The sequence below is a fragment of the Salmo salar genome, chromosome 20 (assembly GCF_965601325.2).
Source record: "Salmo salar chromosome 20, fSalSal1, whole genome shotgun sequence".
Classification (NCBI taxonomy): domain Eukaryota; kingdom Metazoa; phylum Chordata; class Actinopteri; order Salmoniformes; family Salmonidae; genus Salmo; species Salmo salar.
The window spans coordinates 5106535-5174714 of record NC_138310.1 but is presented as its reverse complement, the minus strand read 5'-3'; the positions used below and the strand labels follow the sequence as shown (position 1 = coordinate 5174714).

Below are 68180 nucleotides of genomic sequence, written 5' to 3'. Positions count from 1 at the left end.
TTAGGCCTATATGCCTATACCGTATTGCGAGAAAACTGCTCGTAAAGTGACTGGTGTTCGTAAAGCACTCATCCAATTCCATGTTTATTACATATACTGTATGATCATAAGTTGTTCCTCAGTGTGTATGAGCACCCTAACCAACTATTATAATCAAAGTTTGTCAAGACAATTTGTAAAGACAGTAAAAGATATATAGTACATACCAACTGTCTTGGGAACATTGGTCCAGTTGGTGGTGGTATTGCAAGGATCTGTAAATAAAACAAGACAAACAAGTTGTAATAGATGTGTCAGAATTTAACCATATATATTAAAATGTCAAATGTTACTTTTTAACTAGTGTGCACTTAGATTGCGTCGTAATTGGCTGAAAGTGAGTCTGTTCAAATGTACACTTGAGGACTTAAGTACTGCTGGCTCTCATTCTCGCCATATAATCAGGAAAATGGGACACCAGATGTGTGGACTCTGTCCAATCAGTGAGCTTTACATCCAGGCAGATTTAATAGCTGGACTAAGGGTTGTTCCTAGATCCTGCCTATCTCTAAAGCCTTGTTCACACTGCCTTATGTTTTTCAAATCCTTTTGGAATACTGACTGTCGAAACAGCAAGATACAAGTGACCGAATCAGATTTGTCTGTGTTCACACAGCAGTAATTTGCTGACATGGCTACGCTAGTTGTCATAGTAATGACAGGCTGATTGGTGTTGGTGCTCATGGTTCCTATCACTCAGAAGTTATGTAGCAAGCTAAGGTGACAACAATGCCTGCCATGGACGTTTCAAACCTTTAAAGCCTCAAAGGATAAGATGATCCAACTTTTAAAAAAAGAGTCATTTTTGGCTAGCCACAGCTGTCAACTAGTTCAAGGTTTCCCAAACTCGGTCCTGGGCTCGGTTGGGTACATGTTTTGTTTTTTGCCCTAGCACTACGCCGCTGATTCAAGTAACCAACTCATCATCAAGCTTTGATTATTTGAATCAGCTGTCAACCCCCCAAAATAATACAAATAAATAAACATTTGAGTCGCATGGCCAGGAATCAGATTTGTATCTGAATGTGGCTTGAACGATCTGATTCTATGTGCTTTTTGGCTGTTCAGACTGCAGGAAAAAGAACAGTTTCAAATTGGGTATGCAAGAAAATAGGATGAGTCATTTCAAACTGCCAATGTGAACAAGGCTCTAATTAGGGATTGAGGGTGGAAGTCCTGCATGTTTGTTGAGAGTAGATTGGATTGATAAGGATTGGTCAGGCAGGCCTGACTACATTTGAGACACCTGGTAGATCTAACAGCATCTGGATAGGTATTTAACATATTAGCTAACCACATCATATGATTTAGTCGACACGTGACTGTGCCGTCGATGATGTGGCACACAAGTCCATTGGTTGACGTAATGCAATGTCTCTGCAATGGTGTCAGCCTGGAACGCAACCAAAGACAGTTTATGACATCCACATTTGGTAGCTATACATAGTTATTTTACATTCTTGTTTGTAAACAATGGGAACCATCTATTTGGGTTATGACAGGGTAAGACTGTTGTGCTAAGCTCATTGGGCATTCATAAGTTATATTCTTCAGGAATCAATGGATATATCAAGAATAACAATGGCCATTAAACAGATTAATAACTTTTAATTGCTAAACATTTCCATTAGATGGCGGAATAAGACCAAAGACGAGATGTCCCATGATTTTCTAAAATGATCAATCATTACTTGACAGTTAGCTACAGTACCATTGAAAAGTTTGGACACACCTACTCATTCCAGGGTTTTTCTTTATTTTTACTATTTTCTACATTGTAGAATAATAGTGAAAACATTCAAACTATGAAATAACACATATGGAGTCCTGGAGTAACCAAAAAAGGGTTAAACAGTAGCCACCCTTTTACTTTTACAATTCTCTCAACCAGCTCCATGAGGTAGTCACCTGGAATGCATTTCAATTAACAGGTGTGCCTTGTTAAAAGTTAATTTGAGGAATTTCTTTCCTTCTTAATGTGTTTGAGCCAATCAGTTGTGTTGTGACAAGGTAAGGGTGGTATACAAAATATAGCACTATTTGGTAAAAGACCAAGTCCATATTATGGCAAGAAAAGCTCAAATAAGCAAAGAGAAACAACAATCCATCATTACTTTAAGACATGAAGGTCAGTCAATCCGTAAAATTTAAAGAACTTTGAACGTTTCTTCAAGTGCAGTCATAAAAACCATCAAGCGCTATGATGAAATAGGCTCTCATAAGTACCGCCACAGGAAAGGAAAACCCAGAGTTACCTCTGCTTCAGAGGATAAGTTTATTAGAGTTAACAGCACCTCAGATTGCAGACCAAAAAAAAATGCTTCACAGTGCAAGTAAAAGAAACATCTCAACATCAGTTGTTCAGAGGAGACTGCGTGAATCAGGCCTTCATGGTCGAATTGCTGCAAAAAAAAACACTACTAAAGGGCACCATTAAGAAGAAGAGACTTGCTTGGGAAACATGAGCAATGGACATTAGACCAGTGGAAATCTGTCCTTCGGTCTGATGAGTCCAATTTTGAGAGTTTTGGTTCCAACTGCTGTATCTTTGGGAGACGCAGAGTAGGTGAACGGATGAGCTCTGCATGTGTGGTTCCCACCATGAAGCATGGAGGAGGTGTGATGCTGTGGGGGTGCTTTGCTGGTGACAGTTCTTAAAAGTGCCTTTGTTTTGCAGAGTAGTTCATTTTTAGAATTGTGCTGCATGCCTGCCTGTCATGTGATCAGAGTAGACCTGTGAATAATGAAAAGTTAAGTTATTGCGACACTTTCACAGAGGCCTAGTTCAAACCACAAAATGTAGAACACAAAAAAGGCAAATGTTAGCAGATAAATATACTGCTCCAAAAAATAAAGGGAACACTAAAATAACACATCCTAGATCTGAATGAATGAAATAATCTTATGAAATACTTTTTTCTTTACATAGTTGAATGTGCTGACAACAAAATCACACAAAAATAATCAATGGAAATCCAATTTAATCAACCCATGGAGGTCTGGATTTGGAGTCACACTCAAAATTAAAATGGAAAACCACACTACAGGCTGATCCAACTTTGATGTCATGTCCTTAAAACAAGTCAAAATGAGGCTCAGTAGTGTGTGTGGCCTCCACGTGCCTGTATGAACTCCCTACAACGCCTGGGCATGCTCCTGATGAGGTGGCGTATGGTCTCCTGAGGGATCTCCTCCCAGACCGGGACTAAAGCATCCGCCAACTCCTGGACAGTCTGTGGTGCAACGTGGCGTTGGTGGATGGAGCGAGACATGATGTCCCAGATGTGCTCAATTGGATTCAGGTCTGGGGAACGGGCGGGCCAGTCCCTAGTATCAATGCCTTCCTCTTGCAGGAACTGCTGACACACTCCAGCCACATGAGGTCTAGCATTGTCTTGCATTAGGAGGAACCCAGGGCCAACCGCACCAGCATATGGTCTCACAAGGGGTCTGAGGATCTCATCTCGGTACCTAATGGCAGTCAGGCTACCTCTGGCGAGCACATGGAGGGCTGTGCGGCCCCCCAAAGAAATGCCACACCACACCATGACTGACCCACCGGCAAACCGGTCATGCTAGAGGATGTTGCAGGCAGCAGAACGTTCTCCACGGCGTCTCCAGACTCTGTCACGTCTGTCACATGTGCTCAGTGTGAACCTGCTTCATCTGTGAAGAGCACAGGGCACCAGTGGCGAATTTGCCCATCTTGGTGTTCTCTGGCAAATGCCAAATGTCCTGCACGGTGTTGGGCTGTAAGCACAACCCCCACCTGTGGACGTCGGGCCCTCATACCACCCTCATGGAGTCTGTTTCTGACCGTTTGAGCAGCCACATGCACATTTGTGGCCTACTGGAGGTCATTTTGCAGGGCTCTGGCAGTGCTTCTCCTGCTCCTCCTTGCACAAAGGCGGAGGTAGCGGTCCTGCTGCTGGGTTGTTGCCCTCCTACGGCCTCCTCCACGTCTCCTGATGTACTGGCCTGTCTCCTGGTAGCGCCTCCATGCTCTGGACACTACGCTGACAGACACAGAAAACCTTCTTGCCACAGCTCGCATTGATGTGCCATCCTGGATGAGCTGCACTACCTGAGCCACTTGTGTGGGTTGTAGACTCCGTCTCATGCTACCACTAGAGTGAAAGCACCGCCAGCATTCAAAAGTGACCAAAACATCAGCCAGGAAGCATAAGAACTGAGAAGTGGTCTGTGGTCACCACCTGCCGAACCACTCCTTTATTGGGGGTGTCTTGCTAATTGCCTATAATTTCCACCTGTTGTCTATTCCATTTGCACAACAGCATGTGAAATTTATTGTCAATCATTGTTGCTTCCTAAGTGGACAGTTTGATTTCACAGAAGTGTGATTGACTTGGAGTTACATTGTGTTGTTTAAGTGTTCCCTTTATTTTTTTGAGCAGTGTAGTAATTTGGTTAAATAAAAGACTGCTCTTAGAATATTTAGACTGCCATTGTTTTGGGGGAAATAGGGACATGTCTGTATTTCCCCAAATAACTCAAAATGGATGAATTTTTATGTTTTACACCATTTAGTTCAGGATAATCTATGCTTTCTAATTATGTAAATTTGGTCAGCATAGTATGCTGTGATCAATTGCTGGTAAAATGTTTACAAATGGAACTCTAAGGTTGTCCCATTGTTTCCTATAGGGGAAATAGGGGGTATAACTCTATTTCACCAAATATCTCACAATGTGTATATTTCGATTTTTTCAAGTCAGACACAATTTTAATCAGGATAATCTCCTCTTTGTAATGATGTAAGGCTGGACAGTAAGCTCTGCTGTTATCAAACGCTAGCCTTTAAAATGTCAGAAACTACATATTACCGTTGGAACTCTGAGCCTGCTCCATTGTTTCCCTATGGGGAAATTCTACACGGTCTATTTCACCAAATATCTCACAATGTGTACATTCGATTTTTTTTTTCCCAAGTCGGACACCATTTTAATCAGAATAATATCCTCTTTGTAATGACATAAGTTTGGGCAGCATATTCTGCTGTCATCTATCGCTAGACATTTTACATTACATTTAAGTCATTTAGCAGACGCTCTTATCCAGAGCGACTTACAAATTGGTGCATTCACCTTATAATATCCAGTGGAACAACCACTTTACAATAGTGCATCTAAATCTTTTAAGGGGGGGTTAGAAGGATTACTTTATCCTATCCCAGGTATTCCTTAAAGAGGTGGGGTTTCAGGTGTCTCCGGAAGGTGGTGATTGACTCCGCTGTCCTGGCGTCGTGAGGGAGCTTGTTCCACCATTGGGGTGCCAGAGCAGCGAACAGTTTTGACTGGGCTGAGCGGGAACTGTGCTTCCTCAGAGGTAGGGAGGCGAGCAGGCCAGAGGTGGATGAACGCAGTGCCCTTGTTTGGGTGTAGGGCCTGATCAGAGCCTGAAGGTATGGAGGTGCCGTTCCCTTCACAGCTCCGTAGGCAATCACCATGGTCTTGTAGCGGATGCGAGCTTCAACTGGAAGCCAGTGGAGAGAGCGGAGGAGCGGGGTGACGTGAGAGAACTTGGGAAGGTTGAACACCAGACGGGCTGCGGCGTTCTGGATGAGTTGTAGGGGTTTAATGGCACAGGCAGGGAGCCCAGCCAACAACGAGTTGCAGTAATCCAGACAGGAGATGACAAGTGCCTGGATTAGGACCTGCGCCGCTTCCTGTGTGAGGCAGGGTCGTACTCTGCGAATGTTGTAGAGCATGAACCTACAGGATCGGGTCACCGCCTTGATGTTAGTGGAGAACGACAGGGTGTTGTCCAGGGTCACACCGAGGCTCTTAGCACTCTGGGAGGAGGACACAAGGGAGTTGTCAACCGTGATGGCGAGATCATGGAACGGGCAGTCCTTCCCCGGGAGGAAGAGCAGCTCCGTCTTGCCGAGGTTCAGCTTGAGGTGGTGATCCGTCATCCACACTGATATGTCTGCCAGACATGCAGAGATGCGATTCGCCACCTGGTTGTCAGAAGGGGGAAAGGAGAAGATTAATTGTGTGTCATCTGCATAGCAATGATATGAGAGACCATGTGAGGATATGACAGAGCCAAGTGACTTGGTGTATAGCGAGAATAGGAGAGGGCCTAGAACAGAGCCCTGGGGGACACCAGTGGTGAGAGCACGTGGTGGGGAGACAGATTCTCGCCACGCCACCTGGTAGGAGCGACCTGTCAGGTAGGACGCAATCCAAGCGTGGGCCGCGCCGGAGATGCCCAGCTCGGAGAGGGTGGAGAGGAGGATCTGATGGTTCACAGTATCAAAGGCAGCAGATAGGTCTAGAAGGATGAGAGCAGAGGAGAGAGAGTTAGCTTTAGCAGTGCGGAGAGCCTCCGTGACACAGAGAAGAGCAGTCTCAGTTGAATGCCCAAGCTTGAAACCTGACTGATTAGGATCAAGAAGGTCATTCTGAGAGAGATAGCAAGAGAGCTGGCCAAGGACGGCACGTTCAAGAGTTTTGGAGAGAAAGGAAAGAAGGGATACTGGTCTGTAGTTGTTGACATCGGAGGGATCGAGTGTAGGTTTTTTCAGAAGGGGTGCAACTCTCGCTCTCTTGAAGACGGAAGGGACGTAGCCAGCGATCAAGGATGAGTTGATGAGCGAGGTGAGGTAGGGGAGAAGGTCTCCGGAAATGGTCTGGAGAAGAGAGGAGGGGATAGGGTCAAGTGGGCAGGTTGTTGGGCGGCCGGCCGTCACAAGACGCGAGATTTCATCTGGAGAGAGAGGGGAGAAAGAGGTCAAAGCACAGGGTAGGGCAGTGTGAGCAGGACCAGCGGTGTCGTTTGACTTAGCAAACGAGGATCGGATGTCGTCAACCTTCTTTTCAAAATGGTTGACGAAGTCATCCGCAGAGAGGGAGGAGGGGGGGGAGGGGGAGGAGGATTCAGGAGGGAGGAGAAGGTAGCAAAGAGCTTCCTAGGGTTAGAGGCAGATGCTTGGAGTTTAGAGTGGTAGAAAGTGGCTTTAGCAGCAGAGACAGAAGAGGAAAATGTAGAGAGGAGGGAGTGAAAGGATGCCAGGTCTGCAGGGAGGCGAGTTTTCCTCCATTTCCGCTCGGCTGCCCGGAGCCCTGTTCTGTGAGCTCGCAGTGAGTCGTCGAGCCACGGAGCAGGAGGGGAGGACCGAGCCGGCCTGGAGGATAGGGGACAGAGGAAATCAAAGGATGCAGAGAGGGAGGAGAGGAGGGTTGAGGAGGCAGAATCAAGAGATAGGTTGGAGAAGGTTTGAGCAGAGGGAAGAGATGATAGGATGGAAGAGGAGAGAGTAGCGGGAGAGAGAGAGCGAAGGTTGGGACGGCGCAATACCATCCGAGTAGGGGCAGAGTGAGAAGTGTTGGATGAGAGCGAGAGGGAAAAGGATAAAAGGTAGTGGTCGGAGACTTGGAGGGGAGTTGCAATGAGATTAGTGGAAGAACAGCATCTAGTAAAGATGAGGTCAAGCGTATTGCCTGCCTTGTGAGTAGGGGGGGAAGGTGAGAGGGTGAGGTCAAAAGAGGAGAGGCAGAGAGGAATGAGTCAAAGGTAGACGTGGGGAGGTTAAAGTCACCCAGAACTGTGAGAGGTGAGCCATCCTCAGGAAAGGAACTTATCAAGGCGTCAAGCTCATTGATGAACTCTCCAAGGGAACCTGGAAGGCGATAAATGATAAGGATGTTAAGCTTGAAAGGGCTGGTAACTGTGACAGCATGGAATTCAAATGAGGAGATAGACAGATGGGTCAGGGGAGAAAAAGAGAATGTCCACTTGGGAGAGATGAGGATTCCAGTGCCACCACCCCGCTGGCTCGATGCTCTAGGGGTATGTGAGAACACGTAGGCAGACGAGGAGAGAGCAGTAGGAGTAGCAGTGTTATCTGTGGTAATCCATGTTTCCGTCAGCGCCAGGAAGTCTAGGGACTGGAGGGTAGCATAGGCTGAGATGAACTCAGCCTTGTTGGCCGCAGACCGGCAGTTCCAGAGGCTGCCGGAGACCTGGAACTCCACGTGGGTCGTGCGCGCTGGGACCACCAGGTTAGAGTGGCAGCGGCCACGCGGTGTGGAGCGTTTGTATGGCCTGTGCTGAAATGGTCAGAATTTTTTTCCCTACTTCCTCGTTACGCAGACATAAGCACACTTGACACTATCGAGGTGCGGATCTTTACTTTCTACATTAGTTGTTATTTTTCAGATTTGTCCTAAGAACAGATTGTATTGGTAAAATAAAAAGGTAGACATTATTTGGTGACATCACTCCAGTCAGATGAGGCTCAGCGAAGGTTTATTTCAATTAATTTGCTATGGCCTCACTCTAGTGTTCCAGCTCAGCCAACGTTCTATGGCCTTTTATCAGCCATGGGTGAATTTTGACTCGTTCTATTGTCCAGCCTCTCGCTAGCTGGCTTGATAATGTTTCCACCTAGTTACATGTAGCTAGGCTAGCTTAATATTGTTCATAGGAAACCCACAAATATACACTACAAAATTCAAGATATTATTAAATAAGGCAGTAGTAAAAATGATTTAATGCTAGCTACATTAATAAAAAACTATTTAAAGGGGCCAACAGGGCAAAATGGTTGGGGTGTGGGAGCCCAACGAACCGGTAGGAGTGTGAGGCATGAGGCATGGAAGCCAGACAATCCGACTGAGGCAAGACACCTGTCAAACCTGCTGCAGCGAGGGAGCCCGATGATCCGGTGGAGAGTGATGTGGGATGGGAAGCCGCCGAGCCAACCAGGGCAAGGAAACCTCTCGAGCCAGCCAGGGCGTGAAAGCCCGACGGGCTGGCTTAGGCACCCCCGGTTCCATCTGCGGCGGAATCCACCCCGACATCACCAACAAAACAAACAACAAACAAACAAAAAAACTCCTGGACTGGCTGGGTGAACAAGAACTGACGATCCGGCTGGCCCGATGTGGGATGGGCACCATCCGAGCCAACCAGGGCAAGGAAACCTCTCGAGCCAGCTAGGGCGTGGAAGCCCTACGAACTGGCAGGAATGTGAGAGACAATCCGACTGAGGCAAGACGCCTGTCGATCCTGCTGCAGCGAGGGAGCCCGATGATCTGGTGGAGAGTGACGTGGGACGGGAAGCCGCCGAGCCAACTGAGGCAAGGAAACCTCTCGAGCCAGCCAGGGCGTGAAAGCCCGACGGGCTGGCTTAGGCACCCCCGGTTCCATCGGTGTGCATAATAGATGATAGGAGTGAGTGATGCAGGGCAGCCTGGCGCCCTCAAGCGCCAGGGGAGGGAAGAGCGGGAGCAGACGTGACACGTGTATCTTGTCAGTATATCAATAATCTAAGAATAGAATATGTTTCTTCACACTTCTACATTAATGTGGATGCTTCCATGATTACAGATAGTCCTGAATGAATTGTGAATAATGATGAGTCAGAAAGACGCAGAAATATCATACCCCCAACACATGCTAACCTCTCACCAATACAATAACAGGGGAGGTTAGCATTTTTGGGGTGGATGATATTTATTTACATTTTTCTTCTTAGGAGATATTTGCGAGTCTAACTTTCTCACTGTAATTTCTAAACGGTTCACTTGATATGGACGAAAATATCCTCAAATTAAAGCTGACAGTCTACACTTTAACCCCATGGTCATTGTATCATTTTAAATCCAAAATGCTGGAGTATGGCACCAAAAAAATTTAAATGTTTCACTGTCTCAATAATTACAGAGGGCACTCACTGTATGTTAAGAAAACTGCCAAAATTGTGGGGGGAAAGCACTCATCATGTTTATGAAACCTAATAATCACCCAAAGAATACATCCAGAACCACTTTTATATTTTATTTAAATTGAGAAAATTTACAAAAGAAATTGGCCCACCCTAGTCTTTATTGATAGAGATGCATGTGACATTCATTGCACAACATTAAGCTGGTTTATTTCTATGAAATGTTTCTTTTTGATTTCAATATGGAAGGGAAACCAGGTACTGGTGTTTGTGTTTCTTGATGAGTAAAAGGCAGGGGCGCAACTTTCACTGGGGACGGAGGGGACATGTCCTCCCCACATTTTGAAATTGCATTTTTGTCCCCCCCAGTTTATCATTGTAATGTGATACAAAACGAGGCAACGGTTGTGCTTTAGGACCATGCGGACGCATCCGAGCGGTCGGTTAGGCTGTTTGGAGTGTTTATCCGACTGGATAAAAAAAATTATAAATATTATGTCCCCCACTTCTAAAACCGAAGTTGCGCCCCTGGTAAAAGGTATTCTTATACCATATTTTTGTGTAACATTCAATTGGGGGAGGTAAGGGGGCATAGGATGTTCCCCCATGATGATAGGGGGCATAACTGAAAAAGATTGGGTAGCACTGATATAGCACAAATACAGATGGACATGCTTCAGCCTATTTATTTATAGCCACTATGCTGCATTAGTTGAGCAACAGGTTGTGATGGAACATTTTATGTTTGTGCTTTTCTAATAACCAATTTCTGTGTTCATGCAAGTGACTGATTGAACAAATCCTCCCTATCAGTATCTGCAATTTGGCAGTACGCCCAGACCATTGTTTTGAGAACAAAAGATATCTCAGTTTCAAGGTCTCATCTTAGAGAGAAGAAGCCTTGTGAGGTATTGGTCGGTCACATGAATGAATCAAACGCTAATGATGAATTAATTATGAATGATGAATAAGCTAAATCATGCAAATATAACTTGTCTGCAGTATATAAGAGAACTAACGGGACTGCCCCGGTGATCAACATGTGTACTTGGTGCACTGAGTGAACCTCTCCAGTTAACTGTTAATAAACAATTATTAATTTAAGATTGCCTTTGAGTGTCCCATGTGTAGAATGTCCATGACAATTTGGTGTCAACGAACAGGATGATTGATTCGGCCTGCGGAGCTTTTCTGTGGGGGTCTGCGAGTTAAACTGGTGACGCATTTTATGAAGCGTGAGGGAAATTCTCATCTGACTAAAAGAGGACGAGACTCGCCAAGACCCTTACTGTGTGCTTCTCAGGAGGAGACACATCAATTGCGAACAATTGAGAGACACAGCAACTGATTTCAGTAACTCAATTTAAATGAATTTGTAAAGAATAATAATAATAAAACTCAACATAAAAATGGAGAAGGGTACCACTAGTCCTAAATCAAGTAATAGCACAAAGTGAATGTGGATGTGAGTTGTGTGAGTGTAGTGAATGTGGATGTGAAAGTTGTGTGAGTCTGGAAAGTATAGAAGCTGATTGACATTGGGATAATAACAGCATTGAAATTTGGCTATTAAGCTGATTGAAATTTGGATAATAAAAGATTGAAATTTGGATACTAAGAAACATTAGTTAAGTGATTCAAAATGGGATAATAAGTACTGAGTGAATGTGTGAAAGTGTGTGTGTTATTATATATGTATGCGGCGAGACTATAGAATCTATAGGGACCATAGCAATTACGACTACATAAACTACTGAGACTACAGACACTGAGAGACTATAGATAGATACGCAAGACTATATATACTATAGAGAGTATAGATACTGTAGAGACTATGGCAACTGTAGAGGAAACGTGGCAGTGATACATGAGCCCCCACCATGACCTTGACAGCTCCCTCCCAGTCCCTGGGTCCTGGCCCAATCTCCGCAACACTGACAGTTCCCGATCACACCACCTCAGCTACCGATGCCAACACCTCGGCTACCGATCCCAACATGTCTTCAGCTACCAATCCCACCACCACCTCAGCTACCTCGGTTCCCTCAGATGACAGGAGGGAACTCCCTCCTCTCCCTGCAGCTGGTACCACCACCATGGCACCAATAGGCCTGTTACCATGCGCTGATGTATGGACAAACAGTATGTGGAGCAACAAACAGGAGGCATACCCATGGATAGATTGTAAAGAAGGTAAGCTGGGCTGCAAAACGTGCTGTCACACATCAGTCAGTCTACAAGTCTCAAGGGTTGACACTTTCAAACGAACAGTGTTTGTCCAAAGTCATAGTGGTTCAAATCACATCGCACAGCTGAAATAGCTGCAGAAAAAAACCTTTCCAACACAAGCAATGAAGAGTGCATGAACAGGCACAACTATCATTAACAATGCTAAAGTGGCGCTGTTGCAGTACCATGAAGGTCACTCAAATTGCGTAAAATAACACTCATCAAGATCTTTTGGCTACTGTATATGCCTAGTACTACATAGAACCATGGCTACATGGAACTCTATTCCTCATCAGGTAGCTGATGCAAGCAGTAGAATCAGATTTAAAAAACAGATAAAAATACACCTTATGGAAGACTGTGAAGACACACACACACACACACAGGCACAGATAAACATACAGATGATAAGACATGCACTCTACACACAAGTACACATGGATTTTGTATTGTAAATATGTGATAGTAAAGTAGTGGCCTGAGGGCAGACACTTAATGTGTTATGAAATGTAATGTCATGTCAAATTTTAAATTGTATACAACTGCCTTAATGTTGCTGGACCCCCCCCCCAAAAAAAAATCATAATAAGTCCTACTCATTACTCATTATTATTATTATTATTACAAATAGAATATTATCACATTTCTCAATGGTGCTTGTTTAGTAAAGTTAGATCAAAGATGAATCAATGTCTCGCATGATCACATGATTATTTGAATTTTACATAACATAACCGAATATAATAGCATAGCATAGTAGGCATATAACGTTACACAAAAAACACCTCCTCATTCTGAGATTTTATGATGAAAAAAAGCTGAAGCTGAATAGTCAATAATGTTTTCTCATGCGCCAAAACTCAACAGAGCGTGCCACTAGGCAGGATATGTGCTTTGTTTGTTTATTGGTTTATTTGGATCTAATATATACACTCTATATACAAAAGTATGTGGACAACCCTTCAAATTAGTGGATTCGGCTATTTCAGCCACACCCGTTGCTGACAGGTGTATAACATCGAGCACACAGCCATGCAATCTCCAATGAGAAACACTGGCAGTAAAATGGCCTTACTGAAGAGCTCAGTGACATTCAATGTGGCACTGTCATAGTATGCCACCTTTCCAACAAGTCAGTTCGTCAAATTTCTGCCCTGCTAGAGCTGCCCCGGTCAACTGTAAGTACTGTTATTGTAAAGTGGAAACGTCTAGGATCTACAACAGCTTAGCAGCAAAGTGGTAGGCCACACAAGCACAATGAACGGGACAACCGAGGGCTGAGGTGCGTAGCGCGTAAAAATCGTCTGTTCTCAGCTGCAACACTCACTGCCGAGTTCAAAACTGCCTCTGGAAGCAACGTCAGCACAACAACTGCTGCACACAAGCCTAAGATCACCAAGCGCAATGCCATGCGTTGGCTGGAGTTTTGTAAAGCTCGCCACTGTTGGACTCCCGAGCAATGGAAACATGTTCTCTGGAGTAAGGAATCACACTTCACCATCTGGCAGTCAGACGGACGAATCTGGGTTTGGCGGATGCCAGGAGGATGCTACCTGCCCCAATGCATAGTGCCAGCTGTAAAGTTTGGTGGAGGAGGAATAATGGTCTTCGGGCTAGGCCCCTTAGTTCCAGTGACGGGGAATCTTAAAGCTACAGCATACAATGACATTCTATATGATTCTGTGCTTCCAACTTTGTGGCAAAAGTTTGGGGAAGACCCTTTCCAGTTTCAGCATGACAATGCCCCCGTGCACAAACCGAGGTCCATGCAGAAATGGTTTGTCAAGATCAGTGTGGAAGAACTTGACTGGCCTGCACAGAGACCTGACCTCAACCCCATCGAACACCTCTGAGATGAATTGGAACGCCGACTGCGAGCCAGGCCTAATCGCCCAACATCAGTGCCCGATCTCACTAATGCTCTTGTGGCTGAATGTAAGCAAGTCCCCACAGCAATGTTCCAAAATCTAGTGGAAAGCCTTCCCAGAAGAGTGGAAGCTGATATTGCAGCAAATGGGGGACCAACTCCATGTTAATGCCCATGACTTTGGAATGAGATGTTTGACAAGCAGGTGTCCACATACTTTTGGTCATGTAGTTTATAAGGTAAATGCATATTCCCAACTGATTTAGGTCAATCGAATGATTAGCATGCAGATGCAGTTTGGACTTTTAACCGGTAAAGCATAAATAATTATAATTCACAATTGACAGTAATGATGGCCTGTTTTGAAATGAGGTAAGCCTAAGTGTGGGCATAGGCAGATGTTGCAATTGGAGGATGCATTTTATGAATATTCTATAATGATAGGCTATTCAATAGTCTATATCTGTCAATACAAACTTTTATTGATGAACTGATGACATTATTTAAATTAAAAAAATTGCGCTCCCTCACCTAAAAAAAATAGCACTACACCACTTGGGAGTAGTGAACTACATGCAGTTCAACTAGTAATTTAACTACATTTTGCAGTAGCTTGGTGGTAGTTGAATTAAATTCAAATCTAGGTAGTGTTTTCAGTAGTTTTGCCATGTAGCGGTGTAGCTAACTTCTGGAATTACACATTATTTTTGCTAATAGAAAATAAAATAGGGGTGAAGTAGGCAATAATGAATTTTCTTTTTCAGCATCACTCCTTTCTAATTCTCACATGAAACATAGTTTTGTGTTTAATATGGTAAATTACACATTCTGTTAACATCTTAACCCTTATCCTAACCCTAAATTTAACCCCAGCCCTAATCCTAACACTAGTTCTGAGCGATTAGTGCTTTTGAGGTCTGTTCAATTTCAGTTAGATTAGTACAAAATAATCATGGTTTTCCATTTCTATAATAAAAAAAAACATTAAATGCACTATGCATTATGTGGGTTGAATGCTGTAACAACACAGAATAAAACAATTAATAAAAATCCCATGATGGTAGTGACGGACTGGTTATCACTACATGGTTATCACTTATTAACCATAATTTATTCACAACTTTACTTGAATTAAAATATTTCAGTTGTTGTGTACATTACATTTGTTTTATTTGATGACTTTATTATTTCATTTCAAGTCTACAGAACTGCTGCCTATGCTGTCTGACAAAATCACTATTTTGTAGTACTCCAAAGTAAATAAGGCATACTTTTATGACTGCGGAATACCAACTATCAATTACTTAGATCTTGAATTTTCAGGTAGAGATACCTTGCAAAGCAACAGCTGCTCTCAATATTCCCTCACGATTGCGCATTTTTCTGTCTTCCATAGCAGGCATAAAATGAACACACAGACCTGACAAGTAAACTCAGGAAAAAAATAAACCCTTTTTCAGAACCCTGTCCAATCCCTGTCCAATCCAAATAACTTCACAGATCTGACTTGTAAAGGGTTTAAACACAGTTTCCCATGCTTGTTCAATGAACCATAAACAATTAATGAACATGCACCTGTGAAACGGTCGTTAAGACAACAACAGTTTACAGACAGTAGGCAATTAAGGTCATAGTTATGAAAACTTAGGACACTTAAGAGGCCTCTCTACTGACTCTGAAAAACACCAAAAGAAAGATGCCCAATGTCCCTGCTCATCTGCTTGAACGTGCCTTAGGCATGCTGTAAGGAGGCATGAGGACTGCAGATGTGGCCAGGGCAATAAATTGCAATGTCTGTACTGTGAGAAACCTAAGACACGGCTACATGGAGACAGGACGGACAGCTGATCATCCTCGCAGTGGCAGACCACATGTAACAACACCTGCACAAGTTCGGTACATCCGAACATCACACCTGCGAGACAGGTACAGGATGTCAACAACAACTGCCTGAGTTACACCAGGAACGCACAATCCCTCCATCAGTGCTGACTGTCCGCAATAGGCTGAGAGAGGCTGGACTGAGGGCTTGTAGGCCTGTTGTAAGGCAGGTCCTCATCAGACATCACCGGCAACAACGTAGCCTATGGGCACAAACCCACCGTCGCTGGACCAGACAGCACTGGCAAAAAGTGCTCTTCACTGACGAGTCGCGGTTTTGTCTCACCAGGGGTGATGGTCGGATTCGCATTTATCGTTGAAGGAATGAGCGTTACACCGAGGCCTGTACTCTTGAGCAGGATCGACTTGGAGGTGGAGGGTCCATCGTGGTCTGGGGCGGTGTGTCACAGCATCATCGGACTGAGCTTGTTATCAATGCAGGCAATCGCAACGCTGTGCGTTACAGGGAAGATATGCTCCTCCCTCATGTGGTACCCTTCCTGCAGGCTCATCCTAACATGACCCTCCAGCATTACAATACCACCAGCCATACAGCTCGTTCTGTGCGTGATTTCCTGCAAGACAGGAATGTCAGTGTTCTGCCATGGCCAGCGAAGAGCCCGGATCTCAATCCCATTGAGCACGTCTGGGACCTGTTGGATCGGAGGGTGAGGGCTAGGGCCGTCCCCCCCAGAAATGTCCAGGAACTTGCAGGTGCCTTGGTGGAAGAGTGGGGTAACATCTCACAGCAAGAACTGGCAAATCTGGTGCAGTCCATGAGGAGGAGATGCACTGCAGTACTTAATGCAGCTGGTGGCCACACCAGATACTGACTGTTACTTTTGATTTTGACCCCCACTTTGTTCAGGGACACATTATTCCATTTCTGTTAATCACATGTCTGTGGAACTTGTTCAGTTTATGTCTCAGTTGAATCTTATGTTCATACAAATATACTGCTAAAAAAAATAAAGGGAACACTTAAACAACACAATGTAACTCCAAGTCAATCACACTTCTGTGAAATCAAACTGTCCACTTAGGAAGCAACACTGATTGACAATACATTTCACATGCTGTTGTGCAAATGGAATAGACAACAGGTGGAAATTATAGGCAATAAGCAAGACACCCCCAATAAAGGAGTGGTTGTGCAGGTGGAGACCACAGACCACTTCTCAGTTCCTATGCTTCCTGGCTGATGTTTTGGTCACTTTTGAATGCTGGCGGTGCTTTCACTCTAGTGGTAGCATGAGACGGAGTCTACAACCCACACAAGTGGCTCAGGTAGTGCAGCTCATCCAGGATGGCACATCAATGCGAGCTGTGGCAAGAAGGTTTGCTGTGTCTGTCAGCGTAGTGTCCAGAGCATGGAGGCGCTACCAGGAGACAGGCCAGTACATTAGGAGACGTGGAGGAGGCCGTAGGAGGGCAACAACCCAGCAGCAGGACCGCTACTTCCGCCTTTGTGCAAGGAGGAGCAGGAGGAGCACTGCCAGAGCCCTGCAAAATGACCTCCAGCAGGCCACAAATGTGCATGTGCCTGCTCAAACTCTCAGAAACAGACTCCATGAGGGTGGTATGAGGGCCCGACGTCCACAGGTGGGGGTTGTGCTTACAGCCCAACACCGTGCAGGACGTTTGGCATTTGCCAGAGAACACCAAGATTGGCAAATTCGCCACTGGCGCCCTGTGCTCTTCACAGATGAAAGCAGGCTCACACTGAGCACGTGACAGACGTGACAGAGTCTGGAGACGCCGTGGAGAATGTTCTGCTGCCTGCAACATCCTCCAGCATGACCGGTTTGGCGGTGGGTCAGTCATGGTGTGGGGTGGGATTTCTTTGGGGGGCCGCACAGCCCTCCATGTGCTCGCCAGAGGTAGCCTGACTACCATTAGGTACCGAGATGAGATCCTCAGACCCCTTGTGAGACCATATGCTGGTGCGGTTGGCCCTGGGTTCCTCCTAATGCAAAACAATGCTAGACCTCATGTGGCTGGAGTGTGTCAGCAGTTCCTGCAAGAGGAAGGCATTGATGCTATGGACTGGCCCGCCCGTTCCCCAGACCTGAATCCAATTGAGCACATCTGAGACATCATGTCTCGCTCCATCCACCAACGCCACGTTGCACCACAGACTGTCCAGGAGTTGGCGGATGTTTTAGTCCAGGTCTGGAAGGAGATCCCTCAGGAGACCATCCGCCACCTCATCAGGAGCATGCCCAGGCGTTGTAGGGAGGTCATACAGGCACGTGGAGGCCACACACACTACGGAGCCTCATTTTGACTTGTTTTAAGGACATTACATCAAAGTTGGATCAGCCTGTAGTGTGGTTTTCCACTTTAATTTTAGGTGTGACTCCAAATCCAGACCTCCATGGGTTGATAAATTGGATTTCCATTGATTATTTTTGTGTGATTTTGTTGTCAGCACATTCAACTATGTAAAGAAAAAAGTATTTAATAAGATTATTTCTTTCATTCAGATCTAGGATGTGTTGTTTAAGCGTTCCCTTTATTTTTTGGAGCAGTGTATTTACACATGTTAAGTTTGCTGAAATTAAATGCAGTTGACAGTGAGAGGACGTTTATTTTTTTGCTGAGTTTAGGTGTGCATTCTTCTCTCTTCCATAGCAGGCATAAAATAAACACAGACTGGACAAGTAGGTGCAATGGATTATGGTCATTGTAGGTAATTACCATGTTTTCTGCACTATAATTCCCTACTACCATTGCACAGTTCAGGCTGGATCTGATTTATCTCTAGAGAAACTGTGCAATGTGCACATAGAGCACAGAGAAAAAAAACTAAAACAAAACAATTAGTTGCTTTAAATCGGAAAAATAACAGAAATGTTGGTTAATCACTTAACTTAACCCTTACCCTAACCCTAACTGTAACATTAGCAAGTAGTTGCTTATCAACAGATAGTATGACACTTTCTGTAGTATCCAAATAAAGAGTGCTTTTCTATTAGATTACCGCCAACATAGGGACAAAAATTTGCGGACAACAGGTGAAGTTGAAATTAAGTTTGTTCAACATTCTGACTTGTAAATGAGACTGTTCGGGAATGCTGAGCCTACGTTATGTTAAAGATGAATGTGTAAGTATTTCAATCTCTGATTCTAAAAGAGGCTTCCTGTGTATGTATTGGGGCATGGCAGTATAAGCTCAGGCCTATGTATAATGTCTTGATTTTTTTGCATTTCAATGCAGTATTATCGTAAGTAAACTGAAACAATTACAAAAAATAAACAAACTGTTCCAACAGCAAGTAGAGGTTGATTATGTGCACTGTCATGTGGAATAGACGTGTGCTCTTTCAATTAAATGTCTGTCAACTACTATAAGTTCTGACTTACCACATACCTTTGACATAGCTATGCCACTGACAGTTATTGGCCTAAACAGCTGTGATGTGGATGGGATACAAAGGAGCTCACAATCATGTATGTTTATGTGGTTTATTTATGAAAACAAAGGAACTCAGAAAATATGGTATCCCATGTAAATAATTACATCAAATATTAACTTTTTGTTTGCCCAGCATCCCTATGTAATTTCACCCTTAAACAACCCTAAAACTACAACACAAATCTTTAGTTCTCAAAGATTGATGTCTACAGAAGTTACAATACAGTGCTAAAAAATATTTCAGAAAGTTACAGCAGGAGTGCATGCAAATACATAAAATTATTTTATTAAAATATAAAAATTATCTATTATATGTTGACCAAGAACTAAAATGAACAAATAAGTGAATATGGTGAAAACAATTCGTATGACATCCCTCGGGCAAAACCAGCTTTTTTTTATGTAAGAGGTTGTCTGAATCTGTATAATGAGGTTAATGGGGATTTAGCAGATCAAGTTTAAAACATCACCACTACTAACAACTAACCAAATGATCTCAGCTTTGTCAACTGCAGTTGTAAATTATCTAAAATTGATAGAAAATACACTTACCACCTCAGAAATTACAGATACATAATTGTAAAAATCCAGTCACAACAGGTGTATTGTAAAAGGTAAACAAGCAGACTTCATGATTCTGAATTTGGAAGGAAGACTAGGTTGTGTGTTATGACACATCTACCTAGTTTTGTTTACAGAGGTCTTTGTAATGCTCGAATATTAACAAAATAACAATAAGATTATTTACTTTTAGATTCTAATTTTCTGTCTTGTGTAAGTTTTTGTACACGTGGCGATTAGTCGTTTACACAGAGAAAGAAAAAAAAAGAAAAGAAACGGGCTATACTGTGAGTGTTAATTCACCTACATATGGAATATAACCATAATGTTCAAATGAAAGACTAGCCCATACACAGACAAAGGAAAAAGTTATAACATTCAATAATGAAAGTTGTCAGATATGGCACATGCCAAATATACAAACAGGCTGGGAAACAAACCACAAGAGTGTGTGATGTGTGTTACATCTTAGTAGGGGAGCATTTAACATTAACACTGGCTGCAAAAAGTGAATTTCTATATGCCACCACATACTGGGGACAGAATATCAAAGCATGAGACTCAAAAATAATCTTTAAGACAATCAGAAAATGTATCAAACAGCAACTTTACTTTGCCATAAATGTGTAGATAAAACACTCAGTAAATACAAGTAGGGCCATGATTAAGTCAATGTATCACTCAACCGCAGTCTAGTGTTAACCGTCAACTACATTGAACAGACCCTTGAGACAACAGATTTACAAACACTGAATGGAGAATGGAAGATTGAGAACAAAAATAAACAGTTATCAATTCTCTTCTATAGATGATCATTAAAACCATTTGTTTTACATTGTCAACAGAAATTATATGTATGACCATAAAATAACAATTATCTTAATTTCTTAAATATAGCTGTATCCATAAAACCGAGGGGGAAAAAATGGAATAATGTGTGGTGGCAAAGGTCAAACTAGAGGCAACAGCCATCCCAGGAAGAGAAAGACCATATTTGTTCCTTGAGACAATTTTGTCCAAACCAAAATCAATCTCAGTGTTTCTTAACGGTTTACTACTTACGTAACATAGTCTTTAAAAAATTATAATATTAACTAAACGCATGTTGTTCTGGTGATACCAGGCATTTCCCTTTAAGGGCCAGCAAAAACAAATCCTGACTATGTTCAGTCAGCTATATCTTCTTACACGTTTCCTACGTTTTTTTCTGTAAAGGCATTTCTAAATACAAAACATTATCAATATCCTCGTCATTCAAAGTCTTTTCATTATCTTATAAAAGTCATCCAGGGGAAGAAAAAAGAGAGTAGACTACTAGCTAAAAAGGGGGGGGTAAATTAACTACGGTAAGAGGGACTGAACTGTATGTGGGTCTTTCTCTGATCAATCGGAGTCACTGCTTTCTGAGCTGGAGCCACTGGAGCTGCTGCTGCCAGAGTCAGAGGAGCTGCTGCTGCCACTCATTCGAGAGGCGCCCCCTGCTGGCGCCGAGCCTGCCTTTTCTGCACAGGAGAAGGAAGGAGGTAAGGGGAAAGTTAATACTGAGGCATACAGTCAAATCCAGAGATATCAACTACAGAAAAAAGACAAACATCCTTTTCACAGAGAGCATCAATGGACAATATATTATACACATCCCAAAGCTGGCAGTTTCTTAATGTGGTTCAGTTGAAGGCTCTTTTCTAACTCTTTTTATGTTTTCCTGAACCAGTTCTTGGCACTATTTTTCCCAATCCGGCAGACAACGCCATTGAATAAGTTTCCACGTTTACTTTGCCGATGTGGCAACAAACTACATCTCTCTGTCCCCTCTAAATTGTCGTTTTTCTGTTTTGGTGGTGCTAACGAGTCCACTTGAAATTCAATTAGACCAAAACAATAGTTCCAGCTCAAGTCAGTTTTGCTCTCTACATTTAGCCTCTTCACTGTTGATGTTGAGACTGGTGTTTTGCGAGTACTATTTAATGAAGCTGCCAGTTGAGGACTTATGAGGCGTCTGTTTCTCAAACTAGAGACACTAATGTACTTGTCCTTCTGCTCAGTTATGCACCGGGGCCTCCCACTCTTTCTATTCTGTTTAGAGCCATTTTGCACCGCTCTGTGAAGGGAGTAGTACACAGCGGTGTACAAGATCTTCAGTTTCTTGGCAATTTCTCACATGGAATAGCCTTCATTTCTCAGAACAAGAAAAGACTGACGCATTTCAGAAGAAAGGTATTTGTTTCTGGCCATTTTGAGCCTGTAATCGAACCCACAAATGCTGATGCTCCAGATACTCAACAAGTCTAAAGAAGGCCAGTTGTATTGCTTCTTTAATCAGTACAACAGTTTTCAGCTGTTGTAAATTTTTGTAAATAATTGTAAATTTTTGTAATTGTAAATAATTGTAAATAATTGTAATTTTTTTTTTAAATGATCTATTAGCCTTAAAATTTGGATTAGCTAACACAACGTGACATTGGAACAAAGGAGTGATTGTTGCTGATAATGGGCCTCTGTAGGCCTATGTAGATATTCCATTAAAAAAAATCTGCCGTTTCCAGCTACAATAGTCATGTACAACATTAACAATGTCTACACTGTATTTCTGATCAATTTGATGTTATTTTAATGGACAAGAAATGTGCTTTTCTTTCAAAAACAAGGACATTTCTAAGTGACCCCAAACTTTTAAACGGTTGAGTACATATACACACACACACAAAAAAAAAAAAAATCTATATATATAAATATATTTATATCTATATCTATATATTTATATCTATATATATTTATATCTATATTTATATATATATACACTGCTCAAAAAAATAAAGGGAACACTTAAACAACACAATGTAACTCCAAGTCAATCACACTTCTGTGAAATCAAACTGTCCACTTAGGAAGCAACACTGATTGACAATAAATGTAACATGCTGTTGTGCAAATGGAATAGACAACAGGTGGAAATTATAGGCAATAAGCAAGACACCCCCAATAAAGGAGTGGTTCTGCAGGTGGAGACCACAGACCACTTCTCAGTTCCTATGCTTCCTGGCTGATGTTTTGGTCACTTTTGAATGATGGCGGTGCTTTCACTCTAGTGGTAGCATGAGACAGAGTCTACAACCCACACAAGTGGCTCAGGTAGTGCAGCTCATCCAGGATGGCACATCAATGCAAGCTGTGGCAAGAAGGTTTGCTGTGTCTGTCAGCGTAGTGTCCAGAGCATGGAGGCGCTACCAGGAGACAGGCCAGTACATCAGGAGACGTGGAGGAGGCCGTAGGAGGGCAACAACTCAGCAGCAGGACCGCTACCTCCGCCTTTGTGCAAGGAGGAGCAGGAGGAGCACTGCCAGAGCCCTGCAAAATGACCCCCAGCAGGCCACAAATGTGCATGTGTCTGCTCAAACGGTCAGAAACAGACTCCATGAGGGTGGTATGAGGGCCCGACGTCCACAGGTGGGGGTTGTGCTTACAGGCCAACACCGTGCAGGATGTTTGGCATTTGCCAGAGAACACCAAGATTGGCAAATTCGACACTGGCGCCCTGTGCTCTTCACAGCTGAACGCAGGTTCACACTGAGCACGTGACAGACGTGACAGAGTCTGAAGACGCCGTGGAGAACATTCTGCCGCCTGCAACATCGTCCAGCATGACCGGTTTGGCGGTGGGTCAGTCATGGTGTGGGGTGGCATTTCTTTGGGGGGCCGCACAGCCCTCCATGTGCTTGCTAGAGGTAGCCTGACTGCCATTAGGTACCGAGATGAGATCCTCAGACCCCTTGTGAGACCATATGCTGGTGCGGTTGGCCCTGGGTTCCTCCAAATGCAAGACAATGCTAGACCTCATGTGGCTGGAGTGTGTCAGCAGTTCCTGCAAGAGGAAGGCATTGATGCTATGGACTGGCCTGCCCGTTTCCCAGACCTGAATCCAATTGAGCATATCTGGGACATCATGTCTCGCTCCATCCACCAACGCCACGTTGCACCACAGACTGTCCAGGAGTTGGCGGATGCTTTAGTCCAGGTCTGGGAGGAGATCCCTCAGGAGACCATCCGCCCTCTCATCAGGAGCATGCCCAGGCGTTGTAGGGAGGTCATACAGGCACGTGGAGGCCGCACACACTACTGAGCCTCATTTTGACTTGTTCTAAGGACATTACATCAAAGTTGGATCAGCCTGTAGTGTGGTTTTCCACTTTAATTTTGAGTGTGACTCCAAATCCAGACCTCCATGGGTTGATAAATTGGATTTCCATTGATTATTTTTGTGTGATTTTGTTGTCAGCACATTCAACTATGTAAAGAAAAAAGTATTTAATAAGATTATTTCTTTCATTCAGATCTAGGATGTGTTGTTTAAGTGTTCCCTTTATTTTTTTGAGCTCTCTCTCTCTCTCTGTGTCTCTCTCTCTGTGTGTCTCTGTTTGTGTATATATATATATATATATATACATACATATATACATATATACATATATATATACATATATACATACATATATATATACATATATATACATATACATATATATACATATATACATATATATATATACATATATACATATATATACATATATATACATATATATATACATATATACATATATATACATATATATATATATATACATATATACATATATATACATATATATATATATATACATATATACATATATATACATATATATATATATACATATATATATATATACATATATATATATATATACATATATATACATATATATATATATATACATATATATACATATATATATATATATATATATATACATACATATATATACATATATACATACATATATATACATATATACATATATATATATATATACACATATATATACACATATATATACACATATATATACACATATATATATATATATATACATATATATATAATATATACACATACAGAGACACACAGAGAGAGAGACACAGAGAGAGAGAGAGAGCTCAAAAAAATAAAGGGACATATATACATATACATATATATATATATATATATATATATATATATATAATACATATACATATATATATATATATATACACATACATACATACATACATACATACATACACAGTTGAAGTCGGAAGTTTACATACACTTAGGTTGGAGTCATTAAAACTCGTTTTTCAACCACTCCACAAATTTCTTGTTAACAAACTATAGTTTTGGCAAGTCGGTTAGGACATCTCTACTTCGTGCATGACACAAGTCATTTTTCCAACAATTGTTTACAGACATATTATTTAACTTATAACTCACTGTATCACAATTCCGGTGGGTCAGAAGTTTACATACACTAAATTGACTGTGCCTTTAAACAGCTTGGAAAATTCCAGAAAATGATGTCATGCTTTAGAAGCTTCTGATACGCTAATTGACATCATTTGAGTAAATTGGAGGTGTACCTGTGGATGTATTTCAAGCCCTACCTCCAAACTCAGTGCCTCTTTGCTTGACATCATAGGAAAATCAAAAGAAATCAGCAAAGACCTCAAAAGAAATTGTAGACCTCCACAAGTCTGGTTCATCCTTGGGAGCAATTTCCAAATCCCAGAAGGTACCACGTTCATCTGTGCAAACAATAGTATGCAAGTATAAACACTAGACGTCGGACGATTAATTAGGGCCGACTTCGAGTTTTCACAACAATCAGTATTACTGGACACCGATCATGGCCGATTACATTGAACTCCACGTGGAGACTGTGTGGCAGGCTGACTACCTGTTATGCGAGTGCAGCAAGGAGCCAAGGTAAGGTGCTAGCTAGCATTAAATGTATCTTATAAAAAACAATCAATCTTAACCTCTATGGGCTAGGTGGGACGCTTGCGTCCCACCTACGTAACAGCCACTTGCAGCCTGTGGCGCGATTTTCAAAACCTTAAAAATCCTATTACTTCAATTTCTCAAACATATGACTATTTTACAGCTATTTAAAGACAAGACTCTCGTTAATCTAACCACACTGTCCGATTTCAAAAAGGCTTTACAACGAAAGCAAAACATTAGATTATGTCAGCAGAGTACCAAGCCAGAAATAATCAGACACCCATTTTTCAAGCCAGCATATAATGTCACCAAAACCCAGAAGACAGCTAAATGCAGCACTCACCTTTGATCTTCATCAGATGACAACCCTAGGACATTATGTTATACAATACATGCATGTTTTGTTCAATCAAGTTCATATTTATATCAAAAACCAGCTTTTTACATTAGCATGTGACGTTCAGAACTAGCATACCCCCCGCAAACTTCCGGGGAATTCGCTAACATTTTACTAAATTACTCACGATAAACGTTCACAAAAAGCATAACAATTATTTTAAGAATTATAGATACAGACCTCCTCTATGCACTCGATATGTCCGATTTTAAAATAGCTTTTTGGTGAAAGCACATTTTGCAATATTCTAAGTACATAGCCCAGGCATCACGGGCTCGCTATTTAGACACCCGGCAAGTTTAGCACTCACCATAATCATATTTACTATTATAAAAGTTTGATTACCTTTTGTTGTCTTCGTCAGAATGCACACCCAGGACTGCTACTTCAATAACAAATGTTGGTTTGGTCCAAAATAATCCATCGTTATATCCGAATAGCGGCGTTTTGTTCGTGCGTTCCAGACACTATCCGAAATGGTAAAGAAGTGTCGCGCCCATGGCGCAATTCGTGACAATAAAATTCTAAATATTCCATTACCGTACTTCGAAGCATGTCAACCGCTGTTTAAAATCAATTTTTACGCCATTTTTCTCGTAGAAAAGAGATAATATTCCGACAGGGAATCTCCTTTTCGGCAAACAGAGGAAAAAATCACAAAGGCGGGGGCGGTCGGGTCATGCGCATAAGCCCAGAGTCCCTTGATCGGCCACTTGAGAAAGGCGATAATGTGTTTCAGCCTGGGGCTGGAATGACGACATTCTGTTTTTTCCCGGGCTCTGAGCGCCTATGGACGACGTGGGAAGTGTCACGTTAGAGCAGAGATCCTTAGTAAAAGATAGAGATGGAAAAGAAGTTCAAGAAATGGTCAGACAGGCCACTTCCTGTAAAGGAATCTCTCAGGTTTTGACCTGCCATTTGAGTTCTGTTATACTCACAGACACCATTCAAACAGTTTTAGAAACTTTAGGGTGTTTTCTATCCATATGTAATAAGTATATGCATATTCTAGTTACTGGGTAGGAGTGGTAACCAGATTAAATCGGGTATGTTTTTTATCCAGCCGTGTCAATACTGCCCCCTAGCCCTAACAGGTTAACATAATCACCAGTTAACTACACATGGTTGATGATATTACTAGTTTATCTAGCTTGTCCTGCGTTGCATATAATCGATGCGGTGCCTGTTAATTTATCATTGAATCATAGCCTACTACGCCAAACGGTTATTTAACAAGCGCATTTGCGAAAAAAGCACTGTCGTTGCACCAATGTGTACCTAACCATAAACATCAACGCCTTTCTTAAAATCAATACTCAAGTATATATTTTTAAACCTACATATTTAGTTAATATTGCCTGCTAACATTACTTTCTTTTAACTAGGGAAATTGTGTCACTTCTCTTACGTTCCGTGCAAGTAGTCAGGGTATATGCAGCAGTTTGGGCCGCCTGGCTCATTGCGAACTGTGTGAAGACCATTTATTCCTAACAAAGAACGTAATTAATTTGCCTGAATTGTACATAATTATGACATAACATTGAAGGTTGTACAATGTAACAGCAATATTTAGACTTAGGGATGCCACCCGTTAGATAAAATACGTAACGGTTCCGTATTTCACTGAAAGAATAAACGTTTTGTTTTCGAAATGATAGTTTCCGGATTTGACCATAATAATGACCTAGGGCTCGTATTTCTGTGTGTTATTATGTTATAATTAATTCTATGATTTGATATTTGATAGAGCAGTCTGACTGAGCGGTGGTAGGCAGCATCACGCTCGTAAGCATTCATTCAAAAAGCACTTTCGTGCGTTTGCCAGAAGCTCTTCGTTGTGCTTCAAGCATTGAGCCGTTTATGACTTCAAGCCTATCAACTCCCGAGATTAGGCTGGTGTACCCCTAGGCTGGCGCACCCCTAGTTAACAGGAACCACCAGCTTTCATATGTTCTCATGTTCTGAGCAAGGAACTTAAACGTTAGCACATATTGCAATTTTACTTTCTTCTCCAACATTTAGTTTTTGCATTTTTAAACCAAATTGAACATGTTTCATTATTTATTTGAGGCTAAATAGATTTTTATTGATGTATTATATTAAGTTAAAATAAAAGTGGTTCATTCAGTATTGTTGAAATTGTCATTACTACAAATAAAGAAATAAATATATTTGGAAAAAATCTGCCGATTTTAATCGGTATCGGCTTTTTTTTGGCCCTCCAATAATCGGTATCGGTGTTGAAAAATCATAATCGGTCGACCTCTAACAAACACCATGGGACCACGCAGCCGTCATACCGCTCAGGAAGTAGACGCGTTCTGTCTCCTAAGTTGAACGTACTTAAGCGGGAAAAGTGCAAATCAATCCCAGAACAACAGCAAAGGACCTTGTGAAGACGCTGGAGGAAACATGTATAAAAGTGTCTATATCCACAGTAAAACCTGTCCTATATCGACAAAACCTGAAAGGCCACTCAGCAAGGAAGAAGCCACTGCTCCAAAACCGCCATAAAAAAGCCAGACTACGGTTTGCAACTGCACATGGGGACAAAGATCGTACTTTTTGGAGAAATGTTCTCTAGTCTGATGAAACAGAAATAGAACTGTTTGGCCATAATGACCATCGTTATGTTTGGAGGAAAAAGGGGGAGGCTTGCAAGCCGAAGAACACCATCCCAACCATGGAGCACGGGGGTGGCGGCAGCATGTTGTGGGGGTGCTTTGCTGCTTGAGGGACTGGTGCACTTCACAAAATAGATGGCATCATAAGGCAGGAAAATTATGTGGATATATTGAAGCAACATCTCAAGACATCAGTCAGGAAGTTAAAGCTTGGTTGCAAATGGGTCTTCCAAATGGACAATGACCCCAAGCATACTTCCAAAGTTGTGTCAAAATGGCTTAAGGACAACAAAGTCAAGGTATTGGAGTGGCCATCACAAAGCCCTGACCTCAATCCTAAAATGTGTGGGCAGAACTGAAAAAGCATGTGCGAGCAAGGAGGCCTACAAACCAGCTCTGTCAGGAGGAATGGGTCAAAATTCACCCAACTTATTGTGGGAAGCTTGTGGAAGGCTACCCGAAACGTTTGACCCAGGTTAAACAATTTAAAGGCAATGCTACCAAATACTAATTGAATGTATGTAAACTTCTGACCCACTGGGAATGTGATGAAAGAAATAAAAGTTGAAATAAATCATTCTCTCTACTATTATCTGACACTTCACATTCTTAAAATAAAGTGGTGACCTGACCTAAAAAATTGAATTTTTACTGGGATTAAATGTCAGGAATTGTGAAAAACCAAGTTAAAATGTAGTTGGCTAAGGCCTATGGAAACCTCCGACTTCAACTGTATACAGTGGGGGGGGGGGGGGGGGAGTATTTGATCCCTGCTGATTTTGTACGTTTGCCCACTGACAAAGAAAGGATCAGTCTATAATTTAGATGGTAGGTTTATTTGAACAGTGAGAGACAGAATAACAACAAAAATATCCAGAAACGCATGTAAAAATGTTATAAATTGATTTGCTTTTTAATGAGGGAAATAAGTATTTGATCCCCTCTCAATCAGAAAGATTTCTGGCTCCCAGGTGTCTTTTATAAAAGTAACGAGCTGAGATTAGGAGCACACTCTTAAAGGGAGTGCTCCTAACTGCAGCTTGTTACCTGTAAAAAAGACACCTGTCCACAGAAGCAATCAATCAATCAGATTCCAAACTCTCCACCATGGCCAAGACCAAAAGAGTTCTCCAAGGATGTCAGGGACAAGATTGTAGACCTACACAAGGCTGGAATGGGCTACAAAACCATCGCCAAGCAGCTTTATGAGAAGGTGACAACATTTGGTGCGATTATTCGCAAACGGAAGAAACACAAAAGAACTGTCAATATCCCTCGGCCTGGGGCTCCATGCAAGATCTCACCTCGTGGAGTTGCAATGATCATGAGAACGGTGAGGAATCAGCCCAGAACTACACGGGAGGATCTTGTCAATGATCTCAAGGCAGCTGGGACCATAGTCACCAAGAAAACAATTGGTAGCACACTATGCCGTGAAGGACTGAAATCCTGCAGCGCCCGCAAGGTCCCCCTGCTCAAGAAAGCACATATACATGCCCGTCTGAAGTTTGCCAATGAACATCTGAATGATTCAGAGGACAACTGGGTGAAAGTGTTGTGGTCAGATGAGACCAAAATGGAGCTCTTTGACATCAACTCGCCGTGTTTGGAGGAGGAGGAATGCTGCCTATGACCCCAAGAACACCATCTCCACCGTCAAACATGGAGGTGGAAACATTATGCTTTGGGGGTGTTTTTCTGCTAAGGGGACAGGACAACTTCACCGCATCAAAGGGACGATGGACGGGGCCATGTACCGTCAAATCTTGGGTGAGAACCTCCTTCCCTCAGCCAGGGCATTGAAAATGGGTCATGGATGGGTATTCCAGCATGACAATTACCCAAAACACACGGGCCAAGGCAACAAAGGAATGGCTCAAGAAGAAGCACATTAAGGTCCTGGAGTGGCCTAGCCAGTCTCCAGACATTAATCCCATAGAAAATCTGTGGAGGGAGCTGAAGGTTCGAGTTGCCAAACGTCAGCCTCAAAACCTTAATGACTTGGAGAAGATCTGCAAAGAGGAGTGGGACAAAATCCCTCCTGAGATGTGTGAAAACCTGGTGGCCAACTACAAGAAACGTCTGACCTCTGTGATTGCCAACAAGGGTTTTGCCACCAAGTACTAAGTCATGTTTTGCAGAGGGGTCAAATACTTATTTCCCTCATTAAAATGCAAATCATTTTATAACATTTTTGACATGCGTTTTTCAGGATTCTTTTGTTGTTCTTCTGTCTCTCACTGTTCAAATAAACCTACCATTAAAATTATAGACTGATCATTTATTTGACAGTGGGCAAACGTACAAAATCAGGAGGGGATCAAATACTTTTTCCCCCTCACTGTATGAGATGAGTCATGCAATATATTTCAAGATTATTAAGGTGGCATTTTTAAAGTGACTAGTGATCCATTTATTAAAGTGGCCAATGATTTCAAGTCTGAATGTAGGCAGCATCCTCTCTGTGTTAGTGATGGCTGTTAAACAGCCTGATGACCTTGAGATAGCTGTCTATACAAATGGTATAGAGAGAAATAGTCCTATAATAACTACAACCTAAAACTTCATACCTGGGAATATTATACTAAGTTCTTTTAACAGGAAATACCAGCTATCAGATGTCCTGAGCAAGGAACTTAAACCTTAGCTTTTTTACATGGCACATATTGCAGTTTTACTTTCTTCTCCAACACTTTGTTTTGCATTATTTAAACCAAATTGAACATGTTTCATTATTTATTTGAGGCTAAATTGATATTATTGATGTATTATATTAAAATAAAATAAGTGTTCATTCAGTATTGTTGTAATTATCATTATTATAAATAAATAAACCAAAAAAGTATTATAATAATAATAATAATAATAATAAAAACGGCAGATTAATCGGTATCGGCTTTTTCGGTCCTCCAAAAATCGGTATTGGCATCGAAAAATCATAATCGGTCGACCTCTAGTACCCTTATCCTACTCCTTTGTTCCTCTGGTGATGTGGAGGTTAACCCAGGCCCTGCAGCCCCTAGCTCCACTCCCATTCCCCAGGTGCTCTCATTTGTTGACTTCTGTAACAGTAAAAGCCTTGGTTTCATGCATGTTAACATTAGAAGCCTCCTCCCTAAGTTTGTTTTATTAACTGCTTTAGCACACTCCACCAACCCAGATGTCCTAGCCGTGTCTGAATCCCGGCATACATCCCTAACTATGACAAGATAGAACTGCCAAAGGGGGCGGAGTTGCAATCTACTGCAGAGATAGCCTGCAGAGTTCTGTTATACTATCCAGGTCTGTGCCCAAACAATTCGAGCTTCTACTTTTAAAAATCCACCTTTCCAGAAACAAGTCTCTCACCGTGGCCGCTTGTTATAGACCACCTTCAGCCTCCAGCTGTGCCCTGGACACCTTACGTGAATTAATTGCCCCCATCTAGGCTGGGTTTCTGTACAGCACTTTGAGAATATCAGCTGATGTACGAAGGGCTATATAAAAATAAATTTGATTTGATCTATCTTCAGAGTTCGTACTGTTAGGTGACCTAAACTGGGACATGCTTAACACCCCGGCCGTCCTACAATCTAAGCTAGATGCCCTCAATCTCACACAAATCATCAAGGAACCTACCAGGTACAACCCTAAATCCGTAACCATGGGCACCCTCTTAGATATCATCCTGACCAACTTGCCCTCTAAATACACCTCTGCTGTCTTCAAGCAGGATCTCAGAGATCACTGCCTGCGTCCGTTATGGGTCCGCGGTCAAATGACCACCCCTGATCACTGTCAAACGCTCCCTAAAACACTTCAGCGAGCAGGCCTTTCTAATCGACCTGGCCCGGGTATCCTGGAAGGATATTGACCTCATCCCGTCCGTAGAGGATGCCTGGTTGCTCTTTAAAAGTGCTTTCCTCACGATCTGAAATGAGCATGCCCAATTTATTTATTTTTTTAACAGATATAGCCCTTGGTTCACCCCAGACTTGACTGCCCTTGACCAGCACAAAAAGACCCTGTGGCGTTCTGCATTAGCATGGAATAGACCCCACGATATGCAACTTTTCAGGGAAGTCAGGAACCAATATACTCAGTCAGTTAGGAAAGCTAAGGCTAGCTTTTTCAAACAGAAATTTGCATCCTGTAGCACTAATTCCAAAAAGTTTTGGGACACTGTAAAGTCCATGGAGAATAAGAGCACATCCTCCCAGATGCCCACTGCACTGAGGATTGGAAACATTGTCACCACCGATAAATCTACGATAATCGATCATTTCAATAAGCATTTTTCTACGGCTGGCCATGCTTTCCACCTGGCTACCCCTACCCCGGCCAACATCTCAGCAACTTGCCCAAGCCCCCTCCCCCGCTTCTCCTTCACCCAAATCAAGACAGCTGATGTTCTGAAAGAGCGGCAAAATCTGGATCCCTACATGGGCTAGACAATCTGGACCCTCTTTCTAAAATTATCAGCTGAAATTGTTGCAACCCCTATTACTAGCCTATTCAACATCTCTTTCATATCGTCTGAGATCCCCAAAGATTGGAAAGCTGCCACGGTCATCCCCCTCTTTTAAGGGTGAGACACTCTAGACCCAAACTGTTACAGACCTATATCCATCCTGCCCTGCCTTTCTAAAATCTTCGAAAGCCAAGTTAACAAACAGATCACTGACCATTTCGAATCCCACCGTACCTTTTCCACTATGAAATCTGGTTTCAAAGCTGGTCATGGGTGCACCTCAGACACACTCAAGGTCCTAAATGATATCATAACCGCCATCGATAAAAGATAGTACTGTGCAGCCGTCTTCATAGACCTGGCCAAGGCTTTTGACTGCATTCTTATCGGCAGACTCAATAGCCTTGGCTCCTCAAATGACTACCTCGCCTGGTTCACCAACTACTTCTCAAATAGAGTTCAGTGTGTCAAATCGGAGGGCCTGTTGTCCGGACATCTGGCAGTCTCTATGGGGGTGCCACAGGGTTCAATTCTCGGGCCGAATCATTTCTCTGTATACATCAATGATGTCGCTCTTGCCGCTGGTGATTCTCTAATCCACCTCTACCCAGACGACACCATTCTGTATACATCTGGCCCTTCTTTGGACACTGTGCTAACAAACCTCCAAACAGGCTTCAATGACATACAACACTCCTTCTGAGGCTTTTAAATGCACGTAAAACTAAGTGCATGCTCTTCAACTGATTGCTGCCCGCACCCTCCCGCCTGACTAGCATCAATACTCTGGACGGTTCCGACTTAGAATATGTGGACAACTACAAACACCAAGGTGTCTGGTTAGACTGTAAACTCTCCTTCCAGACTAACATTAAACAACTCCAATCCAAAATTAAATCTAGAATCGGCTTCCTATTTCGCCACAAAGCCTCCTTCACTCACGCTGCCAAACATACCCTCATAAAACTGACTATCCTACCGATCCTTGACTTCGGCGACGTCATTTACAAAATAGCCTGCAACACTCTACTCAGCAAATTGGATGCAGTCTATCACAGTGCCATCCGTTTTGTCACCAAAGCCCCATATACTACCCACCACTGCAACCTGTATGCTCTCGTTGGCTGGCCCTCACTACATATTCGTCACCACCCACAGGCTCCAGGTCATCTATAAGTCTATACTAGGTAAAGCCCAGCCTTATCTCAGCTCACTGGTCATCATAGCAACACCCACCCGGAGCACATGCTCCAGCAGGTATATTTCACTGGTCTTCCCCAAAGCCAACACTTCCTTTGGCCGCCTTTCCTTCCAGTTCTCTGCTGCCAATGACTGGAACAAATTGCAAAAATCACTGAAGCTGGAGTCTTATATCTCCCTCTCTAACTTTAAGCATCAGCTGTCAGAGCAGCTTACTGATCACTGTACCTGTACGCAGCCAATATGTAAATAGAAGACCCAACTACCTCATCCCCATATTGTTACTTATCCTCTTGCTCTTTTGCACCCCAGTATCGCTACTTGCACATCATCATCTGCACATCTACCACTCCAGTGTTAATGCTAAATTGTAATTATTTATTGCCTTACCTCCCTACTCTTCTACATTTGCACACACTGTACATAGATTTTTCTATTGTGTATTTGACTGTATTTTTTTTTTTTTGCTGGCCCCCCGTGGGAATCGAACCCACAACCCTGGTGTTGCAAACACCATGCTCTACCAACTGAGCTACAGGGAATGTATGTTTGTTTGTGTAACTCTGTGTTGTTGTTTTTGTCGCAATGCTTTGCTTTATCTTGGCCAGGTCGCAGTTGTAAATGAGAACTTGTTCTCAACTGTAAAAAACAAACAAAAAAAAAAAAACATTATCCCAGAAACCCTAGACCCACTCCAATTTGCATACCGCACCAACAGCTCCACAGATGATTCGATCTCTATTGCACTCCACACTGCCCTTTTCCACCTGGACAAAAGGAACACCTACGTGAGAATGCTATTCATTGACTACAGCTCAGCGTTCAACACCATAGTGCCCTCAAAACTCATCATTAAGCTAAGGACCCTGGGACTAAGCAGCTCCCTCTGCAACATGATCCTTGACTTCCTGACGGGCCACCCCATGTGGTAAGGGTAGGTAACAACACATTCGTCACGCTGATCCTCAACACGGGGGCCCCTCACGGGTGCATGATCAGTCCCCTACTGTACTCCTTGTTCACTCATGACTGCACGGCCAGGCACGACTCCAACACCATCATTACGTTTTCTGATGACACAACAGTGGTAGGCCTGATCACTGACAACGATGAGACAGCCTATAGGGAAGAGGCCAGAGACCTGACCATGTGGTGCAAGGACAATAACCTCTCCCTCAACGTGATCAAGACTAAGGAGATGATTGTGGACTAGAGGAAAAAGAGGACCGAGCACGCCCCCATTCTCCTCGACGGGGCTGTAGTGGAGCAGGTTGAGAGCTTCAAGTTCCTTGGTGTCCACATCAACAACAAGCTATCATGGTCCAAACACTGTTTCCCATGTTTGTTCAATGAACCACTAACAGTTAATGAACATGCGCCTGTGGAACGTCGTTAAGACACTAACAGCTTCCAGACGGTAGGCAATTAAGGTCACAGTTATGAAAACTTAGAACACTAAAGAGGTCTTTCTACTGACTCTGAAAAACACCAAAAGAAAGATTCCCAGGGTCCCTGCTCATCTGTGTGAACATGCCTTAGGCATGCTGCAAGGACGCATGAGGACTGCAGATGTGGCCAGGGCAATACATTGCAATGTCCGTACTGTGAGACCCCAAAGACAGCGCAACAGGGAGACAGGACAGACAGCTGATCGTCCTCGCAGTGGCAGACCACGTGTAAAACACCTACACAGGACCGGTACATCCGAATATCACACCTGCGGGACAGGTACAGGATGGCAACAACAACTGCCCGAGTTACACCAGGAATGCACAATCCCTCCATCAGTGCTCAGACTGTCCGCAATAGGCTGAGAGAGGCTGGACTAAGGGCTTGTAGGCCTGTTGTAAGGCAGGTCCTCATCAGACATCATTGGCAACAACGTCGCCTATGGGCACAAACCCACCATCGCTGGACCAGACAGGATTGGCAAAAAGTTCAATTCACTTGATGAGTCGTGGTTTTGTCTCATCAGGAGTGATGTACGGATTCGTGTTTATCGTCGAAGGAATGAGCGTTACACCGAGGCCTGTACTCTGGAGCGGGATCGATTTGGAGGTGGAGGGTCTGTCATGGTCTGGGGCTGTGTGTCACAGCATCATCTGACTGAGCTTGTTGTCATTGCAGGCAATCTCAACGCTGTGTGTTACAGGGAAGATATCCTCCTCTCTCATGTGGTACCCTTCCTATAGGCTCATCCTGACATGACAACGCCACCAGCCATACTGCTCATTCTGTGCGTGATTTCAAGACAGTGAAATTCAAGACAGTGCAAGACAGTGTTCTGCCATGGCCAGCAAAGAGCCCAGATCTCAATCCCAATGAGCACGTCTGGGACCTGTTGGATCGGAGGGTGAGGGCTAGGGCCATTCCCCCCAGAAATGTCCGGGAACTTGCAGGTGCCTTGATAGAAGAGTGGGGTAACATCTCACAGCAAGAACGGGCAAATCTGGTGCAGTCCACGAGGGGGAGATGCACTGCAGTACTTAACCTGTTGGGGCTAGGGGGCAGTATTTTCACGGCTGGATAAAAAAACGTACCCGATTTAATCTGGTTACTAATCCTACCCAGTAACTAGAATATGCATATACTTATTATATATGGATAGAAAACACCCTAAAGTTTCTAAAACTGTTTGAATGGTGTCTGTGAGTATAACAGAACTCATTTGGCAGGCAAAACCCTGAGACATTTTCTGACAGGAAGTGGATACCTGATGTGTTGAATTACCTTTAAGCCTACGCCATTGAAACACACAGGGGTTGATTAATGTTTTGGCACTTCCTATTGCTTCCACTAGATGTCACCAGCCTTTACAAAGTGTTTTGAGTCTTTTACTGTGAGATCTGACCGAACAAGAGCGTTGGAACGGTGATGGCCGATTAGAATCTGGCGCGCGAGTTCATGTTGGGTACCCTCGTTCCAAAACGTTTTAAAAGAGAATGCATTCGTCCACCTTGAATATTATTCATGTTCTGGTTAAAAAAGGCACTAATGATTTATGCTATACAACGTTTGACATGTTTGAACGAACGTAAATATATTTTTTCCCCTCGTTCACGACGAGAAGTCCGGCTGGCTTAGATCATGTGCTAACAACACGGAGCTTTTTGGACATAAATGATGAGCTTTTTTGAACAAAACTACATTCGTTATGGACCTGGGATTCCTGGAAGTGACATCTGATGAAGAGAATCAAAGGTAATGGATTATTTACATAGTATTTTCGATTTTAGATCTCTCCAACATGGCCGTTTGTCTGTATAGCAAAGTGTATTTTTCTGGGCGCAGTGCTCAGATTATTGCAAAGTGTGATTTCCCAGTAAGGTTATTTTTAAATCTGGCAAGTTGATTGCGTTCAAGAGATGTAAATCTATAATTCTTTAAATGACAATATAATATTTTACCAATGTTTTCTAATTTTAATTATTTAATTTGTGGTGCTGACTTGACTGCCGGTTATTGGAGGGAAACGATTTCCTCAACATCAACGCCATAGTAAACCGCTGTTTTTGGATATAAATATGAACTTGATAGAACTAAAAATGCATTTATTGTCTAACATAATGTCCTAGGAGTGTCATCTGATGGAGATTGTTAAAGGTTAGTGCATCATTTTAGCTGGTTTTATGGTTTTGGTGACGCCTGTCTTTGAATTGACAAAACATTACACACAGCTATTGTCAATGTACTCTCCTAACATAATCTAACTTTATGCTTTCGCCGTAAAACCTTTTTGAAATCGGACAACGTGGTTAGATTAAGGAGATGTTTATCTTTCAAAGGGTGTAAGATAGTTGTATGTTTGAAAAATTTGAATTTTGACATTTATTTGGTTTCAAATTTGCCGCTCTTGAAATGCACCTGCTGTTGATAGGGTGCACCACGGGTGGCACGCTAGCGTCCCACATAGCCCCAAGAAGTTAATGCAGCTGGTGGCCACACCAGATACCGACTGTTACTTTTGATTTTGACCCCCCCTTTGTTCAGGGACACATTCAATTTCTGTTAGTCACATGTCTGTGGAACTTGTTCAGTTTATGTCTCAGTTGTTGAATCTTATGATCATACAAATATTTACTCATGTTGAAAATAACCGCAGTAGACAGTAAGAGGACATTTGTTTTTTTGCTGAGTTATACACACACACACACACACACACACACACACACACACACACACACACACACACACGAGTTGAAGTCGGAAGTTTACATAGGCTTAGGTTGGAATCATTAAAACTAGTTTTGAACCACTCCACAAACTTCTTGTTAACAAACTATAGTTTTGGCAAGTCGGTTAGGACATCAACTTCGTGCATGACACGTAATTCTTCCCAAAATTGTTTACAGACAAATTATTTCACTTATAATTCATTGTATTGCAATTCCAGGGGGTCAGAAGTTTATACACTAAAATTGTAGACCTCCACAAAGTCTGGTTCATCCTTGGGAGCAATTTCCAAACGCCTGAAAGTACACACGTTTATCTGTACAAACAATAGTACGCAAGTTTAAACACCATGGGACCACGCAGCCGTCATACCGCTCAGGAAGGAGACACATTCTGTCTCCTAGAGATGCACGTACTTTTGGTGTTTTGAGAAGTGCAAATCAATCCCAGAACAGCAAAGGATCTTGTGAAGATGCTGGAGGAAACCGGTACAAAAGTATCTATATCCACAGTAAAACGAGTCCTACATCAACATAACCTGAAAGGCCACTCAGCAAGGAAGAAGCCACTGCTCCAAAACCGTCATAAAAAAGCCAGACTACGGTTTGCAACTGCACATGGGGACAAAGATCGTACTTTTTGGAGAAATGTCCTCTGGTCTGATGAAACAAAAATTGAACTGTTTGGCCATAATGACCATCGTTATGTTTGGAGGAAAAAGGGGGAGGCTTGCAAGTCGAAGAACACCATCCCAAACGTGAAGCATGGGGGTGGCAGCATCATGTTGTGCTTTGCTGCAGGAGGGACTGGTGCACTTCACAAAATAGATGGCATCCTGAGGAAAGAAATTATGTGGATCTATTGAAGCAATATCTCAAGACATCAGTCAGAAAGTCAAAGCTTGGTCGCAAATGGGTCTTCCAAATGGACAATGACCCCAAGCATACTTCCAAAGTTGTGGCAAAATGGCTTAAGGACAACAAAGTCCGGGTATTGGAGTGGCCCTGACCTCAAGCCCTGACCTCAATCCTATAGAAGATTTGTGGGCAGAACTGAAAAAGCGTGTGTGAGCAAGGAGGCCTACAAACCTGACTCTGTTACACCAGCTCTGTAAGGAGGAATGGGCCAAAATTCACCCAACTTATTGTAGGACGCTTGTGGAAGGCTATCTGAAATGTTTGACTATTATTCTGACATTTCACATTCTTAAAATAAAGTGGTGATCCTAACTGACCTAAGACAGGGAATTTTTACTAGGATTAAATGTCAGGAATTGTGAAACTAAGTTTAAATGTATTTGGCTAAGGTGTATGTAAGCTTCTGACTTCAACTGTATACACACACACACACACACACACACACACACACACACACACACACACACACACACACACACACACACACACACACACACACACACACACACACACACACACACACACACACACACACACACACACACACACACACACACACACACACACACACACTAGAGGTCGACCGATTATTATTTTTTTTAACGCCCAAACCGATTGTTGGAGGACCAAAAAAAGCCGATACAGATTAATCGGACGATTTTCAAATTTATTTGTAATAATGACAATTACAACAATACTGAATGAACACTTATTTTAACTTAATATAATACATAAATAAACATCTATTTAGTCTCAAATAAATAATGAAACATGTTCAATTTGGTTTAAATAATGCAAAAACAAAGTGTTGGAGAAGAAAGTAAAAGTGCAATATGTGCCATGTAAAAAAGCTAACGTTTAAGTTCCTTGCTTAGAACATATGGAAGCTGGTGGTTCCTTTTAACATGAGTCTTCAATATTCCCAGTTAAGAAGTTTTAGGTTGTAGTTATTATAGGACTATTTCTCTTTATACCATGTCTATTTCATATACCTTTGACTATTGGATGTTCTTATAGGCACTACAGTATTGCCAGCCTAATCTCGGGAGTTGATAGGCTTGAAGTCATAAACCGCGCTGTGCTTCAAGCATCGCCTCTTCACTGTTGACGTTGAGACTGGTGTTTTGCGGGTACTATATAATAAAGCTGCCAGTTGAGGACTTGTGAGGTGTCTGTTTCTCAAACTTGACACTCTAATGTACTTGTCCTCTTGCTCAGTTGTGCACCTGGGCCTCCCACTCTTTCTATTCTGGTAAGAGACAGTTTGCGCTGTTCTGTGAAGCAGTAGTACACAGCGTTGTACCAGATCTTCAGCTTCTTGGCAATTTCTCGCCTTCATTTCTCAGAACAAGAATAGACTGACGAGTTTCAGAAGAAAGGTCTTTGTTTCTAGCCACTTTGAGCCTGTAATCGAACTCACAAATGCTTATGCTCCAGATATTCAACAAGTTTAAAGGCCAGTTTTATTGCTTCCTTAAATCAGAACAACAGTTTTCAGCTGTGCTAACGTAATTGCAAAAGGGTTTTCTAATGATCAATTAGCCTTTTAAAATTATAAACTTGGATTAGCTAACACAACGTGCCATTGGAACACAGTGGCAGTTGCTGATAATGGGCCTCTATACGCCTATGTAGATAGTCCATTAAGAAAATAAGCCGTTTCCAGCTACAATAGTGAGTTACAACATTAACAATGCCTACACTGTATTTCTGATCAATTTGATGTTATTTTAATGGACAAAAAAATGTGCTTTTCTTTCAAAGACAAGGAAATTTCTAAGTGACCCCAAACTTTTGAATGGTAGTGTGTATATATAAAAAATAAATTACAGGGTGCAGTTTGGAAAATACATATCCTGTCCGAATCGTCCTCTGGATTAACGGACATTCTGTGATAATAAATACATAACTAGTCCCAACGCGAATAGGGCTATAGCCTTACTTATAACTCCTGCAGAACTAAGCATTCCTTGCAGTAAAACTATACACCAAATGTACGCAAAATTTGGACTTGGGAACAGGAGTAGAGAAATATGATATCTTTCTGCATCTTGAGAGAATGCAATGTTCAGTTAGATACGATCTTTAGAGCTGCTGTCTTCATCATGAAAGCATCATAAATGGAGACAGTATATCAATGGGTGATGTAAAGTACTTAAGCAAAAATACTTTAAAGTATCAGTACTTTACCATTTATAATTTTGACAACCTTTACTTCAATACATTCCTAAAGAAAATAATGTACTTTTTACTCCATACATTTTTCCTGACACCCAAAAGCATTATTTACATTTTGAATGCTTAGCATGACAGGAAAATGGTCCAATTCGCACACTTATTAAGAGAACATCCCTGGTCAACCCTATTGCCCCTGATCTGGCTGACTCATAGCACACATGCTTTGTTTGTAAATGATGTCTGAGTGTTGGAGTGTTCCCCTGGCTATCTGTAAATGAATACAATTAAAGAAACAAGAAAATGGTGCTGTCTGGTTTGCTTAATAAGGATTTTTTTATTATTTATACTTTTACTTTTGATACTTAAGTATATTTTAAATAAAATCTTTTAAACAAGTAGAATTTCACTTGGTGACTTTCAACTTTTACTTGAGTCATTTTCTATTAAGTTATCTTTACTTTAATCAAGTATGACGATTGGCTAATTTCAACCACATAAATTATGCATTGAAGCCGAACTGAAACACGTTGGGTCGTTTTCACAGTATTCTTTTTCCTTACAACTGGTCAAACTGATGTCATTTGGACATTTTTCACAGAAAGTCTTATGTTTTTTTTTTTTACTGTATCGCATTGTATTTTCTCCCCAGTCCCGAAAGGTCTTTGCTCTGCGAAAGACGACAGAGAACTTTACCGATGTCAACTAGATTGAAGCATTCATTCTATCAAGCTATTACACTATTCTGTTGAGCAAGGGTATATTTTAGGGAAACACATAATGACAAAAGAGAAGCTACATAATATCTAATTATAGACAAGTTGACTAACAAATAGCCTACCAAAATGTTGGATATTATAAGCAGAAACATATCTAAATCAGGCAAAACAAAATCCTGCACACACACTCAAAAACTTGTTCTACAGTCTGACATTTTCTATATTTACGGGTTAGGGTTGGGTGCAGGCCTCAGAGTTTCACTTTATCGCATATAGTCGAGCGGTTGTGGATGGGTTATTTGCAATTGCGGGCGGGTGAACAAACAGTTGACCCGTTCACCACTACCTACGGCACTACGCCTCTTCCCTATTTCACCTAGATATTTTGTGTATATGTATTGAAATGTAGGCTGTGTGAGTCGTTTCTAAATTCATGTAGTTCTGTCCTCGTGCTTTACTTGTCTATTTATGTTCTGTAACATGTCATGTTTCATGTGGACCCCAGGAAGAATAGCTGATGATTTCACAACAGCTAATGGGGATCCTAATAAAATACCAAAAAGCAATTGCGCGAAGGGTGGGAGGGTGAGCAACATCAGTGTTAAAAAGAGGGGGAACAAACGCAAGGGAGCTTGAGAGCATTTAGTAAACAGGCAGAGAAAAGAGAGGTTTACCCCTGAAGAACCAGGTAACCATTAGCGACTGGAGAAGGGCATCTGTAAAAACAACAAGAGTAATAGCTCACAACTTACGTAAAAGTTTCCGCTGTTTTTTTTGCAAACAGGACTTGACGTATCGTTCGAGCTCACGAAGAGTAGAGGGTTTGAGTGTCTCAAAGTCTATCTCTATCTCGTCCGGATTGGAGTCACGCAGCGAAGGCTCCCGGGCCTGGATGATGTGGACCACCCTGCCCAACTTCTCACCCGGAAGACGGTTGATGTCCAGGCTGAGCTGGCGCTTCTCGTCGTATGACATGGGAAGGGACGGCTCCTCTTCAGACTCGTTGTTTGCCGCCACCACCTTGGTCCCTTTCTTCGGTTGCCTGAAAATGTTTTGGTCAGATCTTTGATAGGCCTACGGGTTTTGCCTCTCTCAGGATGCTCAAATTAGCACTGAGAGAAGTTTAAAGTACAGATGATTTGTGACAGACGGACACGTCTGGATCAGACTACAAGGGGAAAGTGTAACACAGCAGAGCGTAACACTGTTACAACAAGTGGCATGGGTAATTATGATTCATCCAAAAGTTCACGTTCCCTGCAGTATTGAGCAAATTAATTGTGACAAATTACGAAACGGATACAGTGCCTTCAGATAGTATTCATACCCCTTGACTTATTCCACATTTTGTTGTGTTACAGCCTGAATTCAAAATGTATTAGATATTTTTTTTTACACACAACGCAGCATAAAGATGACGTGAAACCATGTTTTTAGAATTTGTAGCAAATGTATTGAAAATGAAATACAAAAGTCTCATTTACATAAGTATTCACACCCGAGTCGATACATGTTAAATTATTCTAAGTCAAAACGAACTAGGCAACTCAGGAACATTCATTGTCGTCTTGGTAAGCAACTCCAGTGTATTTGGCCTTGTGTTTTAGACTATTGTCCGGCTGAAAGGTGAATGTCTCCCAGTGTCTGTTGGAAAGCAGACTGAACACCAGGTTATCCTCTAGGATTTTGCCTGTGCTTAGCTCTATTCCGTTTATTTTTATCCCCTCAAGAAACTCCCTAGACCTTGCCGATGACGATCATACCCATACCATGGTGCAGCCACCTGCTTGAAAATATGAACAGTGGTACTCAGTGATGTGTTGTGTTGGATTGGCCCCCAACATAACACTTTGTATTCAAGACAAAGTACATTTCTTTGCCAATTATTTTGCAGTTTTACTTTAGTGCCTTTATGCAAATCGGATGCATGTTTTGGAATATTTTTTGGTCTGTACAGGCTTCCTTCTTTTCACTTTGTCATTTTAGGTTATTATTGTGGAGTAACTACAATGTTGTTGATCCATCCTCAGTTTTCTCCTATCACAGTCATTAAACTCCATAGCTGACTACCAATAGGTGCCCTTTGCGAGGCATTGGCCTTTGTGGTTAAATCTGTGTATGAAATTCACTCCTCGACTGAGGAACCTTACAGATAATTGTATGTGTGGGGTACAGAGATTAGGTAGTCATTCAAAAATTATGTTAAACACTATTGCACAGAGTGAATTTTTACTCCTGAACTTATTTACCGTAAATTCCGGAGTATAAGCCGCAACTTTTTCCCAGGCTTTGAACCTTGCGGCTTAAACAATGACGCGGCTAATATATGGATTTTTCCCGCTTTTTTTTCTTCCAAAAAACACATTCTGTGACGTGCTCAGTTTTTTGGCGGCATGAAGCTTTCATTAGACCAATGAAATTGCCGAACGGGTTACGGTCAAACAACTTTTTTGTTTACTGTTTAGATTAAATCGAGCGCTCTCAAATTTCCCATCATTCTGATTACGGTAGTCATTTTGTCACCCTCATCATGGCAAAGACACAGAGAAATGCATATGATGCAGCTTTCAAGTTGAAGGCGATTGATCTGGCTGTTGGAAAAGGAAATAGAGCTGCTGCACGGGAGCTTGTTCTTAATGAGTCGATGATAAGACGTTGGAAACAGCAGCGTGAGGAACTGACTCAGTGCAAAAAGACAACTAAAGCTTACTGCTAATTTTTTATATTTTGTTACAAGCCGTGTTTCGTTAAAGCCTATTTATTTTTGTTACAAGTCGTGTTTCGTTAAAGCCTATTTATTTTTGTTACAAGCCGTGTTTCGTTAAAGCCTGTGTAAAGTTAATTTGTTTCAATGTACCGGTAGGCACCTGCGGCTTATAGACATGTGCAGCTTATTTATGTTCAAAATAATATATATTTTTAAATTCAGTGGGTGCGGCTTATATTCAGGAGCGCTTAATAGTCCGGAAATTACGGTAGGCTTGCCATAACAAAGGGTTGAAATAATTATTGACTCAAGATATTTCAGCTTTTCATTTTTAATTTCTAAAAACGTAATTCCAGTATTGTGTGTAGGCCAGTGACACAAACGTTTAAATTCAGGCTGTAACACAACAACATTTGGAAAAAGTCAAGGGGTGTGAATACTTTCTCAAGGCACTGTATGATAAGACTGGGCAGTAGTACCTGGTAGCCGTCCCCGTGCGGTTTGGTTTCCGGGCTGGAGCCTTCTTCTGATTAGCTGGCTTGGTTTGCTGTGCTGACTTGGGCTTCTTCTCGTCATCAGCCTTCCCCTTGTTGGCTTTGTCTTTGTCCTTCTCTTTCTTCTTCTCTTTTTGCTTTTTCTCCATTTTCTTTGGTTTACTTACTGGGGCCTGCGACAGAACAGCCAGCTGTTCGTGAACGGCCTTCAGCTGAGGAGAGAAGCAGAATAAAGAGTCACCGATGAGCCCAGAAGTTGGTTTATATAGGGTGAAGTGGATGCAGAGACTGGGACAAGGTACTGGAAGTGATGGAAAAATACAGGCATCAAGGGTTAGCTATTGTGGGATGTAGGTATGTGTAACCTGTTGCAGAAAATGTCTTGGACCATTATGTCACAATTATGACAGTTATATTAGTTATATATTAGCCCTAGGAGGAACGTTTTATTTTCCATTGACTTTGAAGGGGTCTCATTTTCTAGCCAATTCATGTGTTTGCTTCATTGACTTCACTTTAAAGGGTTGCTGCATCTTAAATCATCCTCAAGTTACCTTATTCATGTATTGTATGTGCATTAATTAACTATACACTACTCATATTTCTACATATATTCTCAAATGAAAGCTCAGAATATTCATAGAGGAAACAATCAAGAGTGTGTGTGTAAATAGTGTACAGTCATTGATCTCAGAAAAACAGTACTATACTGGCAAGGAAAAGAGGAGTCTCTTTTTTAAAAATAATTTCCCATTGGCCTCTGGAAAAACGCTGTCAGAGAAGCACACTGGGCCACCAGCCTGGACTGTAGCTGTCTACCGAAAACTTTAAAACAATAAGCAAATGCTGACTCCCAAAGTGATGCACTGACTGATTGCTTTTTGAAGAAACAAGTAATATAAAACAGAAAAAGAAAACGATAACATAGAATTGTGAACGCTCTCAGTGACACTTCCTTGTCTTCAGCACAAAAACATTGTTCTTTAGGAGTTATTCAACTTGAAAAAAGGAAGAAATACTGAACCTACAATGCAACAAAAGCATTTGAAATCATTGCCAGAATCATCAAAAAAACACTAACATCACCAGCAAACACTGTCACCACCATGAAAACTAACATTTCCCATTTTTAAACCACTAAAAGAATGCGACAATGGGAGAAAAAGTAACTACATGCATCTTACAAAAAGCTTTAAAAAGGAATATCTAGGTCTACATGTCAAAGAGCAAGCTGACGACTGAGGGAAAGACCTTTAGCACACTTACAACCTGTTTAATAGTTCTCATCCCCACATGTAACCCTCTACCGCTCTTTCAACAAGGTGCAATACAAAAATAAAACGTTTTGTGGGGACGGGGAAGTAAGAGATAAATCACCTGAAAATGTTTGGCACACCCGTTTTTTCCCCCCGCCCTGTTACCATTGGGGTGCTCCACAGTGATTTGCTGGTAAGAAAGCCAAAGGGGAAATCAGGGGACAAAGATAGAAAACTCCAAAGATCATGTTAACATTCTAGTAGCACAACAAACTATTTCATTAGAGCTAAACACTGTCACCATTGGTATGAATGAAATGTAAAACATTGCTCTAAAAATGTGAGCTCTACAGTTACAGCATGCAAGCCATAATACCAAGTTATTCTAACAGTTTATTGCAGCATTTGTAGCGGCAGAGGGTTAACTATGTCACTTTTACTCTGGATGGCTGGCTTAAAATTATCTCTGAACATCGTGGAGTGGCTTTGATTTTTAAGGGTTAGCGGTCTAAATCTGAAGTGGGGCATGAGGGGGGCATCTCCCTGTTCATCCATCCATGGGTTTTGGATCTTGGTCCTTGGTTGTGAGAACCCACCTGTTCCGAACCCACCTGTTCCTGCAGTTCGGCGAGCCGCGTGGCCCGCTCCTCCTCTGAGTCGGAGCTCTCCGTACTGGAGGTGTTGCCGCTGCTCTCACTGCTCTCTGTACTCTTGCTTACCACCGGCATGGTGGAGAGCTGGGTGGCTTCGATGGGCTCGTCCGGCATCTTGGCAAATCGCATCTCAAACACATCCTGAGAAACACAAGACAAGGGGTAGTTCAACCGACAACCCTCCAATGAGGTGGTGTGGATATCTGATTAATCTTATCCTACCTGGAGCTTCCTGGCCATTGCAACAACCTCGTGGTCGGGGGGGTTGTACTTGTAGCAATTTGAAAACATTAACCGGACGTCTGTCGCAAAACTTTGGGCATCTTGGTAATCTCGACTGTCCATTTTTTTCTGTGGATACAGAGCAAACAGTCAGAGCTTTATTACTGAGATAGAGATCTTTATAAAACTGTAAACAAATATATTAGCAAAACAGATGTAATTGTCCTCCCCTGAGCAGTGACTGTTGTTGAGGGATAGTTCCATTTGAACTATTCTTAACCACCAAATAAAAACATTGGTCAAATTATTTTCCTCCACCAAGTAAACAGCCAGGCTTCGGAGGGTAATTTAGAAGAGTTAGTAGTGAGTCGAGGGAGTGAATAGGGAACCTACTTTGACAGTGCTCAGGTCCATGGGGTGTTTGATGATTTCATGGTAGTCATGTAGTTCTAGCGCTTCTGCGTCTACAGGCTTGTAGAAAGGCCAAGCGTGGGCCGTGTACTTCTTGGACAGCATCTCCTTCAGGATGACTTCGCAGTGCTTCAGCTGCTCGCCGAGCTTGCCTTTCTTGCCACTGAGCAGTGGCGCCTCTCCATCCTCTGTGTCCTTTTTGGGAGGCTTGACGGACCGCACTGTGCTCTCCCGCCTGGACAAGACATTCTCCTGTTTGGATTCTAGGAGCTGGGTAGGGGAGTCACTTCTACTGGCCGAGATTGCTGAGGTGGTGGGAGTTGTTGTGTCTGCTTTCCGCTTGACCCCCTTTTTCTGTGGAAATGACAATGGCCAAACGCAAATATATAAGTAGCCTGATTCTCTTCATCAAGATATGGCATATTAGAAATTCTCTCAGATTTCTAATAACTTATATCCTAAGACAACATTTTGACGAGTAGAACTGTAAAATGCGCTCCCCACAAGAATCCACCATTAGACTGTAGAGCTAAATGAAAAGACCCCCTAGAGCGGCCGGTCTCTCTGGGACTTACTTTGATGACTGGCTGTGCCGTTGGAACCACAGCCATCATGGAGGTAGCGGTAGGCACAGCTCGGACAGGGGTAACAGATGTAATGGTTGGCACTGGCGTGGCTGCTATGACAGGAGTCTGAGACAGAAGTGGAGGGGAGCTAGGGTAAGAAGATGGGGGTGAATCCGTCGACTCACCCTGTGCTTGGCTCTCTGCAAGAAAGATGATGGAAGCAAAAATGTGTAAATGACAGACATTTCCTCAGCGCATGAGTCCCTATCAACTGTGAAAGGCTGGACTTGCCTGCACTAACGGGCCCTCCTGGTTTGCGGGCTGCTTTGACTTTGGGCGCCGGTGGTAGCAGCTCCACCTCCTCCTGAGGCATTTGGGCCACTTTCTGTAAGAATATCTTCTCTAGAGCTTGGGCCATCAGCACAATGTCATCTGTAGGCTGTGGGAACACAAGAAAGGATGAGTTATGGGTCAAGATTAAGGTGAACAAGGTCAGATGGTTTGCTTGATCAAAATCATCACAGCTATCAAAAATGCCTACGGGGCACCTCTAGACTGACTAGAGGAAGTGTAAATACATCCTCCTCGTAATGAGTCAAAATACAGTTCAAAAGCCTTCATCAATGTCACTGAAAAACCATCTGTGTGTGTAAACATCTGTATATGATCCAGTGAACAAAACTGCTAAAGGAAATAAGCTCTTTGAACTACTTGTTGAGTGTGTACCTTGTTGTTTTTCACATCGAAATTTTTATGAATGGCAAAGGAGAATTTACCTTGTTGTAGATATAACAGTTGGTAAACATTGTATTGAAGTCCTGCATACACTCGCTGGCACTCCAGTAGTAGTTATTCTCTAGCCTCTTCTTTATTGTTCCCATGTCCATTGGGCTCTTGATAACTTTATGATAGTCCTGTATGACAGCATCAAGAGGGAAGTAGAATTCACTATGAATGAGCAATAACATAACAGCCAGGAAATAAAGAAAACATTTTAAGATTATGATTGTTCAACAATGAGGGGTTAGGGTTAGTTAGGAACCACACCAAAATGTACACACATCCACACAGTGTATATATTAAAGTGCAACAGCTTACTTTTACCCAGAGCAAAATATTGTTCAAGCTAGAATCCTTTGTTACTACATACATTTTAGACTTAGACATTAATGACATATACCCACTGATTCTTGGAGAATATAACTTAGGAATGTCTCATGAGCATAGTTCAACTGTCATACCCCATCAGAACCCAATATATAAGCCTGTTACACAACGTTTGTTAAATGTAAACAAACATTGTAGCCTCAAAACATGGTTAAAACTATGCATTTGATATTATGGATGGTCAGTCCTTGAATCCATAGCTCCATCTATGAATTTGAGAGTGGTTACATTTCTCCAGGTCCATCCCTCAGCTTTTTACCAAAACAGAGGCGGGGTCCACACTTTGTTATTGTTTCAATTAAGGATTCTAGCATTAAGGCTCTGCTTTTAGTACCCCATACTGACTACCAATAACAGAGAGAAAACTACTGAGTGTGGAATTGACTTACGGCGAGACATAATTTGATGGCATCCACAGGTGTGTAAAAGGGCCACGCAAACTGATGCTTCCATAGAGTCTTCACCACAACGTTCTGCATGTACTGTAGTTGGTTTGTTTTCCGGCCAGGCTTGTTGGGGTTGGTGAACTCTGGTGGCGAGGGATTGACAAGTGCCGGGGCGGACGCAGGAACAGCCGACATACTGGCAACAGGAGAGCACTTCTTCCCTGTTCTACAAAACGTCTGAGTCTAGTGTTTTCAATGGATACTTTGCTCCTCTTTCAGCTCATTATTCCTCCAGCAGTACACACATCCCATCACCACCTGAGTGTATGTGCCCTGCCAAACAAAATAGTCAAATATTGGAGTTAGAAAATTAAAGTGCTGTTCAGAAAATATGAAACCTTCAGATGCCATCCTCACAGACAGTAGTCAAATCTCGAGTCAATTGGGCTAATATTTTATGAGAATGACTGAGCTATGGAGTGGTGGCTAAATTCTAATAAACTAAAAGTCAAATGAATCTAAAATGTGAGTACACATACATGTAGCCAAAGTAATATAGCCTACACAGACCACTTAGAATTGCTAACAGGGGCAAAGAAGTGAGCATTTCGCTGGGCAACAGCAATGATGCAGTGATCAAGTCACAAAAGTACACATTGTAGGATAATGAACTACGCCAAAATCTGGCACGTTTAGCAATCACAAATCCATATGGCTAAATGTAGACAGATTAGCTAGTTACTCGACTGGGCGTACACCCTTTATTTCACAAAATAGTAGCCATTTACAATTTAGCGACCGGGTGCATATGATTGTGCATCACATCTATTCCTTTAAAAAGATGGCGGGCAGGGGGATGCTATAGCTGTTTGCTACAGTAACTAGCCTTTCAATAGGCAAAATGCTAAATGTGCACGCAATGCAAATAGCTAACTTACACACTAGTTCATGTGAAGTACAACTAAAATGCTGACCAGTGCGTTGTAGAAGCGCTGAAAATAATATGAAACGATAACTAGGTTACCCTTTCAACTTTGCATACGACAAATGTAGCGTTAGCTAAGGTTAACTACTAGCCTAACAAATCCTCGCTAACTAAGCTTTGTATGCATTGTTTCAATCAAGGCGCCGAGCGGGCAGGCTGACTCAGAAAGCAACCTATGGATTGAGTGTATTTGAGAAACACTTCGATATGCATCCCATCCCTTAAATTATACAAATCAGGAAAAAGTACATATTTTACTTTATTACTTTCTCAAGTGGCTCCAATGGTTGTTCGCTCGCAGTTTTCTGGTACCTTTTTATTTCAGCGAAGTAGCATAATAGACGAGTTATCGGCTGTCTGATATCCCATGCGCAATTTCGAGCAGCATCATGGTCCTTGTTGTGTTTTGATGGGTAAAGCATTTGGAATTGGAGCTATGTCGCTAAATGACTGACTACATATCCCGGGATGCAGCTCCCTTAAGCGCAAGCCATGTTTGGCACAGGGAGCGTTTGAGGGGTAAAGGCCAGAGATATCACATAAAAGAGGAGATAGAAATCCCATTGGACATTGAACAAAGACTGTCGACCAATCGCGTTTACGTTGCCATGTTGCGTCACGTGGTTGTTACGGTATCGTCACGCAACACTCGGAGTCTATATTTGTATTTAGGCTATTCGGAGTCGATAATCACGTAATAATAAGTAATTCCCCCCACCGCGCCCACATATTGGGGAAAGCAAACATTCTTTCCAATGGACCACCATTGTAAAAGTCTATTTTGTTATACAGGATAACAAAACATGCCAAAGCTGCTGTGGAACCAGGTCAAAAATCTTTGGCATGGGAGTAGAAATGTGGGGACACGGTGGCCAAGTAGGCTACAAGTAGGTATTTGTGTGGAAAACATTTTATCACAAATAATCCATTTAACTTGTTAGTATACTCCACTCACTACTTGTATCTGTGTTGTCTATTTGTTTTGTTGTTGGTCTTGGCTAACTTAATGTTCCTGTCGGTAGCTAGCACTCACCCAAGTTTCTGCTTGCCCTGTCATGAAAAGGGGCATGAGGGAAGCCCTACAATATTACGTTTTTCTAAGTAGTGAGAACGCTTTGGAGCAGTAATCTTTAGACATGTGCTTTTCTTAAATGTAGTTTTGTAATTGATTAAAACAAGCAGACAAAAAGAAAACTGCATTTGAATGGGGTCATGTTTTTGCTCTGAGCCAATGGGGTAACTTAGGGAACCACCGGTTGTTTTCCTCACTAGTGGGCATTCTATCTAATACCAACAAGGACTATAAAATGAGTCCCAAGACAATTGTGGGGGTCGTAGAGCAAAATGGAGAAAACCATTGTGTTCATGTGAGCCTCATCTTTCCACAGGTGGGTCATAATAGTTAGGATGCTACAGATGATTTTGTGAGAAGACCGATTTTCAGGATGTCTCATGGTCTGACAAACAGCGCTCTAGCTCTATCACATTTTCACTGCAGATGTGCGACATCACCGGATGCGGTGGATTGAGATGCATCCAATGCAAAAAAACCAAAACATAGACTAGGGGTATTATTAAAAAGGCCAGCCCTTTGTTAGCAGTTTCAGCAGCCCTGAACTATTAGTTAGTTGTATTTGCCCAACACCCCTTATTTTCTTATTAGCGGTACCTGCACGTCAACCCACTTGATTTGTACATAATGTTGCTGCTGCCGTCTCTTATGACAGAAAAGAGTTTCTGGATATCAGAACCGTGAATACTCACCTCGAACTGGACAAAGATTTTTTCTTTAATGAGTCCGAAACAAAGGATATACTGTTTCTCCGAAACCAGCCAAATCCCCGTTATTCGCATGAAGAAAAGACGGAGGTACAGGGGGCAGAGATCGGGGTGCCTTGTGAGAATTAATTGGTGAGTGGGTAACCCGTCTCTACCATCCATTCTATTGGCCAATGTGCAATCACAGGAGAATAAACTGAATGAGCTCCGTTCGAGACTATCCTACCAATGGGACATTAAAACTGTAATAGCTTAAGTTTCACTGAGCCGTTGCTGAACGACGACACGGATAATATACAGTTGACTGGGTTTTCCATGCATCTGCAGGAAAGAACAACTACGTCCGGTAAGACTAGGAGTGGTGGTGTGTGTCTATTTGTCAATAACAGCTGGTGCACAATGTCTAATATTAAGGAAGTCTCGAGGTATTACTCGTCTGAGGTAGAGTACCGCATGATAAACTTTGGACCACACTATCTACCAATACCACAAACCGATGCTGGCACTAAGACCACACTCAGAGGCAATAAGTTAACAAGAAAATGCTCATCCAGAAGCTGCGCTCCTAGTGGCCGGAGACTTTAATGCAGGCAAACTTAAATCCATTTTACCTCATTTCTACCAGCATGTCAAATGTGTAACTAGCGGAAAACATGCTCTAGACCACCTTTACTCCACACACAGTGACTCATACAAAGCTCTCCCTCGCCCTCCATTTTGCAAATCTGACCATAATTCTATCCTCCTGATTCCTGCTTACAAGTAAAAACTAAAGCAGGAAGTACCAGTGACTCGCTCAATATGGAAGTGGTCAGATGACGCGGATGCTACACTACAGGACTGTTTTGCTAGCACAGACTGGAATATGTTCTGGGATTCATCCAATGACATTGAGGAGTATACTACCTTTATGCTCACTTTGAAGCAAGCAACACTGAAGCATGCATGAGAGAACAGGCTGCTCCGGATGACTGTGTGACCACGCTCTCCGTAGCCGATGTGAGCAAGATCTTTAAACAGGTCAACATTCACAAGGCCGTGGGGCCAGACAGATTACCAGGACATGGACGCAGAGGATGCGCGGACCAACTGGCAAGTATCTTCACTGACATTTTCAACCTCTCCCTGACCATGTCTGTAATACCTACATGTTTCAAGCAGACCACCATAGTCCCTGTGCCAAAGGAAGTTAACCTGTTAGGGCTAGGGGGCAGTATTTACACGGCCGGATAAAAACGTACCCGATTTAATCTGGTTATTACTACTGCCCAGGAACTAGAATATGCATATAATTTTTGGCTTTGTATAGAAAACACCCTAAAGTTTCTAAAACTGTTTGAATGGTGTCTGTGAGTATAACAGAACTCATATGGCAGGCAAAAACCTGAGAAGATTCCTTACAGGAAGTGGCCTGTCTGACAAGTTCTTGTTCTTCTTGGCTCTGTTTATTGAAAACTGAGGATCTTTGCTGTAACGTGACACTTCCTACGGCTCCCATAGGCTCTCAGAACCCGGGAAAAAGCTGAATGATGTAATTCCAGCCTCTGGCTGAAAAACATTAGCGCGTTTGGATAGTGGCCGGTCAGAGTACTATGAGACTCAGGCGCGTGCACGAGGGGATCCCATGTTTTTACTTTTTCTCTCTTTGAACGTAAACACGCTTTCCCGGTCGGAATATTATCGCTTTTTTACGAGAAAAATTGCATAAAATTTGATTTTAAACAGCGGTTGACATGCTTCGAAGTACGGTAATGGAATATTTCGATTTTTTTTGTCACGAAATGCGTCGTGCGCGTCACCCTTCTTTACCATTTGGATAGTGTCTTGAACGCACGAACAAAACAGAGGATATTTGAACATAACTATGGATTATTTTGAACCAAACCAACATTTGTTATTGAAGTAGAAGTCCTGGGAGTGCATTCTGACGAAGAACAGCAAAGGTAATAACATTTTTCTTATAGTAAATCTGACTTTGGTCAGGGCTAAACTTGGTGGGTGTCTAAATAGCTAGCCCTGTGATGCCGGGCTATCTACTCAGAATATTGCAAAATGTGCTTTCACCGAAAAGCTATTTTAAAATCGGACATAGCGAGTGCATAGAGGAGTTCTGTATCTATAATTCTTAAAATAATTGTTATGTTTTTTGTGAACGTTTATCGTGAGTAATTTTGTAAATTCACCGGAAGTTTGCTAGTATGCTAGTTCTGAACGTCACATGCTAATGTAAAAAGCAGTTTTTTGATATAAATATTAACTTGATTGAACAAAACATGCATGTATTGTATAACATAATGTCCTAGGGTTGTCATCTGATGAAGATCATCAAAGGTTAGTGCTGCATTTAGCTGTGGTTTGGGTTTATGTGACATTATATGCTAGCTTGAAAAATGGGTGTCTGATTATTTCTGGCTGGTACTCTGCTGACATAATCTAATGTTTTGCTTTCGTTGTAAAGCCTTTTTGAAATCGGACAGTGTGGTTAGATTAACGAGAGTCTTCTCTTTAAAATGGTGTAAAATAGTCATATGTTTGAGAAATTGAAGTAATAGCATTTCTAAGGTATTTGAATAACGCGCCACGGGATTCAACTGGCTGTTGAGTAGGTGGGACGATTTCGTCCCGCCGACCCTAGAGAGGTTAATAAACAAATTAGGCACATTTGGGCAGCCTTGATATAACATTTTGACCATAAATGCAATGGTTCATTGGATCAGTCTAAAACCTTGCACATACGCTGCTGCCATCTGGTGGCCAAAATCTAAATTGCAGCTGGGCTGGAATAATACATTATGGCCTTTCTCTTGCATTTCAAAGATGGTACAAAAACATTACAAAAGAATGTTTGGTTTTTTGTTTGTATTATCTTCTACCAGATGTATTGTGTTATATTCTCCTTCATTCCTTTCCACAAACTACAAAGTGTTTCCTTTCAAATGGAATATGCATGTCCTTGCTTCAGGGCTTGAGTTACAGGCAGTTAGATTTGGGTATGTCATTTTAGGCAAAAAGTGAAAAAAGGGGTGGAACCTTATAGGCAGAATCGGGGCCGTCTGTCGCCATTTCAATAGTAATTATTCCGAAACCTCTCCCGACGGTGTCCAGGGTGTTTAGAACACATCAGATGGATCTGATGGCATCACACACCAACCAAAACTAATCTGAGCTCCATCTAATTAGTTTAAAACCTGTTGAGGTGTAGGGGACAGTATTTTCACGGCCGGATGAAAAACGTACCCAAATTAAACTGGTTATTACTCTGGCCCAGAAACTAGAATATCTGCATTATTAGTAGATTTGGATAGATAACCCTCGGAAGTTTCTAAAACTGTTTGAATGGTGTCTGTGAGTATAACAGAACTCATATGGCAGGCAAAAACCTGAGAAAAATCCAAGCAGGAAGTGGAAAGTCTGAGAATTGTAGTTCTTCTTTTGATTCTCTATCGAAACTACAGTGTCTGTTTGGTGACGTTGCACTTCCTAAAGCTTCCATTGGCTGTCAACAGCCTTCAGAAAGTTATTTCAGCATTCTCCTGTCACTGGGCAGAATATAGGAGCTCAGTCACTGAGTGGACTGCCTGGAGACAAACGGATTGGATATGCGAGATCCCGCAAGCACGCCGTTCCTTCTTTTTCTTCTTGAATGAATACGCTATTGTCCGGTTGGAATATTATCGCAATTTTACATAAAAAATACCATAACGATTGATTTTAAACAGCTTTTGACATGCTTCTAAGTACCGTAATGGAACATTTTGACTTTTCGTCTCTGGTACTGGGCTCGCGCGTTATGCCTTTGGATAGTGCTCTGAACGCACGAACAAAACGGAGGTATTTGGACATAAATATGGATTATTTCGAACAAAAACAACATTCCTTGTGGAAGTAGCTGTCCTGGGAGTGCATTCTGATGAAGATCAGCAAAGGTAAGAGAATATTTATAATACTAATTCAGAGTTTAGGTGACCCCGAACTTGGCGGGTGTCTGTATAGCTTGCTGTGATGGCAAGCTATGTACTCAGAATATTGAAAAATGTGCTTTCTCCGTAAAGCTATTTTAAAATCTGACACAGCGGTTGCATCCAGGAGTAGTCTATCTATAATTCTTTAAATAATTGTTATATATTTTGTCAACGTTTATGATGAGTATTTTTGTAAATTGATATGCACATTCACCGGTAGTTTTGGTGGGAATACATTTTTTGAACATCACGCGCCAATGTAAAATGCTGTTTTTGGATATAAATATGAACTTTATCGAACAAAACATACATGTATTGTGTAACATAATGGCCTAGGAGTGTTATCTGATGAAGATCATCAAAGGTTAGTGCTTCATTTAGCTGTGTTTTAGGTTTTTGTGACACATGTCCTTGCTTGGAAAATGGCTGTGTGATTATTTTTGTCTATGTACTCTCCTAACATAATCTAATGTTTTACTTTCACTGCAAAGCCTTTTTGAAATCGGACAATGTGGTTACATCAAGGAGAAGTGTATCTTTAAAATGGTGTAAAATAGTTGTATGTTTGAGAAATTTGATTTATGACATTTTGTTGTTTTGAATTTGCCGCCCTGATATTTCACTGGCTGTGTCCCGCACGTAGCCCATAGAAGTTAACTCTGCCAACAAATATTTACTCTTCTTGCAAAAGATGTCACTAGGTTTTTATCTTGGAGCTTTTGTTTTCTAGCCTGGCAGAGGTGTGACCAAAGTGACTACATAGTTAAGGATGTAGACAGGCTGGTGTTAGCAAGACTCTTTGTTTTCACCCTTTATCAAATAAAACAGTTTTATCAGTCACGTACACGTATTTAGCAGATGTTATCATAGGTATAGTGAAATGCTTATGGTCAGTGCAGTAATACATAACAATACACGCAAATCAAAAACATTTAAATAAAGGAATTAAGACATTTTAGAACAAACAATGTCAGAAAGTATTCACACCCCTTGAATTTTCCACATTTTGTTGTTACAGCCTGAATTGAAAACCTGACTTAATGCCTCGATTTGGGCTTATGTAGCAAAATTTGAAATTGTGTTTTTTTTTACATTGGATAAAAGTAGAGACTCAGAGCTAGAAAATGGTATATCATAAACTGTAGTTGAGGAACAATGGACAAGTAATTCTGCTTTGAAAGTTGATGAACTTGTAACACCTACTGGAGAGCACCTCTTTGTCTACACACATTCAGCATCGTTCACATCCTCTTAATAAGCCTTAGCCCCACCCATCTCTTTAAGGAGTCACATGTGAGGCCATGTGCTAAACAGAGTGAGTAGTGTAGTTAACAACCAAAGATTAAGACTAAAAGTGGTAGAAATAGTATCCTACAATAAGGAAAAACTCCAGGTAAAAATACACTATCTAGTCCTTGGCCTATACAGTGAGGGAAAAAAGTATTTGATCCCCTGCTGATTTTGTACGTTTGCCCACTGACAAAGAAATGATCAGTCTATCATTTTAATGGTAGGTTTATTTGAACAGTGAGAGACAGAATAACAACAAACAAAATCCAGAAAAACGCATGTCAAAAATGTTATAAAATGATTTGCATTTTAATGAGGGAAATAAGTATTTGACCCCTCTGCAAAACATGACTTAGTACTTGGTGGCAAAACCCTTGTTGGCAATCACAGAGGTCAGACGTTTCTTGTAGTTGGCCACCAGGTTTGCACACATCTCAGGAGGGATTTTGTCCCACTCCTCTTTGCAGATCTTCTCCAAGTCATTAAGGTTTTGAGGCTGACGTTTGGCAACTCGAACCTTCAGCTCCCTCCACAGATTTTCTATGGGATTAAGCTCTGGAGACTGGCTAGGCCACTCCAGGACCTTAATGTGCTTCTTCTTGAGCCACTCCTTTGTTGCCTTGGCCCGTGTGTTTTGGGTCATTGTCATGCTGGAATACCCATCCACGACCCATTTTCAATGCCCTGGCTGAGGGAAAAATCTTGGTTCTCACCCAAGATTTGACGGTACATGGCCCCGTCCATCGTCCCTTTGATGCGGTGAAGGTAGTCCTGTCCCCTTAGCAGAAAAACACCCCCAAAGCATAATGTTTCCACCTCCATGTTTGACGGTCATTGGGGTCATTGTCACGTCCTGACCGGTATAGGGGTTATTTGTATTTGTAGGTTGGTCAGGATGTGGCAGAGGGTATTTGTTTTATGTGGTTCGGGGGTTATGTGTATTGTAGAGGGGTGTTTTATTTATGTATTCTGGGGTTTTGGTGTATGTTCTGGTTTTTGTATTCTAGGTTTTTCTAGTGTGTGTATTTCTTTGTTGGTCCGTGTGGCTCTCGATCAGGAACAGCTGTTCATCGTTGTTCCTGATTGAGTGCCATATTTAAGAGCTTGTGTTCACCTGTTTGTTTGTGGGTAGTTGATTTTTGCACTGCTAGTATTCAGCCCGTAAAACTGTTGGTTTGTCGTTCTTTGTTTTCTTGTTTTCCGTGTTCACATTTATTTAATAAATATAATGATGAGCATGCAACCCACTGCGCCTTGGTCCTCTCTACATAACGACAGCCGTGACAGAACTACCCACCACAAAAAGACCAAGCAGCAGAGAAAGGAGCGACGTGAATTTGAGTTGGACCAACGGGAGAAATGGACTTGGGAGCAGATTCTGGCCGGAGAGGGTCCATGGAGGAAGTCTGGTGAGGACCGGGGAACACGGCTGGTAAGGGAGCCCGGGAGGCAGCCCCAAGATTTTTTTTGGGGGGGGCACACGGGTAGTTTGGCTGGGCAAGGATTGAGCCCCAGGCCAAATCCCCGTACCTTTTTTGGGCGACATATGACTGGACAGGTCCCGTGCTTAGGGGTGATGGGTGCTGTGGCGAGGCTGGGTATTTTCAGGCCGGTATGCGCAGTACCAGCGCCCCGCATGTGCCAGGGGAAAGTGGGCATCCAGCCAGTAGGGGTGATGCCAGTCCTGCACTCGAGACTGCCAGTGCGCCTCTATGGTCCAGTGTTTCCCGCTACACACACTAGCCTTGAGGCGCGTGTCTCCAGGCTGGCACGTCCAGTACCAGCACCACGCATCAGGCTTCCAGTGCATCAGACCAGGCCCAAGTGTCCGGCAACAGTGCCTCGCCCAGAGTGTCCGGCAACAGTGCCTCGCCCAGAGTGTCCGGCAACAGTGCCTCGCCCAGAGTGTCCGGCAACAGTGCCTCGCCCAGAGTGTCCGGCAACAGTGCCTCGCCCAGAGTGTCCGGCAACAGTGCCTCGCCCAGAGTGTCCGGCAACAGTGCCTCGCCCAGAGTGTCCGGCAACAGTGCCTCGCCCAGAGTGTCCGGCAACAGTGCCTCGCCCAGAGTGTCCGGCAACAGTGCCTCGCCCAGAGTGTCCGGCAACAGTGCCTCGCCCAGAGTGTCCGGCAACAGTGCCTCGCCCAGAGTGTCCGGCAACAGAGCCTCGTCCAGAGTGTCCGGCAACAGAGCCTCGCCCAGAGTGTCCGGCAACAGAGCCTCGTCCAGAGTGTCCGGCAACAGTGCCTCGTCCAGAGTGTCCGGCAACAGTGCCTCGTCCAGAGTGTCCGGCAACAGTGCCTCGTCCAGAGTGTCCGGCAACAGTGCCTCGTCCAGAGTGTCCGGCAACAGTGCCTCGTCCAGAGTGTCCGGCAACAGTGCCTCGTCCAGAGTGTCCTGCAACAGTGCCTCGTCCAGAGTGTCCGGCAACAGTGCCTCGTCCAGAGTATCCGGCAACAGTGCCTCGTCCAGAGTATCCGGAACCAGGTGAGACGGCCCACTGTCCGTAACCAGGTGAGACGGCCCACTGTCCGGAACCAGGTGAGACGGCCCACTGTCCGAAACCAGGTGAGTCTGCCTGCGACCCGGAACCGAGTGAGTCTGCCTGCGACCCGGAACCGAGTGAGTCTGCCTGCGACCCGGAACCGAGTGAGTCTGCCTGCGATCCGGATCAGAATGAGGTTTACAATAACTTTGAATTGTGTGAGTCTGCTTACAGCCCGGAACTGAATGAGTCTGCCTACGACCCGGAACTGAGTGAGTCTGCCTATGGTCCGGAGACAAGAGACTCTGCCTACAGTCTGGAGGACAGTAGGCCAGAACCTAAGCCACCTCCAGTATAGGTGGGTTGGGGAGGGGGGTGTAGCACAGGTGCCATCGTTGATGGCAGCCACCCTCCCTTCCCTCCCTATCGTTAGGGGTTTATTTTTTTATTTTTTTGTTGAGGTGCATCCGGGGTCTGTAGGGGGGGGGGTACTGTCACGTCCTGACCAGTATAGGGGTTATTTGTTATTTGTATTTGTTATTTGTATTTGTAGGTTGGTCAGGACGTGGCAGAGGGTATTTGTTTTATGCGGTTCGGGGGTTATGTGTATTGTAGAGGGGTGTTTTATTTATGTATTCCGGGGTTTTGGTGTATGTTCTGTTTTTTTTATTCTAGGTTTTTCTAGTGTGTGTATTTCTTTGTTGGTCCGTGTGGCTCTCGATCAGGAACAGCTATTCATCGTTGTTCCTGATTGAGAGACATATTTAAGAGCTTGTGTTCACCTGTTTGTTTGTGGGTAGTTGATTTTTGCACTGCTAGTATTCAGCCTGTAAAACTGTCGGTTTGTCGTTCTTTGTTTTCTTGTTTTCCGTGTTCACATTTATTTAATAAACTATAATCATGAGCACGCAACCCGCTGCGCCTTAGTCCTCTCTACATAACGACAGCCGTGACAGTCATAGGCAGCATTCCTCCTACTCCAAACATGGCAAGTTGAGTTGATGCCAAAGAGCTCCATTTTGGTCTCATCTGACCACAACACTTTCACCCAGTTGTCCTCTGAATCATTCAGATGTTCATTGGCAAACTTCAGACAGGCATGTATATGTGCTTTCTTGAGCAGGGAGACCTTGCGTGTGCTGCAGGATTTCAGTCCTTCACGGCATAGTGTGTTACCAATTGTTTTCTTGGTGACTATGGTCCCAGCTGCCTTGAGATCATTGACAAGATTCTCCCGTGTAGTTCTGGGCTGATTCCTCACCGTTCTCATGATCATTGCAACTCCACGAGGTGAGATCTTGCATGGAGCCCCAGGCCGAGAGAGATTGACAGTTATTTTGTGTTTCTTCCATTTGCGAATAATCACACCAACTGTTGTCACCTTCTCACCAAGTTGCTTGGTGATGGTCTTGTAGCCCATTCCAGCCTTGTGTAGGTCTACAATCTTGTCCCTGACATCCTTGGAGAGCTCTTTGGTCTTGGCCATGGTGGAGAGTTTGGAATCTGATTGCTTCTGTGGACAGGTGTCTTTTATACAGGTAACAAGGTGAGATTAGGAGCACTCCCTTTAAGAGTGTGCTCCTAATCTCAGCTCGTTACCTGTATAAAAGACACCTGGGAGCCATAAATCTTTCTGATTGAGAGGGGGTCAAATACTTATTTCCCTCATTAAAATGCAAATCAATTTATAACATTTTTGACATTCTGTCTCTCACTGTTCAAATAAACCTACCATTAAAATTATTGACTGATCATTTCTTTGTCAGTGGGCAAACATACAAAATCAGCAGGGGAACAAATACTTTTTTCCCTCACTGTATCCTAATCTGACTTTGGTGCAGGTCATGTTGTTCTTCACATTACCATCTCTGGTAAACACACAATAAAACATTAGAGGATATAGGTGTAAACAGTACAGTGAAATGGTTACTTGCATATAAGCAATATCAAAAATAGAAAGTGTCAATATAAAAATGTATTCAAAAAAGTGTCAGTGCCAGTAGAGAAATATCAAAATAATATGCAATATCAATTACTATATCAGTGGTAGACAAGATAGTTATATGCATACAATAAGGGGTAAAGTGACTGAGCAGCAGGATATATTTTTCTATAGTAGCATAGGTGTAGTTGTGTCCAGTCCAGGTGGTGCTTGCACAGGCAGACCATCTATGGGAGGAAGGGCGTCAGCATTGCGCAGCAGCTGAAACCTGGTCCCGACTGAGTCCGAACGCTCCTTGGCGACAACACCAGGCTCCAGAGCATCGAAGCTGTAAAACAGGAAAACAGAGAAACATTTTTAGAAGACATTACAACCTTGCATAACATCAATTGACCTCCCAAGTTTAGATAATAAGAAAAGCCTCATACAATGCAAGGACAATTATATTCACCTGATATACTGGTACTTCTTTGTCTGTGGCATCGGCCTCTAATAATAATAATGAATGCATTAACAGAAATTACTGTGGCCAAACAAACATTGTTGATTAGAAATGACGGTAATTACCTGTCACATGGGATGACGCTGGAGAGGTGAAGCAGGTACGGGGGGGGGGGGAGTCAAACATTTAATATGGAACGGACATGGAACGAAACTGGAACAGCGTCAGAAAACAAGTAATACAGACAAATAACAATTAATGCAGCAGCAGGGAACAGTGCAAGGGAACGAGTCCAGGTGATGCGCTTGACGAGCGAAGGCTGGTGTGAGTAATGGATGATAGGAGTGCGTGATTCAGGGCAGCCTGGCGACCTCAAGCGCTGGGGGGGGGGGGGGGCGGGAGCAGACGTGACAGTACCTCCCCTCTAGGAGTGCCACCCGGCGTCCCACCTGGGCGACCCGGCCAAGACATGGGCGCTGGGCAAGCCGGTTGGGGCGTGGAAGCCCAACGAACCGGCAGGAGCGTGAGAGCCTGGCGAGCCGGCTGAGGTATGGAAGTCCGACGATCCAGCTGAGGCAAGACGCCTGTCAATCCCACTGCAGAGAGGGAGCCCGAAAATCCGGTGGAGTGTGACGTGGGATGGGAAGCCGCCGAGCCAACAGAGGCAGGGAAACATCTCGAGCCAGCCAGGGCGTGAAATCCAGACGGGCTGGCTTAGGTACCGCCGGTTCCATCGGTGGCGGAATCCACCCCGACGTCACCAACAAAACAAAAAAAAAACTCCCGGACCGTCTGGGCGAACAAGAACTGACGATCCGGTTGAGGCTCGATGTGGGATGGGCGCCATTCGAGCCAACCGGGGCAAGGAAACCTCTCGAGCCAGCTAGGGCGAGGAAGCCCAACAAACTGACTAGGCACCCCCGTTCCATCGGTGGCGACCCAGAGCCGATGCCACCATACCAACCGGAACGCCAGTACTCCCCGATGCTTCGTGTGATGGCTGCTGCATTCTCTCACATGGGATGACGCTGGAGAGGCGAAGCAGGTACGGGGAGTCAAACATTTAATATGGAACGGATATGGACCAAGACAGGAACAGCGTCAGAAAACAAGTAACACAGACAAATAACAATTAATGCAGCAGCAGGGAACAGAGCAAGGCAACTGACAAATATAGGGGAGGAAATAAACAGGTGATGAATGAGTCCAGGTGAGTCCAATATCACTGATGCATGTGACGAGGGAAGGCAGGTGTGTGTAATGATGATAGGAGTGCATGATGCAGGGCAGCCTGGCGCCCTCAAGCACTAGGGGGGAAGAGCGGGAGCAGACGTGACATTACTGATACATGTACTACTGGTGTGCGGCCTTCACAATGGATTAGTCCACTCAGACAGGCGTGAATCAGACAGGTGTCTCGTGTGCCATTATTTTTTTATGTATATATATTTGTTGCTTGACAAAAAAAAATCTTGGTCGACCAACAGTAATCAACCAGTTGACTAAATGGGGTCAGCCCTAATGTAGAATTAGTTTTGATTTAGAATGCCTCGTTATCAAATGGGTAGGAACAAAGGCAGGGGAAAAAAGACATGTTGTCCGTATGCACTCAAATAGTGAATGGAGGCCACACACTTTCCCGACGGTCCGTTTTTCAATGATGCCAGGTAGGCTACTTCGATTTTATAGTGGAGCTGTGCTTAATATGAGAAGCTGAGAAATAAATAAACAAGTATTTCACTCCACGCATCAACAACTGTTTGAGGAGCATGCTCTCGCTGCGCGACAGGTGATATTCTGCCCAAACTCTGTATGCCATGGGCTCTCCAACCCTGTTCCTTCATCTACCCAGTACTTAATTTGGGAAACCAAGTGAATTCTGTTCAGAACATTGATAGTAGCATGTTTTCGCAACAAAACATATTTCACTAAACTGTTGACAGCCCCTCTGCGCGCTCTAGAAAGGAATAGAGAGAGCGGAGGAGATGGAAATGCACAGTGGTGAAATATTCTGTATAGCTAAAGGGAATGTGTCACCCAATTAATTATGAAAATTTAAAAAATACAAATTCACTGTAATTGTAGACTAACTCTGTAAGCCGCCATGCACAATCAGTGAACCAACAGCATCGCCATCGGGCTATACGTTCTCTCCCAGACTCATGGTAGACATTTTGGAGTGTAGCTTAAGGTAACCAGTCCATCCAGTATGAATAATAATACAGTCCAAACTCAAAGGCAATTACTCTTGTTTTATTTTGGAGTATAGGCTACACTAATTATTTACCAAAGTCATCTTAAGTCTGTTTAGTTTTTTTCCCCATAAGTAATATGCAGTAGGCTATGTATTGTATAAGGGCACAATCATAATTTTTATTCAGTTTGTCATAAGCCTATGCAAAAGCTCTAATATGTGTATAGGTGTTTTGAATTAATCAATCACCTTAGAAAGCGCTGTCCATTTCGTTGTTGGGCTTTGAAACAACATCCACATTGACCATGTTTTACACTCAGTTTCAACCTGCTGTTGAACTTCGAAGTCCTTGATGATCTTCTTGGCCTCATTGTGACACCGGGTGCAGTAGATGTCCTGGAGGGCAGGGCAGGCAGTGTGCCCCCCCCCCCCCCCCCCCCCCCCATTTTTTTGGGGGGAAAGCTGATAAAATATATATATATTGGTGAAAAATATTTTTTGATTAGTCCATGAACAGACACATCGTGACACACAGAAAACATGTTTTGCGCTGGCATTTTAACTTGTAAAGCCCTTTTAATGTATGTCATACAACACAAAAGTAATTTCAAACGTCTCTTATGCTTTTGCATATATTTTAGCTAAACTTCTTGACAGAACTTCACATACTCTTCAGAACATCTAAACCTCCTAAATACATAAAAAAATACAAAATATCCAACCTTTTTAAGTCATGGTCAAATTGACACATTTACTTTCTCTAAAATGTTTCTTGAATAGCCAAAGCAGTCACAACATAGCATTAATGTGGTCACGGCGATACATTATCAAGGTTTCTAGTTGAACAGCCTCCACTGTAAATGTGGGGAGAGATGGAACATTAACAGACAGCAAATAACAAACACTCCTAACTGACCTCTCCCTCAGACACCGGTTAGTAGTCTGATTGTAGGATCAGCAGGATTGGTTAAAAGGCAAATATTCTTGAAATGGCTTCCTACTTTGGGTAGATGCTAGCTGGAAAAAGACATTAAAGCGATAGTTCACCCTAATTAGTGGTCAGGTAAACAAAACCAAAGCATGGATTTCTGTCCATAGATTGCTTACAGGGTAAAGAAACCAATATGTCAATGTGTAATTTGGGTGAACTATCCCTATAAGATACAGCGTTACCAAGCTTTTAGCTCTGTGAGGGGTCGACCACACGGCCCATGAACACAAGGCAGTCTGTGCGGTGCTCATAGATGAGGAAGAGGAAGGGATGGTCGACGATAAAGCGGATCTGGGAGGAGAGGGGCATGAAGCCCACTTGGGTTAGAGCCGCAGCCTCTGTCCCCTCCTCATTCACGGTGATCGTCCCCTGGTGCTTCAACTGGTGGTGAGGGGAGAAACAGAAAGGTAACATAGTTCAGAACCTAGTCTTGACCTAGATATATTTAAACATTATTAGATAGCCTGAACTTATTTGGCTTTGACAGTGTATTGACGTTATTAGAATAGAGTAAATTAAAGTGAAAATTGGGGTGTTTTTCAGGTGGGACTCAAATCTAGAAGGTAGGTTTACCCAGTTAATAGCGATCTTCTCGGAAGTCATCCCCGTGAAGTCACCCTTCTCCTCAAACAGGTCTGTGAGGCCCATCTCCTTCAGGTTATCTATCAGGTCATAACTCTGCTCCAGCTTAAACTTGGGAAACACCACCTCACGCGTCCTGGGGGAGAAACCAATACAGAAAATAATCTTTTAGACCCATATATCTTATCCATAACTCCCATCATTTGTTATACTCTAACCTAGTGGTCATCTTACCGGGTCTGGTGTTCTTTCCTGTTCACCGTGTGTAGTCAGTTTTTCTTACCTGGGGCCCAGGTCTGCTCACTTGCCGGTCAAGTATTGCCAGGAGTGGTCACGTATTGTCTTGTGTGGTCATGTCTTTTATCAAGTCTGCCTGTCAGTCAATCATGTTTTCTTACCTCTTGGACAGGTAGTCATAATGTTCAGACCAGGTGTGGTCATTATGTTATGACCTGTTGTTCAGCTGTGACCAGGTGTGGCAGTAATATGGTCTTACCTGTTGGTCATGTTACTGAGCCACTTGTTGACCACGGTGGGGGAGATCTCTTTCTCCAGGTTCCTCATGCCAGAGATCTTCCTGGGCAGGGCGATGAGCATGCTGATGTTCCCCGCGTAGGGTAGCTAGAATAGCAATAATCATGGTTTGATTCATTTTTTTTTTAACCTTTTTCACCTCATGTTGACTACAATTGTGCTTTTCCAGTTCTCAAATCTCTTTGCATTGGAAAATGCTAGAACATTGTTTCAAAGCAACTTTTGAACCCTTTAGGGCCATCATCTGACTTGGAAGCATACCGTAGGACTATATCACAGTGCACTTAATCTTCTTTCTTTTTGAACCCACTTCCCCCAACTAAATGACTACCACCCACCTGTAAGATGTCACACTGCAGTTCATGGTCTGCAGCCACCAGGTAGTTCCCTTTGTTCTGCATCATTGGCACTCGAACATTCGTCTTTTCATTCACACGGAAGTTCCGGTAGTGAGTCCTCTCTTTTGGGAATTTCTGCTGCCATGTACCTGTTTGTGTTGGTGAGATCGACTGGCTTGTGTCAATAAGATATTTCACAACTAACTTACAAAGAGAGGATTTGAATCTAGCTGTTCAAATGTAATGGAAATGTAAAACAGCCCATAATATATCAACTTTAAAATCTAAGGCTAGATAGAAAGATACTTGAACCTTGGTCAATAGAAATGGCATAGTTGAGGCTTATTTCTCTGATGTTGTCCATACCTTTAAAATAGAGGTAATTGAGTAGCATCAGCACCATACTGGGGTCCACACTCTTCAGAGGTTCTCTAATCAGTCCTTTGGTCAGCTTCGAGATGCGCCAGTTGGCCTTGTCCACAAACGCCTTGTCTTCAAAGTCCACTGACTGGGGCTCTGCAAAATAGTATGCCTTGGTATTTGCCCGGAAACTCGGTTCCACAGCCACCTCTTTTTTCACGTACAGGTCGTTAACGGATCGCAATGTGTATCCGAAGTTCCGTCGGAAGAGTCTGTGCGTAAGCTTCCGGA

General features: G+C 42.7%; 2 protein-coding genes across 8 annotated transcripts in view; both read right to left on the bottom strand.

The window, feature by feature from the left end:
* Positions 1-19164: 19164 nt before the first annotated feature.
* On the bottom strand, positions 19165-51433 carry LOC106580204 (bromodomain-containing protein 3). 6 transcript variants are annotated; one of them, XM_082966158.1, is made up of 12 exons: positions 51250-51433; positions 50010-50339; positions 49230-49367; positions 48741-48892; positions 48463-48649; positions 47870-48241; positions 47477-47605; positions 47198-47395; positions 46723-46791; positions 45331-45557; positions 42897-43186; positions 19165-21191 (listed from the first exon to the last, which is right to left on the bottom strand). In XM_082966158.1, exons 2-12 carry the CDS (start codon positions 50199-50201, stop codon positions 21073-21075), a joined length of 2073 nt encoding a protein of 690 aa, XP_082822284.1. In that variant the 5' UTR covers positions 50202-50339; positions 51250-51433; the 3' UTR covers positions 19165-21072. The 6 variants fall into 6 exon arrangements, with proteins under 6 accessions (XP_082822284.1, XP_082822285.1, XP_082822283.1 ...); XM_082966159.1 differs by having other exon boundaries at positions 51304-51433; XM_082966157.1 differs by having other exon boundaries at positions 51258-51428.
* A 14207-nt stretch (positions 51434-65640) lies between these two features.
* serpind1 (serpin peptidase inhibitor, clade D (heparin cofactor), member 1) overlaps positions 65641-68180 on the bottom strand; it is a 5758-nt gene continuing 3218 nt past the window's right edge. For both annotated transcript variants that reach the window (XM_045704278.2, XM_014161022.3), the window contains exons 4-8: positions 67896-68180; positions 67530-67678; positions 67154-67278; positions 66649-66793; positions 65641-66456 (exon numbers count right to left, since the gene is read on the bottom strand). The exon at positions 67896-68180 is cut by the window's right edge and continues 359 nt beyond it. In XM_045704278.2, the coding sequence (XP_045560234.2) occupies positions 66265-66456; positions 66649-66793; positions 67154-67278; positions 67530-67678; positions 67896-68180 (896 nt within the window). In that variant the 3' untranslated portion in view covers positions 65641-66264. The remainder of the gene's footprint in view (positions 66457-66648; positions 66794-67153; positions 67279-67529; positions 67679-67895) is intronic.

Coding starts and splice junctions, on each gene's coding strand:
- LOC106580204 (XM_082966158.1), bottom strand. CDS start 50,201: ATGTCGGCTGTTCCTGCGTCCGCCCCGGCACTTGTCAATCCCTCGCCA. Junction 47,606..47,869: donor TGGACCTGAGCACTGTCAAA/GTAGGTTCCCTA, acceptor CTGTATCCACAG/AAAAAAATGGACAGTCGAGA. Junction 21,192..42,896: donor AAAACAGCGGAAACTTTTAC/GTAAGTTGTGAG, acceptor TCTCCTGTGCAG/AAAAGGCAGGCTCGGCGCCA.